Genomic DNA, 72,089 nt, shown 5'->3' on the forward strand with positions numbered 1-72,089 from the left:
TGAGAGAGATATTATTGAGAAGCAAAGAGGAAAGAAATTCTCTTCTCCCCTTCTGAGACTCTGCCAGGACTTCCCCTTGACCAGATGCAACTGGAAGGGTGGAACCCTGTGTGGCAGTCCATAGATACCAGCCTTCCAGGGTGAAAATGAGAGAGAAGTTTAGAGAATGGGTTTAGGGGACAAATGGACACCAGCCAGCCCACCGGCCCACTGAATTCGCTGGTTGGCAGAAACTACTAAGCCTTAACTGGCTTCCATTTTTTATTGATTGAATATAGACATCATTTGACAAACTTGGATCCCTCAGCAATCACAACTGAAGCTGAATAAAATGGCATAGTTTTGAGTCACTCAGGTTTAATTCTATACTGTGAAATTCACATTAGGCAAGATTATTGAAAAAATAGAAAATAGGAGTGAATAAGTCATTCCCATGTTTGAATCACTTCCAAAAGTCATTGGGTCAAACTGAGTGTGCATCCTCTTTACTTAAGTATCATCAGTAATAGTTGTCCAATCAAAATGTTACTTCTGATTACATATTCCACCAAGAACAGCCATTTGAATACTACCAGGTAATTTTCAAATGTGTTCTCTCATATTGTCTCACCAGATCCTCACGAAGCTTGTGTGAGGCCAAGAGGAAAAATATAAACTTCTGCCCCTAAAGTTTGATTTCATGAATTGTGCCCAAATCCCTAAGGGCAGGGAAATTACTCAAGGTCTCTACACTCATGTTAAAGATCAGGAGATAGGCTCAGTGATGTCATTTAAGTACTAAAATTGACATGGGAAGAGATAGAACCTGGAGCAGACCCAGTATAGTCCCTGCTGCCTCACATCTGGACAAAAGAGCCCTGTGTAAAGTCATTCACCATGTGTGCAGGAAAAAGTGCAGCCCAGAAGGACATCAGGCAGTCTCTGATTGAGAGGAGTCACTGCCCACTTTTTGTTGGCCAAAACGTCCTTGAGTACTTCATGCAATGTGGGCAGTGTGCCTCCATCTGGCTTCAGACACTGTGAGCCCTTCCCCAGGGCTCCCTTTCTTGGGGAAGATGATCCAGTTCTCTTTGTGGTAATGGTCCCAATGGAAATAAGACAGAAATTATGACTCCAATTCAAGCTACTGTGGTAAATCATGAGCTCAAGGCGGTGAAGCTGATGCTGTGACATCATATGCTGATGTCCAAAAAAAAGAAATATATTTTAAAAAAATGGTATTTTCAATGCCAATGAAAAGTTAGGATAAGGATATGCAAAACTAGAAATAGTAAGACCTAAAAGTAAATAAGAACCAGAGACCCTGAAGAGTGCTTGCCCCATTGTAAATACTATACCTTTTCATACAACTGTCAAGTCAGAATATTTTGCCACAGGCAGGCCAGTGTGGTGAACAGTTTGTAATTTTTGCTTTAAAGATGTTTCATATGGGAGCCAGAGGAGACATTTGTCACTATTTACCCCAAACCAGACTAGCCTGACCTCGCAGGCAAACACACTGGGGAGAGCTTGAAAGTGAGACTTTATTACATGTTTATTTCAAATAGGTGGCCTTTGGTTTTTTGTTTGTTTTTGGCCTTTGTTTTTAGTATATATTTATTTCAAATACTGTAGGATGAGAGAAGAAATTTGGATTGGTATCTTGAACAATGAAGAATTAGAACCTGACATATTAATAACGATTCTGACTTCACTTGTCTTCCCAGCTGTAGTCAACACTGTCTCATTTTTCTTTTACAGCCTGGAGAATTGAATGGTTTTCTGCCACAAAAAAACTGGGAGGAGACCCTTCAACAGTAAGTGTGTTAATTAGGAAATGGCGCCGGAGTCTTGGAGGTTGAGAGGAGTTGCAAACTCCGACCCTTCTGTGAAGCAAGGAGGTGCACTGCAGCAGCTGGAAGGAGAGCGTTAAGCCAAATGTTTGTAAATGCAATCAAAGGAAAGCACTACATATGCATAAAATACTAGTTTTCATCAGTGGGTCCCCATGTGCCGCATTCATACGTGTAGACAATTTATTATTATTGTCACTATATATAATTCCAATCGGCCTGAGCTAGTAAAGAACAGCTGTCTACCCAGAAACAATGTGCCTCTGAGGAGTCCCTAAGCAAGACTTACCACAAGGCAGAGCAATCAAGACTGATTAAAAGGATAGCATTTAACAGCAGTATAGGAGAAGCAGGGGAGGTGGGGGTAGGGAGGAGGGAAAAACCACTGCACCAACAATCACACTTACATAATCCACACGTGCTCCTGAATACCATAATCATACCGAGATGTGTTCACAGTCATGATTCTTTGTTGCAATAAGGAGAGATGAGAAAGGTCTTTGTTATACCGCATATCTGGATCGGCAGTTCTGCAATGTCTTGCTCCTTGTACACACATCATTGTTCATCAGCATTCATTTGTGTGAAGTATAAACATAGCAGACAGAAAGAACTCGAATTAGGAAGGTCCTCTTTAATATCATCCTCCTGGAAAGTTTCAAGGATATTCTTCAAACATTCTTTTTTTTTTCCCAAGTTCCTCAGCATTTTTTAAATTAATATATTGTTGTATTACAGAACATCATTGAAACTTTTAGCATAACCCATGGCCAGGCTCATCTTCAAACATTTTTGAATGCCTCTTCAGGAGGAGTTAGCAATCTTTCAAGAGTTTATCACATACACACGCACGCACACACACATATATACACACACACACATATGAACTACCCACACAAGAGTCAATTACTTTTATGGTCATACTTGATTTTTTGTGTGATTTTTTTTTACCAAATGCATGTAATCCAAGTTTGCCTCCATTTGCCCAATAGCAGTTCACCCCTTTTCTGTACTAATAAACCACTTGATATTTAGCAGAGATCCTGGCCTTCCTAGAATAAGGACGATCTTCTCTACCTCCCATGCAACAAACTGGTGATGTGTTAGTGGGGAAAATGTGCACAAATTCTGGGCTACAGCTTTAAAGGCAAGAGGCATTCTCTGTCTTCTCCCCTTCCCTTGCTTTGTTTCAATCCAGCCTAAAAATGTGAATTCCTCTCATTAATGTTTTTATTGTGACAGTACCTATACTTTGGTCTGTAACCCCAAAGAACAATTTACCTGTGATATGCCTTATTAAAAATTAATTAAGGCAAAGTTTTTTGTTCCACTATTTGTCCCCTCCAAAAGGGGAAAATTGCATCCAAATGGGAAAAATTTATCCAAAGAGGATAAATTGCATCATAAGGGAAAACATGCTCACTGCATTGCGGACTAGAATTTAAACTTCAAGTTTTTCAAAGAACAGAAGAACTATGTGTGGCTGTTACTATTAAAAGCTTAACTTGGTTGGAAAGGAAAGGTGGAGCTGGGAATGGATAAAAATGGAAGTCACAAGTGGTGGAGATTCTGTTATAAAAACAGTCAGATAGGAGACTATTTGGCAGCAGGGAGCTATACAAGCTCTTGGGTGGGGGCAGTGACATGATGAGCATGGTATTTGAGGAACTAGAGGGCAAGAAATGGACTTGGAGATTCATGTCAGGACCTAAGCATCATGTGATGGGGTCTGGGTAATGGAAGAGAGCAGGCCCAGCCTGCACTGAAGTGGAATTTTGGTTCTCTTATTTATACAATGTGAGATTTTCTCTTTTATTACTGAGTGTGAAAGAGAACTCCATATATATATATATTTTTTTTTCGCATGGGCAGGCACCAGGAATTCCATAGATATTTTAAAGGAACCAATTTAGCATTTTTCCTTCTTGACTTCATTTGAGCAACCAATAGAATTTCCAGGGTAGGTAGGTAGGAGAAAAGTTAAGTAATTTATCATGATTGGATTTATTCTGGAGGCAGAAAAAAGTGAGCAAAAGAGAGAAATACATTAATAATTTGTCTTTTTGTAAACTAGGTAGCAAAGTACACTTTTTGCAAAGAACAGGAGAACTGTTCTCTTCATTATGAGTTAAAACTCACTTTCCAGTTTTTATTTTTTAGAGGCACACATTGAAATATTTCTATATAAAGTTATATGATTGCCTAGGATTTGCTTCTGGGGTTTGGGGCAGGGGGAGAGGGCAGTGATCATGAGTGAAAGAAAATTGCTGAAACTGACAATTTTTCATACTGTTTTCTATACTTCTGTCTATGTTTGAAAGTTTCTGCACTAAAAAGTTTGAACAACCCAATAATACCAAAAAGACCTAGATATTAAATGCAGCTTACCTGAATTCAAAACAAACAGAGGGAAAAAGCAAACACTAAAATTATTTTAAAATTCATCTGACCATATGTGATAGTATTTTCCTTGGTCATCACTCCAAAGGAAGCCCAAGCGGATGGAAGGACCATCAAAATTAATTGAGGAGAAAAAGAGCGAAGAGTAAGGAGACCTGGCTGAAAATCTCCTAAATATCCCTTTCGCTCAGGCTGTGTTGGTGCCACCATTTTGTGACCTCAGAATTGTCCCCACTGGATCCTCAAAAGCCTGACTTGGAGGTATTTGCAGTCAATTCTTGGATTCCATCTTTTTGCTCTGGTTTCTTATTTGCTATCTCTCTCTTATTTACTGAGACTTTTTCTCTGGTGCAAATCTTGTAATAGTTTGGAAGCTGTTATGTACCCCAGAAAAGATCATCATTCTTTTCATCCATTCCTGTGGGAACAGACCTATTGTAGGTGGAACCTTTTGATTAGTTATTTCAATTAAGATGTGACCCACCTCATTTAAGGTGGGTCTTAACCCTCCTACTGGAGTCCTTTATAAGAGGATAGACACATAAAGAAGCTAAGAGATGAAATTGAGAAAAACTCACAGAGAAAGCATGGGAGAAGCTGAAAGAGGGAGTTACTGAAGCCAGAAGCTGAAAGTAATGAAACCCAGGAGAGAAAAACTAGCAGACACTGGCTATGTGCCTTGCCATGTAACAAAGGAGCCCCAGATGCCAGCAGTCTGTCTTCAGAATCCAGTTATTACCCTATTGGTGCCTTGAGTTGGACATTTTCATGGCCTAAGAACTGTAAATTGTAAGTTAATAAATCCCCATTGTAAAAGCCAGCCCATTTCTGGTATATTGCATTTTGACAGTTTTAGCAAAACAAAACAAAACTTCTACCTTTGTCTCACATATTTAGCTCCTGGCTACTTTCCGTCAACCATGGCCCTGATATACTCCTGCTTTGGCATACTATTCCTCTGCAGACTTTGTCTAATATCATTTTATCTAGCTGCCTTCTCTCCCATATTTATTGCCTGGGATAAAAGAAGAATATTCATCTCATGGCTCATTGTCATTCTCACCATTTTTCTAGAAGCTAGAACAAGACTATAGTCTTATGGAAAACTGTAGACATGGCAGTTACCCAAAAATATATAACAACTGGTATAGCTGAAATGCCAACCAATCCATCATACCAAAACACATGCTGACAGTGCACAACTGACCTAGCCTCACTAACAGAGACTCCTTAATATCCACCTTAACTCAGCTTCCCAGATTTTCAAATAGTAAAGTTCATAACTGGAAACTGTAATTCTGCTTTCAGTCAGTTGAACAGTAGATAGGAAGAAGATACAATCAATCTGAATCATTTATGGAAAGAATGAGATTGCTTGTCTTTGAGTAGATTTAGCAGTGCATAGAGGCTTGATACCTTCTAAATGAAACTTTTAAGAATGTAGATGTGATTAGGAAGAACGTTCTGATTTCCCTTAGGCCTCAACCTCCTAACCTATCCAACAGAGGTGACCTGAATTTCTACCTACTTCACCTGGTGACGGCAAGCCTTCTAACACAGGCATGAGTAGACATGCATTACACTGATGCTCTATCTTTGCCGAGAGGCGTCACTACCCATAGAATTTAAAAGTAGTGCAGGGAGTGCAAGGGTAGTTCAGTTGTAGAATTCTTACCTGCCATGCGGGAGACACCCGCAATTAGGCATGCCACATCTCCATGGTGATAATCTAATTAAATGTTTCCACCCTACAATATTGAGTTAGCATTAAAAGAAGCAGCTGCCCCCACAAAATTGGATCAGGATTAAAACTTGGCTTTTCTGGGGTTCATAAGCTTCAAACTGGCACAGACTGGGAAAAGCAAAGGAGAAAAAAGTAGATGATGCATTCTATGAGCTGGGCAGAGTCCAGGTCATGTTGGGGCCTATAGACCATATCAAACAGTTTGGATTTTATTCATGTGTCATAGAAAGCCATGGATTAGGTTGGAAAAAAATATGACTTTCATTTTAAAAGTTCACTATGTCTGGATATGGGGCAGGAGACAATGGTTATTTGGGGTAGAGAGGCAGAGAAGAGAATAATGATTATGGTTGGTTCACTTTCATAGTTTATACGCATAACCATCTGGCCTTGCTGATGGATTAGATATAGCATAATAAGGAAAAACAGGAAGTAGAGCAAGACCCTACTGTTTTTGACATTAATAATGGGAGGAAGAGTGGTTTAGAGAAGATGAAATCAAACGTTTGCATAAAAATATTACGTTTGGGATACATTTCAGATTTCAAAGAGAAACTGTTGATGAGGGTTATGGTTATAAGAGTCTGGAGCTCAGAAGTTAACTCAGAGAGAGATGCATAAATAGTTGGACATCAGCATGTAGTGATATTTAAAGCTGTGAGATATGATGAGATCACCTAGTAAAAAGAGTTTTGAGAACTGAGCTATGGGACACTCCAACATCAAGAAAGGGCAAAGCGTAGTGGATTCAGCAAAAGAGAGTGATAGAGAAGTACTCAAGAGGATAAATGGAAAACGGAAAACAAGGGGGAATGTTAAGACATAAAAGGCAAATAAAAAAATGTTTTGAGAAGGACAGAGTGACTCCCTAATATTGCTGAATTTTCAAATAAAATGAAGATCAAGAATTTCACAGTGGTTCTGGCAAAATGGAGGTCATTGGTTACTTTGACAAGAGAAGTTTCAGTAGGGCTGTGGAAGGTCAAAAACCTAAATAGAGGGAAATAAAAATAAAATGAGAGGTGAAGAATTAGAGATGGTGAAAATAAACAACCTTTTAATGGGATTTTGCTTACAAATTAAGTGGAGAAATTCAGCAATAGCAATAGATGGGAGGATCCATCCAAAAGTTTGGCATCTCACCACCTTTAAAAAAGGAAGGATCTTTTTTAAAACTTGTGATATAATATAACATTTTTGTATGCTGATAGGACAGATCCAGTAGAGAAGTAGCTATTGATGATGTAGCAAAGAGAAGACCTTACAAAAGCAAAATCCTTGAGTCAGTGATAGAGGATAGGATTCAAGCACAGGAGGAGAGGTTGGCCTTGGGAGCAGGCACACATCATCATGTCAAAAGGAGAACAGGCAGAATACAACAGTTAAGATGCCATAAGGGGGAGAGATTTTATGGAGAGAAAATAAAGTTTTCTCTCCTGACTGCTTCTGTCTTCTAAGTTAAATAAGTGATACCATCATTTTGAGAAGAAAAACAAAAAAATGTCAAACGAGTAGTTTCAGAGAATTGGACAATTCTTTGAATAGGGAATATTGCAGATTTTGAGGCATTTCTGACACTTCATTTGAGATTCATGTGGTAGTGTGTTTTCTCTAGCCCGTCAAACACCCAAATAGTTGGTGTAGTTGTGGAATAAGTCAATAATTGACTTTAACTGGAGCTAGAGTTTTGCCGGTCAAAAACAAAGGGAAGTGGCAAAGGATTGAGGGTGTTTGTAAGGAAATTAATACAATGGGTAGAATATAGAATCTAACCTGTATAAAGAAAAAAGTGTATACATTACATTAAAAGGATAAGGAACAGTCAAAGAGGGTAAGGTCAAGTGATTGGAGCTCTTTGTAGAGTCTAAAAATTGTTGGACTGGCATCTACCAGCATCTAGTTGCATCCTTATTGAGGATTTTAACCCCTGGATCTTGATTTTTGTTTTCTTCAACACTATTTTTGGTGTTCTCAACAATCACATACATGATCCATCCAAAAGTTTGGCATCTCACCACTTTCACCTCACCTCCAGCTGTCTTTTTCCCAACCCCACCAAAAAGCACACCTCTAGAACAGTGTGATCCATTGACAATAAAATGTGAGCCACAATGCAAGGCTCATGTATAATGCAACAATATCCACTTTCAGAAAAGGGTGGATTCTGATGAGGGTTGCAGGAGCTTTCAAGGAAGAAGAGAAGTGATGAGACATTGTCTAAAGAGATAATGTGGAACAAAATGCACCACGTCATGTAGGGCATGGCGTGGGCAAGAGAAAAGTTCTATATGAGTAGTTAATAGAAAAAGTAGTGTCTTCAGGAAATGTGTGGTAGTAAGGTCCAGCAGGTGAAGTGTTATTCAGAGAACACATTTAGGATACATATTTTTCTGAAAGCAGACCAGGGTCTGGCAGATTCGAAGATCTCTGTTACTGCTGAGATTTGAGGATGTATGGGAATTAGTGTCCTGGTATGGATGGGTGACCAGAGAAATTTGAATCTCTGGTATAATGTAAAACATGATGATTAGGCCCAATGCCCTCCTAAAGCTGATGGGAATCTGGATTATCTCAGCTCTCTCTAAGCATTTGTAAGGGTGACAGAGATGGAATCATTGTGTGGGACAGTATCCTGTGCTTTCTTCATGAACACAAGAAACTTATGAAAGGCCAAGGGAAAATACATAAAGAATTTTTATGACCTACCACTGAAGCCCAAGATCTATTGTAAATGGTGCTGTTTAGGTTGGCTTTTTATATATTTTCTTGGTGTAGTGTGTTTAATAGTGTCCTCCCAAAATTTGTGTCCGCTTGGAGCCTCAAAGTGTGACCTTATTTGGAAATGGCCTTTGCAGATATAATTAGTTAAGAATCTTGAGAAGAAATTATCCTGGATTTAGGATGGGCTCTAAATCCAATGACTTTTACTTACAATAAGAGAAGACGCAGAGAGACGCAGAGAAGAAGGCAATGTGAAGATGGAATTAGAAATTGGATTGATGTATCTACAAACCAAGGAACACAAAGGGTTGCTGAAGGCCACAAGAGTATAGCTCAGTTTCTTCCTTGGAACCCTCAGAATCAACCCTACTGGCACCTTGATTTTGGACTTCTGATTTCCTGAACTATGAGAAAGTAAATGTCTGCTTTTTAAGTTACTCGGTTTGTTGTAATTTGTTAGGGCTGCCCAGGAAACTAATACCGTTGGTAATAATCTTATTGAGGAAAGAGTCTAGGGTTTCAGTGTAGTATTTTATCTGAGAGGTTGCAGAATTTTTCAGACCCTTAAATTGGCAGTAAGAAGAAAAATATTTCCAAGGAACCATTTCAGGCCATTTCCCTACTCTAACACACAGTTTGTGAGTGACATAAATATTAAGCAACATTGTTTCAACTACCTGGAAACATGACAATAAATCCCTTAATTTACCTAATTTCTCCCTATTAGTCTTTGCATTATATTTACAGCACTGGGTGGCCTGCATATGTTTTTCTAAGTGGTCATTTCATTGGGGTCAAGTGTTCTTATTACCATAAGAAAAGTGAGTTCAGGAACTCCATTTAAGTTCTGAAAATTGTTAACCTCCATCCACCTGAACATTTTTACGCGGTCCATTTGTTCTTTAGAATAGGAGAGTAGAACAGCCACAGCGAGAGTTTTAAGCTTGATATTGACAAAGCCATTTTCCACCAAATGACCTCTTGAATCTCACTTTCTAGATGTGGGAAATGGCAGCAGATGTAGGTTGACAGCTGGACTATGTTCTCTTCAATTAAAGTGATGCTTTTTACCAAAACTACATTGTTCACTAATAGGACTTTAGTGTAATGGGAAAATGATTCAGAAGTTTTTTTTTTTTCTTATCAGCTGTGCTGCCAGGTTCTCTCCCTATTGCAGAAAGGAACAAAAGGAAATATAACATATTTTTGTGAGTGGGAAGGAGAGATTTGGAGAACCTGAATTATGGCTTAATCCAAAAAGAATGAGAGGAAAAGAAGACTGGATCACTTAAAATGAATGAGACCAGAATGCTTCAGATCTGTAGGGGGCACAAATTGAGGTAAAGGAAAATATGGCATCCTTCCCCCAGTCTCATCCAAGCATGAGTGCAGATATGCCCTCTCCATCCTACTGTATTCCTATCAGGAAAATAACCTTCGTATGTCTGGTATTTTTCACTTTGAGGAACATAGAAAAAAATGGAGAGTAATATAATCAGAAAAGCAAATGAGTAAAATTGGGGAGAAAGGTGGAAAGGATGTTTCAGTTTTCTAAAGCTGTTGGAATGCAATATACCACAAATGGATTAGATTTTATAAAGGGGATTTATTAAGTTATAAGTTAACAGCTCTAAGGCCATAAATGTAGCCAAACTGAGAAAGATACCTTGACTCTGAAGAAAGACCAAATGGCATACCAAATTTCTCTGTCAGCTGGGAAGGCATGTGGCTGGCATCTGAGGTCCTTGCTCCCAGTTCATTGCTTTGGGCTTTTGATTCCAGTGGCTTCCTCTCCAAGCATCTGTGGGCCCTCAGCTAGCTTCCTTGTTTTGGCTCTCTCCAGGTTCTGGCTTGCTTAGCATCTCATGGGAAGGCACATGGCAATGTTGGCTTGTCTCTGGTTTCTAATGTTTCTCCAAGCATCTGTGTCATCACACCAAGCATCCCTGTCAGCACTCCAAGCATCTCCAAATGTCTGTCTAACTTTCTCCAAAATGTTTTCCTTTTTAAAGAACTCCAGTAAACTAATTAAAACCCACCTTAAATGGGCAGAGTCATATCTCCATTAATCAAAAGGTCATAATTGGGTGTGTCACATCTCCATGGAAACAGCCTAATCAAAAGGTCACACCCACAATTCAGTGCATCACATCTCCCTGGAAGCAACCTAATCAACAATTTGGATCAGGATTAAGAGAACATGGCTGGTTCCAAAAGATTGGATTAGTATTAGAAAACCATGGCTTTTCTGGGGTACATAACAGTTTCAAACCAGCACAGTTCACTTTCTGGACCCCAAAAAGACATTTACTTTCCATATACAAAATATATTTATTCATCGCAATATTACAAAAGACTTAAACCATTTCAGTAACAACACAAATATAATACCAAGCCAAAAACAGTACAAAATTTCATCAAAGCCAGTTAAGGCATGATCTGTTCTAAGGCAAAAATTCTCCTCTGACTGTAGACCTGTGAAACTTAGAAAAAGTTATTTGCTTCCAATGTACAAAGAAGTGACAGTCATAGAATAAATATCCTCAATGCCATAAGGAGAAATTGAAAGGAAAACAGGGGTCACCGGACACAAACTGTTCTGAAAACCTGCAGGGCAAACTCCATTAGATTTCAAAGTCTCAGTGTCACTTATCCTCAGGACTTGAGAGAACTATAGTCCCAATATTTCCAAGGTCCTAAACAGTGTCCCTGTTCTCTTCAAGCACTAGGATGAGGGTTGAAATATTGGGGTCATTGGGGAGAACGCCTTTTTCTTGGCTCCACCCTCTCCAAGCATCAGGGCAGCATCAGACTCTCTTCCATCTCCAGGACCCATGCTCAACACCCTCAAAACAGTGGGGTGGCAGCAAGGCTCTCTCTAATCTCCAGGAAAAGTGCTCTGCCTTCTCCAAGGCCTGAGGTGGTAAAACCCTTCCTGAAGAAGAAAGTAGAAGGCCCACCCTCTGTTTCCAAGGCAAACTCATCTTCTCCATATGCATGGATGGATCCACTCTCCTGGCCCAAGGTTTCCTGGACCCAGACTTTACCTTTCATAGTTCTGCCTTTGAAGCAATTTTTGCTTCAATCTGTCCCTTTTCTGTCCCTTTTAGTCCAGACTGACAGTGGTTCTATTTATACAGATCACACAAAAAGTGTGTTGTTAAACATGTAGCATACAGGGATCAAAGTCATCAGACAATAGGATTTTCCACAAATCCTTTCTGGATAACTCCATCTTCAATCCTGGCCTGTGCTGAAATGGCTGACTGGTTCCATGTTTGCTTAAATCTCATATGGGGCAATATTCTCTGGGATCTCATTTTCTAAAAGCTCAAAATTTTCCAAACTATCAGTTTCTGGTTTCTTTGTACCCAAGAGTTCAGTTCTCAGCTTATCCCCTTCCTGTGACATTTTACTATAAGCTGCAAGGAGCAGCCAGACTACATTTTCCACATTTAGTTGGGAAATTACTCAGCTAGACATCCATGCTCATTGCCTTCAAATTCTCCTTCCACCCAACACCAGTACCCAATTTTGCCAAATTCTCTGCCTCTTGAAAATAAGGATCACCTTTCTTTTAGTTTGCCACAACACATTCATCATTTCTTTATAAGATCTTGTTGGAAGAAACTTTAGCATCCATATTTCTTCCAACAAAGCAATCTAGACTTTTCCCATTTACCTTCACACAATTCCAGAATCTTCTCCTTATCCACATAAAAAACCAATCCAACATGTTTAGAATTTACAAACCACAGCACTCAACTTCTCTGGTATCAAAATCTGTTGCAGTTTGCTAATGATGCTGGAATGCAATATACCAGAAATGAATTGGCTTTTCCAAAGATGATTATTAAGTTTTAAATACTGGAGACAACATATTCCTCATTTGGGTATGCTACTCCAGCCCATTTACTGAGTGACCAGAAAAACGGCTAGTTTTGCATGGGGACCAGAACAAGAGGAGGTTCTGTGACAGGCCCAGGTTGCTGTGCAAGCTGCTCTGCCACTTGGACCATATGATCCATAGATCCCATGGTGCTAGAAGTGTCAGTGGCAAATTAGAGATGCTATCTGGAGCCTTTAGCAGGCCACTATAGGAGAATCACAATGCAAACTCAACTCTTAAGAGTCTGGAGTAAAGTCTTACCATCCTCTGCAGATAAAAACTCTCTCTTTGAGAAACAGCTTTTGGTATGTTGCTGGGCCTTTGTAGAGACTAAACACTTAACCATGCACCACCAAGTTACCATGAGACTTGAGTTGCCTATTATGAGCTGGGTGTTGTCTGACCCACCAAACCATAAAATTGGCAATGCACAGCAGAATTCCATCATAAAACAGAAATGGTATATAAGAGATAGGACATGAGGAAGTCCTGAAAGCACAATTAAGTTACATGAGGAAGTGGCCCAAATGCCCATGGCCCTCACTCCTGCCACATGACCTTCTTTTTCCCACCCCAGAGCTATGACCTCTTGGGGAGTTCCTCATGATCAGTTGACTGAGGAAGAGAAAACTCGAGTCTGGTTTACAGATGGTTCTGCACAATTTGCAGGTACCACCCAAAAGTGGGTAGCTGCAGCATCATAGCCCATTTCTGGGATGTCCCTGAAAGACAGTGGTGAGAAGCAGTCCTCCCAGGGGGTGGAACTTTGAGCAGAGCATTAGGTTGTTCATTTTGCTTGAAGGAGAACTAGCCAGAGGTGCATTTGTATACTGACTCATGGGCTCTTGCTAATGGTTTGGCTGGGTGGCCAGGGACTTGGACGAGCATGATTGGAAAATTGGTGACAAAGAGGTCTGGGGAAGACGTAGGTAGATGGATCTTTCTGAGTGGGAAAAAAACATAAAAATATTTGTGGTCCATGTGAATGCTCACCAAAGGGTGACTTCAGCAGAGGAAGATTTTAATAAGCAAGTGGATAAGATGACTCATCTTGTGGATGTAAGTCATGCTCTTTCTCTAGCCACAACTGTCATTGCCCAGTGAACTCATGAAAAAAGTGGGCATGGTGGTAGGGATGGAAGTTATGCGTGGGCTCAGCAACATGGACTTCCACTCACCAAGGCTAACCTGGCTACAGCCCCTGCTGAGTACCCTATCTGCTAGCAGCAGAGACCCACACCCATTCCCCAATATGGCTCCAATTCCCTGAGGTCATCAGCCTGCTATCTGGTGGCATGTTAATTACATTGGACCACTTCCATCATGGAAGGGGGAGTAATTTGTTCTAACTGGAATAGAAACATACTCCAGATATGGGTTTGCATTCCCTTTACACAATGCTTCTGCAAAAACTGCCATCCATGGACTTACAAAATGCCTTATCCACCATCATGATGTTCCACACAGCATTGCTTCTGATCAAGGAACCCACTTCATAGCAAATGAAGTGTGGGAATGGGCACACCAGGCAATGGAGCCTAGGATCAAGGGACCAGATGTTAGCCACTTGACTACCCAGCTGACCTATGACCAGGTGGGTCTTGGTTAGTTTACTGGGATCCCTTAAAAAAAGAAACATTTTGGAAGAAACTTCAGAGCTGACAGAAACGATAGAAGCTCCAGAGCCGACAGAAACTTTAAAGCAGAGATGACACAGATGTGGACATGTGGAGAACAGAGACATGGATGTTTGGAGATGCTTGGAGCCCAGCAGATGTTGCCATGAGATGTTAAGCAAGCCAGAACCTGGAGAGAGCCAAGGGAAACTGAGAGATGAAAGCCAGCACTGGAGAAGCAAAGTGAGGAACTCCTACGGGAACAGAGGCTGAAAGCTATGGAGCCTAGGAGCAAGAGATCAGATGTTAGCCACTTGACTACCCAGCTGACAGAGGTGTTCCTTACCCATTGGTCTCTCTTGAGTGAAGGTAATCTCTTGTTGGTGCCTCAATTTGGATACTTTCAGTTCTTTAGAACTTTAAACTTCTATTAAATTCCCTTTTTTAAAAGCCATTCTAGTTCTGCTATATCACATTCCAGCAGCTTCCAAACTAACACAATGTTCAACCAAAACATATCATGAAAATATTTGGTCTGTATATGATATCACTGATCATATAAACAGAGAGGCATTTGATGGGGACAATTGTTTCACTTCCCCCTCAAAAGAAGCCCATTGCAGTCAGTTTTCCCCAGTCTCCCATAAGCCCTTTCTGCTATTGATCCCTTGTCACTATATCAACTTATCGCCTTTGAGACCCATTTTAGCCCTTAGTTATGATTAATTTTACATGATTTATTTCATCCTACCTTTTTGGCACAATCTTGAAAGTCCTTCTCATTAATGTGACAATAATCTGCCATTTATTTGAACTGCTTTAATTAAGGAGCCATCAGTATAATACCCCTCTATTCATGAGCACAGAAAAAGTATAAACCAAAGCTCTTCTGGAAAATAAAGACAAATATGATTTACATGTCCCCTAAAAGTACAGATATTAATTTGAATATTGTAACCCATGATGGCCAATTACCATCAAAAAAGAAAGCATTTTAGAAATTAAAGGTGACATTTCATTGGACGTGATGATAAACCCAAGTCCAATTTTGGTGACAGTTTCCATTGTTCTAGAACGACCAAGAGGCAACTCATTATAGCCCTCAAATACAGGATGACATTTTATTCTCTTAAATGATTTTTAGCATCCATATTTAATAGTTTCTTCTAAGTAGCTCTTAGAAGTAGCTCTGCATTTAGAATGTCTGCATCTGCCTGTTATCCATCTGAGTTTATTTTTGGTACTAGAATAACTAGTTAGGAAGACCTGCCATTTCAAGCCTCAGTTCTCAATAAGAAAAATGGTTGTGTCTTCTAGAAAAGGGAGGATTAATACCATATCTTCCCTAAAAGAGTGTAGCTTTCTGATCCAGTTGAGTGATGTCTAAAGCTGAACCTCAGATACATGAGGACAAGGGTTCGTTGGAATAATTTCAACTTGGTGTGATATAAGCACGCAAATTAAAATCTCTTCTCTACATAAAAGGCAGTTCCCTTTGAGATTCCCTGGAACATCTTTTCTATGTAGGACAGAACCCATTTGAAGGCATTCTTGGTGGGAGTTGGCCAATTAAGAAACTTGGGTTGGATTTTCCTTGTGCACAAGGCATGGTTAAATAGGACTGAGCTGGAAGCTAATGACCTCAGAACATGAAAGAACTCCTGTGGACATTCACAAACTTTCTGATATTCAAGTCAGATGTTTCTATCTTTGGTTCTTGGATCTAAGAGAAAAAGACAAATTAACAACAAAAATAATAGTAGGTTTTTTAAAAGTTGAGGCCAATGTCCTCTTTTAGTGAGAGGCACAGGACAAGACTGCTCTTGATGGCAGTGAAGGTGATCAGTAGGTCTTGGTAAGTGATGTCTTTCTCTTAGGAGTCTTGATTTGATCCCAGTCTTGACTTCACATAATAACACTGTCAAGCTCAGTGAGTACGGCTTCTCAGATCTTGGAATGGAATACTTCAGCACCTATTACCAAGGTTTTGCAATAACATTCCATCCTCATTGACCACTGGAGGAGAAATAAAACATTTCATAGACCTTCCTATAAGCATTTTTTATGGGAAGAAGATCCCCTGTGTTAGATTATCGTATTGTTCCTTGTTACCTTCTGCCTTCTGATAGGAGGAAAATGCAGCCCTACCTGCTGCCATGTGACTTGCAATGACTTCCTATGGGAAGAGTTTATTTCTCTATCCCATGAAGATGTGGTCTTGTGATTTGTTTTGGCCAGCGGAATGTGAACAGAAGTGATGGTGTCATATAGAGTGAAAGCTTTTAAAAGGCATCCTATGGTTCTACTCTTGCTCTGTTCCCTCTGCTACTAGTATGGTGTGTCCTAGATAGAGCCCACTCCTTCAGTCCTAAAATAAAGAAGACACACAACATGGAGAAAAATCACAATTGAACTACAGTCAGCATCTATTGTGCACAAGAAATAAACCTTTGTTGTTATTAGTCACAGAAATTTCAGGGTTATCTGGTACTGTCGCAGACCTGTGAAAATGACTAATACAGTCCATCTCAATACCTCTTATCATTACTTCTATCTACTTGGCACTATCTGAAACCCAAGTTCTGCTCTAACTACTAGTTTTGCATATGCTTCCACCAGTTTTATCCAAATTCAACCAGATTATGCCTTGCCTGGGCCTCTGCATATATCTCTCGATTTTCTACCTCAGGGCTTTTCGATCTCTGCAGCATGGGAACATATTGAAAGCTCTCACAAGCAAACCAGAAAGCGTAAGAGGTGCTAACACCAATCAAGCTACCTTGAACGTGTGGTAGAGGGGAGCCATTGGAAAGGAACTATTCTTCCTCATTCCACCTCTCATTTGGTCATTTCTGAAGCACACTTCATGAGACTCAGGAGTTCCAGCTGCAGAGATCCCTAACTATCCATAGGAACTGCCAACTCAAGAATGCATCTCCTTACTGGCTTTCCTTTATTCCTTGTTTTATTCCCCACATTCTACATTTCTGCTCCCTGTAATCACACTCCCAAATGGACTCATGAGTTTATTCTTGGGCTCTGCTTCCAGGGACCCAGTCTCTGACACAGGTCACATTCTCTATTTGCTATTGGTTTTGTGATAATTGGGTAGAGCACCTGGCCACTTCAGCTCAGTTTCTTTTTGATATTTTACTGCTGATTCTAAATGAAGGGAACTTTAAAAACATTTTTTTAAATCTATAAGCATGTAACAATTTCTTTTGCAATCTGTCCTGTGAAATAAGTTTCCCCATTGCTATAAGAGGCAAAATAATATGAATTTGAGAATAAAGTATTTTAGAAACCTTTAACTTTTTGTTAGAGTGAGGGACCCTCCGGATTTTCTTCCCCTGCCTGAATTACTGTATTGCTACCTGATCACTCTGTTTCAAAACCTTGGAAGTGTATAGCTCATCTTTGAAGTGTATGGGTCCTGTCAGCTTTGGCACATCAATGCACTTCAGCCTATCTTGAGAATACATATACAATCACTAGGAAATATTTTTATTGGTAGCATTTCCTCCACAGGAATAAAATCAACCTGAATATTCACAATGGCCTCCAATGGAAAGGATAAGCTTCTCTCTCTGTGTGTGTTCATAGATTTGTTCAGTTGTGAGCCTAATAGGAAAGAATACCTTTGGTAGTCCCCTAGTACTCTACTGGAACAGACAGCTTATAGACAGTGCTCTCCTATTTCAATCACCACACCCCTCCATGCGTGCAACCCCATGGGGTACAATAGCAAGAGGGAGGTGGCCGCCAAGTAGCAGTTTGGAAAGCACCAAAATGACATGAGTATAAAAGGCACTGCCTGCATGTCTCCAGAAAACGTGTGTGCGTGCCTGCACATGCTCGTGTATGTGACATTAAAGACCTTTCGTGAAGAATATCCAACCTGAAAGGTTTTCAGAGAACACTGGTCAATCGATAAAGATAAGAGCAAAGGTATAGTTTAAGAATGAGGGCTGGCCCAATCCTTGACTGCACTGTTAGCCAGAGTAACAATAACATTACATAAAGTAACACTGTCACAGCTATATATCTATAGTTGATAGAAATGCTAACGGATTTTAATGAAGTAAACTGCACGCTAGGGTGAGCGTTACAAGTTTTGCAACTTGGGAAGAATACAGTGAAGAATTTTTCATTTCCTCAGGGTAGCAACAGACAGCATACACAAAGACCAACCTCTCTTTTGAATCTTATTGACAGGACCTATTCATTTAAAAAATGAAGTCAGGGTTTTGGAATATGATAACTCAGCAGCTACTTGATTCAGACACGTAAGCAAACCTAGTGAGTCCCTTGGTCCATTGGGCAAAGGAGTAAATGTTATTTTTTCTGCGTTTTATGTCAATACATCTTTATTCTTTTTTTCCTACCTTTTTCTAAGCTTTTGGCATTTTTCTTCATTTATCAAATAGAGCTTTCATTTATTAAAATGAATATACTTAATAATATATACAGCCATAAGTGGTAATTATATCTATATTTTGTGTTTAGTTATATTTTATCACTGGCTATTATATGATGCTTTTTAATTTCTTAGAAGGCTTTTGATAAATGTAGATTTTACTATAATATAGTACTGAATCAGTTTAAAGTTCCAAAATTTCATTAAGGGCTTTAGGATAATATATTTGAAGTAATTGTAAGAATAATTCTGTCGTTTGATTTCAAGAATCTTTTGGAAAAATGACACTTGAAATAGTTTCACAATTTAAATAGACCCTCTTTATAGGGGCACATCATTAGTGATATTGTTTGAGTTTTATACAAATCATTTTGTAAAACATTAGTTATTTAAATTGTAATTTAATTTAGCTGTACTCCCAGGTTGGCATTTATAGGCTCTGAAATATTTGCATGTCTAAGCATAATTTATTTGACTTATAAAACAATAGTTACAGGGCGGGCCACGGTGGCTCAGCAGGCAAGAATGCTAGCCTGCCATGCCAGAGGTACCGGTGCTTGCCCATGTTAAAAAAAAACAACAAAAAACAATAGTTACAAAGAACGTTAACTACTCTTTGTACAAAAATGTTGAGGCAGAAGTATTTACACCACAGAAATCAAATGTTTTCTTTTCCTTTTTTAAAAATATGGTACTAACTTACTCTTTTAGCATAAAAAAATATTGATAACCATTATGTAAAACCAAAACTCAAAAAACAATTTAATTTTTCAAATGTTTTGCCTTGAACAAGTACACCAAGTGAACTTTAAATTAAAATTCAATTGCTAACCATTATTTCATCTTGTAAAACTACAATCTCTGAATTCTTGGTTTGAAAGTTTAGCACAAAATGGTCTTAAATAAAACCTTTCCGATGTGTTATTTTCACAGAGAGACCATGTCCTTTCTCATCTTTATGCTTCTTCTATGGAAATGCTGCTGCCGAATTAATAGAACTGGCAAAAGTCTACCCACATCTTTTAAGATCTAATTTAGAAGTCACCCTTTAGTGTGCTGGAGCCTCATATAGGCTCACAGGAGCTAATTATGCATATATCTTTCCAACTCCCATTAAGTGACATCATGCTGGGAACTCAACATTAGCCACAACAAGAGTATTTACACCACACAAATCAGCAAACACACAAATCAAGACTGTTGTTGCTGTTGTTTTCTGGGAGCTGTTGGTTAACTTACCAGCACAATATTGATGTCATCTTTTGAGAGCTTATGTACTAATGGGGAGAGGTTAGGTTAGGCTGTGGAAACAAACAATCTTAAGATCTCCACGCCTTTTCAAAATAAACATGTATTTCCTACTCAAGCAGAGTCTGCTACCAGATCAGGTAATAACTACTTCCCATGTGTGACTCAGAGACCCACATTGCAGCAGCTTCCCCACCCTATAGCTCCACCATACTGAATTTATTACCTTCATGGACAACCCTGCAGAGAAAGAGAGCATTAGAAACTCTCTTTGTTTTATCATTTATCTATCTGGAAATAAAATGCTTTGGTCAGACAGGAACTCTGGTAAATTGGTGGCAGCAGTGTACTTTTTCAACCTCTCTAAATACCCATAAAAATAGAGTAAGTTGATAACAGAATTAATATCTTCCCAAATATTGTGTACAAAGTCTCCCCATGAACCCAACAACATTATAGGTGAGGACAAACCCACTGATAGCCACAAAACTTGCATTGCAGCAGCATCTGTGTGGGAAAAAGCAAAAGTAAGCAAAAGGGCAACTGAGAATAGAGAATCTCCAAACATCCAGCAGACAGTACTGGGAAGCACTGCTAGTTAATTTAAGAATAATCACTAAAACTGGGGATTTTGCCCTCTCCAATATCCGGGTTCACATAAGAAGAACTGAAAAGGCTGTGTCTCCCTTTAAGTACAGGACCCCACACTGTAGAGACACTTTTAGGAGTGAAATAAAAATTGAACTGGAGGAGAATAGGAGAGATGAAGAAAAGAAAGTCCAGACCAAACTTCAGGAGGGAATAGAGCCAGAGAATCTTAGAGTGCAAGTTGTCTTATCTTTGAAGGCAATGTACTTCATATTTCTCTGTGAAATTAGAAGAGCTTTCCTTAAGTTCACCTCATTATAAGAGTAAACTAATTTCACATAAAAATTAGCAAGAAAAAAGTATGAAATTCAAACCCCATACTAAGTCATTAGAAGGAAAAAGAATAAGGGGTAGAATATTGTTTTGATTTGCTAATGCTACTGGACTGCAATATACCTGAAATGGGTTGGCTTTTATAAAGGGGAAGTATTAAGCTACTAATTTACAGCCTAAGGGCATAAAAATGTCCAAACTAAGGCATCCAGGAAAAGATTCCTTGACTCAAGAAAGGTCAGGGTTTTCTGAAACAACCCTGTCAGCTGGGAAGACACATGACTGGTGTCTGCTGGTCCTTTGGCTTCTGTTTCAAACAGCTTCTTTGGGGGTATTTTCACTCTGCATCTCCAAAAGTCTCTGTCTGTATCAGCTCGGAAGCTGTTTACAAAATAGTTCCCTCTTAAAGGACTCCAGTAAGAAGACTAAGACCCACATCAAAGGGGCAGAGACAAATCTCCATGGAAACTACCTGATCAAATTTCCCACCCACGATTGGGTGGGTCACATCCATGGAAACAACTTAATCAAAAGATCCTACTCAAACAATAAATCTGCCCCCACAAGATTGGAATAGGATTAAAACATGGCTTTGTGGGGCTGCATAATAGTTCCAAACCAGTACAAATATCATCTGCATAGACAATTAAATTACCTCAGAAAGATATGCCACAAAAGAGATCAAAACTGTAAATTATTATTACAAAATGAGCTAAAAGCTAAAAGACACTAAGGAAGTGATACAAGACATAAGGGACAATATGAAACAGAAATAAGAAAGCTTGGAATTGGGGTAACAGAACTCAGGAAAGAATTAGAAATAAAAGAAAAAACACAGGAGTGAATCAGCACAATATATGCTTTAAGAGAAATGAGATGAAAAAGATGAAAACTTTAAACATAAAAGATAAATGAAGTAACAGATATTTTAAAAAGTTTCAAGGGAGAGTGACAAATATTGTCAAAGATATTGACAGATATTGACAAAGATAGGCAAAGCATATCCAACATACACTTAATGGGAGTACCTGAGAAAGAAAAGTAAAGGAAAAGAATTCTAAAAGCTAAGCTATCATTTAAAAAATCTTTCCTGAAATATAAAAATATTTGATGGTACATGTTGATAAAACTGCATTTTCTACTAAAAAATATTGGCCCAAATTACTGAGACCAAGACAGATTCTGCTAGAATTACTGGGCTTTAAAGAAAAATATCCTTGGGCATTGTGGGGAAAAAAGTGCACATGACTTATAAAGAAAAGAAATTTTGATTATTATCGTATTTTTCAATAGTAATGCTGCATGCCAGAAAAAAATTGGAGTAAAATTTTGAGATACTTTCAGGATAAAAATATAAACCAGCATATTTTATATCTAGCACAACTGAGTCTCAAATATAAAGCACAACAATTGCAACCAATATGCAAGAATTTAGACATTATTTTCCCTATAAAATTTTCCTGAGGAATCTAGTTAAGATCAAGATTCAGACAACAAAAGTGACTAGAGAGATATCAATGTATGGACTTGGCAGTGAACATTAAATGTAGAACCAGGACTAAATGAGGGTTAAGAAGGAGAGAGATTAGGAGTAATGTCTCTGTGCTCGAGTAGTGTATAATGTACCTATTAAAAAGGGTATGAGAGATAATTAGGAGAGCCTATGCAAAAAAGCCCCACAAATTTTCAGTTATTATATTAGTAGTGTTATTAGTGCTGTTATTCTGAGACTCTTGAACATGTAACGTGGGATAAAACAAATTAGTGCTTATTGGATAATCTAATTCTATCATCCCTTGAGTCTTTAAGCCTCTGCATTCTCAGTGTGGTGAAAAGGAGATACAGATGTAATGGAGAGAGGATAACTTCAAGCTCTGGAGTCCTGAATTGGAATGTCAGTATGAACTCATAAAAAGGCCTAAAATAGCCAACCTAGGAACAAGCACTCACATTGTGGCTTGAAACATTATTTCTCGCTAACATAGACCAGGACTTCTTGGAGAAATGGCTGATTCTAAGTGTGAGTCAGGAGCCTGGAATTTTTTGTCATATCAGATAGCAAGGAATTTGTCAAAGGTTGCTACAGTCAAGTCAAATTGACTAAGAAAATAGCTTGTAATGGCACTTATTGACCAAAGATGGACTAATCTGAGCTCAAATATAATAATTGCAGTGGAGTGAAACCCATCAAAAATGTGCAAACCCATGATTTCAAGATAACGTCTAAGAGAAGAATTGGTTATCTTTGGAGTATGATAGGGAACCAACTCATTATCTTGAAATCCTGTAAGAAGAGAAAATATTGAACAATTATCCTGCCTTTCCTATATAAATTGTCTGCTGAGTAATAAAACTATAGACAAGGGAAGTGTCTGTTTATATTTCAAGAAATTAGTGAAAAATACATGATAAAATTAGAGTATTACCGTTTTTCAACCCCAAATGAGAAAGTAGAAATAGATATTAATAGCTGATAACATCATAAAAACTGAAAAAATAAAATATCATCATTCGGCTCCTTTAAGTCTTGTCAAACAATACCTTGAACTTGCCAAATGGATAGCACCTGCATCTGATCGGGCCTTTGGATTCAGTTGTCAATATGGAAAAAATGCACAGGACAGAGAAATGTGACCTATGAGTACCAAATCAGAAAATTCTACACTGTGTGAAATTGTAAAGGTCTAAGGATCCAGGTTTTTCAACTGATAAATTATAAGGAAAAAACAGAGGAAGAGCTTATAGATTCAAAGAAACTTAAAAGGAATATCAATTTTAAAAAATAGGTGTAACTAAACTATGCATTCTAGGGATACACATTTGGGTATTAAAGCTATAAAAAGGAGCAAATAATTGGTGACTATAAAATTTCAAAGAGTGATCATTTAGAGTGGAAAGGAGAGGGTTGTGATTGAAATGCGACAACTGAAAGTATTTCTAAGGTGGCTGGCACAGATATATTTCTTGGGTAATAAGGATAGTCACTTTAGAATTATTCATTAAGGTGTACTTTGGTTTTATGTGGTTTTCTCTGTGTTATGTTTTATAATTAAGGTTTAAACATTTAAAAAACTATTAACAAGGTTTCAGTCCAGAAGTGTCACTTTTACTCAGTCTGTTAGAACTAATTTTAAAACCACACCTAAATGCAAGTGGGCCAAGAAGGAAAGGAGCAGTGGATGAAGGTAAGCACTAAAAAGTTCTATTCCTGCTAATCATTCCCTCCTCTGAGCCCCTCTACTGGTCTGGAGATAGCTCTACATGGTACTTGCTCTCCATCATCACTGTTTTATTAAACAGTGTTTTCAAAGCCAATAGTTTTGCCCTATTCATCTGATATCCTTATTACCTAGCACAATACCCACCATTATTATCTCTCAAGCCATGTTTTGTTTTCCAATCAATTAATACATTTAAATATTATTTCCCCTAGTAGAACATATGGTTCTTCAGAAGAGAGACCATATCACCTACATTTTTTGCTCCCCTAGCTCATCTATTTCACTGCAGAATACATAGTAGATATTTGATAAGGAAATGTCAAATATTTCCCGGAAATATTTGAAAGGAAAGGAAAAGATGGAGCAACAAAAACCACCTTACCCAAGAAAGATTCCCCAGCAGAGATTTGCAATAAAGAAGGAACTCTAGTTTTCAGAGCAAGGATTTTCCTATCCCCGGAAGTGCTTCTTCCACAGTGTAGGTAGTAGTTAGAGCACTGAACAAGAGGTCACAGATGTGGATTCTACTCTCATTCTCATATATACCAAAAATGATTCTATGACTCAACAATCCACCTTCCAAAATTTTTACTTTGTGACCTGTAAAATGTGGGGGACAAGAACAAAGTTTTTTAAGAGTTCATATCAATGAGCATCATACACATAGCACATATCTTTTTCCCTGCCTCTTTTAGTGGTATAACCCTTGGTAGCTTCAGTAGTCGGAATGATGCTTATAAAACATAAATCTAGCTACATCCCTCTTCTGCTCAGAAGCCATCCACAGATTCTTATCACACTCAGAATAAAATCTAAACTCCTTGCCATAGCCTAAATTAAGACCCACCATCATGTGGCCTGTGGCTACTTTTCTAACTCATCTCCTGCCATTGACCCCTGGTTGCCATGCTACAGTGTCATCTAGTCTTCACTCCCCCTCGAACAAAACACTTAATCTGATCTCTTCCTTGACTCCTGCTGTCTTCTCTCAATGGAACACCCTGACTCCGACATTTGCATCACTGACTTTTTCAAGGCATTTGAGTTGTCCTGGAGAGGCCTTTACTGACCAGCCAATGCCAAATACCATCTCCTTTCATTCTTATATCCTTTCCCTGCTTTATTGGCTCCTCATCACTGGGCACAATATGAAATGATACAGCACGAGGATTTTATTTGTGATTTGTCTTTTTTGTTGTTGCTAGAATATAACTTCAGTGAGGACCATGTTTTGTGCTGTCTTCTTTCCTGAATTCCTCACGATTAGAACAGTGACCAGCATATTGTAGGCACTTGATAAGTGTTAATTCAAGGTCTGACTTAATTGGGCTGAACAAATAGTAGAGCAGTCCTGCTTTCTCAAGAAAAGTAAAGAAGTATTTTCATAGTTTCTGAAAAGGCTGGTATTACTGTTATTACTTCAGTTTCCGTTCTAAGTTTAACACACATATATTCCATTTCTCTTCCCAGTTTCATTCTCAAGAATCAACCTCAGATGACACATTTTTTAAGAAGCCCTTTGTACTGCTTTGAAAAGATTTATGTACCCTAGAAAGTCCATGTTTTTATACTAATCCCATTTTGTGGAGGCAGCGTTTCTTTTAATCCCTATTCAGCACTTTAGGCTGGAGACTTGATTAGATTATCTCCATAGAGTTGTGACTCACGCAATTGTGGGTATTAATTAGAGGAAGATGTGACTCCACCAATTCCATTTTACTGGAATCCTTTAAAAGAGGAAACACTTTGGAGAAAGCTTCAGAATGATGAGACCAGAGCCCATGCAGCCAGGGACCATTGGAGATGAAGAAGGAATATGCCCACAGGAAAACTTCACGAAACAAGAAGCCTGGAGAGAAAGCTAGCAGACGTCACCATGTTTGCCATGTGCCTTTCCAGTTGAAAGTGAAACCGTGAACTTCATAGGCCTTTCTTGAGTGAAGGTAACCTCTTGTTGCTGGCTTAATATGGACATTTTTATAGTTTTGTTTTAAGAGGGATATTTTCTCAGCCTTAGCAGTACACTAACAACTTATTAAATTCCCTTTTTTAAAAAGCCATTCCATTTCTGGTATATTGCATTACAGCAACCAGTAAACTAGAACACCCTTCAAGTCTGGTAGAAGTACAGATGAAATCCTACAAGCTTTTCCATCAAGAATTGTTTGTTAACTTTCTTTAAAATTTGGATTGTACATTGGAATTTAAGACTCCAACAGTTAGGTATTTTCAGAAGTCCTATGCATTGGTCAACATATTGCAAGGTATGTTTTTCCTTCTTGGGAGCTTCTCTGATCACTAACAATCAACTGCTCAAATAGTTTCCACATCTACAATTCAGGAAGACCCAATATATCCTCTACGCAAAGGAAAATTATGTTTTCTTTTAGTTGAAAAATGAATGGACTCTATTTTATTTCATGAAGAATCCTATTTTCTTTCTTTTTCTTCATTCCATTCTTTCTTCCTAACAAAAAGGGGGATTAAAAAAATCTCTAGAATTTTAAATTCCCATGCTAGAAAATCTGATAAAAATAAGGAAATATGTTTTGACCCAATTTGGTTCCTATAACAGAATAATTTGCCTACAACTCATCACCTTTAGGAAATATTTGTTTTGTTTAAAAGCTACAAATTAAAACGAATGTGAAAACTTATAGTGTACAAATGTTGAGTAGATGATTCACAAATAGCCAAAGAATATTAAATTTGATGTATTAGAGTTGAACATTATACTATCTAATCATGTAATCTGTTGATTAAATAAATATTCTTTACCTAATACTTGTGAGAAGATTAAAGTGTGTACATTTGGACTTGATCAATTATAGAAATAGATTTGGGTGAAAACATGAATTCTGAGCCATTCTTCCCACTTCCCAAAGACAACTGTATTACACCATGAAAAGCATATGGCTGTTTTCCTTTTTCATCAATTTTACCTCTCTTGAAGCCTCTTTCTTTTCTCACTGCTTTCCAAAGTGAGGAAGAAGGACAGGCTCCATTTTATTCAGATGCAGATTCAGGATCAAAGAATATGAATTTTTTTCGCTTTTGAGTTCAGAGTGATCAACTTTCTTTGGCAATAATACAGCTTATACAATGGAAAATACAAAAATCTAGAGACTTACTAAAACTTAATTACTCTCCTTATTTATTCTGATCCCTTTCTAGCAACCTACATCTCTGCCTTAATTCATAGCTAATACAGATCAGAGTCAGGGTTAATAGTCTGCAATTCAACATTCATTAAGTCATTCACTGATCATTAAAACGTCCTGAAAGGCTTTGTGTTGAAGTTTTAATAGCAGCAATATATGAAGACTTGATGTTCTCAAATACCAGTAATGTTCTTTTATGACAGTAAGGAAGTATATGCATCCAATGGCTAACATTAATCTTGATTACTAATTTCATTCTCTCAACTTGAACTCAAAAATTGTTTTCTAAGAAAACTTCCAGAAGGATGAAATTTCATTCACCAGAACTTTCTGACCCAAGAACAAGTGTTGCAATCTTTGTTCTTAGGGAAGTCCTTTGGTGCTGATAGAGCCAGGTATGGGAACTGGCTGCCATGTATATAGCTGTCATATGGCTTGCCTGGAAGATTTCTCTGATAGTGGTATTTTATTCTAGTCTATTTCACAGACATTAAATGAGTGTTATAATGGAGAGGCCCTGGATTGGCAATACAGTAGTGAACAAGATAGATATGACCTTGGGGAATCTATATCTCTCCCCCATGGAAAGATTCACTGCCCCACAATAGACAGAAGCATCTGGAGGACTGTCAAAGGAATGGCACAGATCTATATGGCCGACAATGCTGAACCTGAAAAACATTAGAGATTTTGTGTGTGTACCTAGTTTTGTACCTTTAAAAGTATAAAACAAGACTATAGATCATCTTTGAATACATACATATATTTATAAATATATTTTTAAATAATTGGAGGACATGTACCTAATACCAGTTATCTCCAAGTTGAGAATGAGGGTAGAGAGGATGAAGGAAGGTATCAGGATGGGGGGACGTGACCAATGGAACCAGCTGGTTGGGTTCCAAGCTGGTTATTACAAGGTTCTGAGAAAGACCCAACAACATGTCTGTTGTATTCCTGACAAAAATAAATAGCCTAAGTCTAAACATGAGAAAACCAAAACTGAGGAACATTCCATAAAATAACTGGCCTGTATTGTTCAAAAATGTCAAGGTCATAAAAGAGAAAAAGGAGTGAGAACTGTTCTACATTAAAGCACACTAAAGATATGACAGCTAAATGCAATGCATAATATCCTGGATTAGATTCTGAGCCAGAAACAAAAATAGCTAGAAAAGACATTATTGGGACAATTGGAAATTTTTGAATATAGACTGTCTTACTGTCTTAAATGCTCATATTCATTGGTAAAACAAATACTACAACTTATCCTCCAATGGTTAAGGAAATAAATGACAGAGAGTTTGTGGTGGTTTGAAGGTATATGTATCCCTGAAAAATATTTTCTTAAATCTAATCCATTCTTGTGAGTGTAAAAACCCATTATAACTGGAACCTTTGATGAAGTTACTTCAGTTAAGGTGTGTCCCACCTCAACCAAAATGGGTCTTAATCCTATTACTGGAGGTCTTTATAAGAGAATGAAATTCAGAGAAAGAGAGAAAGGAAGGCCATGGAAGAAAAAAGCTGAAATCAATGAAACCTGGAAAAGAAGAGAAAGACCAACAGATGACACCATGTACCTTGCCATATGGCAGAGGAGCCAAAGAATGCTGGCAGCCAGTCTTTAGGAAGAAAGTATCACCTTGATGATGCCTTGCTTTGTTCATTTTCCTGGCCTCAAAACCATGAGTGAATAAATTCCCTTTGTTTAAGCCAACCCATTCCGTAGTATTTGCTTTGAGAAACCAAGGAAACTAAAGGAGAGACTAATAAAGCAAAAAGCAAATGTGATAAAATGTCAACAATTGGTGTAACAGGGTATAAGGCATAGAGGAGTTCTTTGCAATATTCTTTTAACTTTCCCTTAAATTTGAAATTATATCCATAAGAGTTACCAAAAAAAAAAAAAAGGTAACATTCATATATTACCTGCATAATTGTGTTTCCTATCTACATAGAACAAAAAGACTAGAAAAAAGTTGTGCCAAAATATTGAAAGGAAAATTAATTCTGGGTGGCAGGAATATAGATAATTGGACTTTTAAGTATTTTTGCAATTTTTATATTTCTCAAATTTCTAAGTAAAAGACGTATCTGGAAGATTTACAGGATAGCCAGTTAAGTTCAGGTCCAGCTGGAATTTAAAGGAGTTCTTGGAGTCGGGATGCAGCTGGGACATCATAGGACTCACCTCTACCTTCTCTACTTTGATACCTTAGGGTCACTCTACACCCTCTGAGCCTGTCCAGAGCCTCAAAAAATGGTCTTCGTGGGCCAGATGTAGAGCTTTTCACAGAACAGTGACCAATTCATTCAGAATGCCCTGTGCTTAAAGGTGAGCTCACCAGCCAAGCTGGCAGGTCACAGGGAGCTTGAAGTGGAAGAGGCCCCTGCACCCTGCAGCAGACTGAAGGCCACTTGAGCAGGACATCCCAGGGTCCCAGGACCCAGATATGGATTCCAGGAAGGGCGGGACCCCATGGTACTGCAGATTATTCACCATGTGCGAGGAGTGCACATAATCAGGGTCAGAGTGGGGACTGCTAAAGCAAAAGGCCCAAAGCAAGTGTCTCAGTTGCCTGGATCTAAGGGCAATCTGATCTAAAATATGTATACAGGGTTAGGCTAGTCTGGATTGCAGGATGATCATGCTTCTGCAGTTGTTGAAACTCCTGGGGCGATAATCATAGCTCCCTAGGCCCTTCCCTACTCTACTCCATTCTTCCTTTGCTTCTTCCCCTGCCTTCTCTCTCCTCGTTTTTATTTCCTCTTTCCCAACTCCTTCCATGTATTCTAATATTTTATTCCCTTTCTGCTTCACTTTTCTCCTTCAATTCCATTTCTGCTTTAGACTTCCAGCAGCAACTCTGGCCCTGTCTGGCCATAGTCAAAGTAAATTTATGTGTCAACTTGACTATGCATGTTATGGTGTCCAATTATTTTGTCAAACTCTGGCCTAAATTTTGCTGTAGAGGTATTTTGTAGATGAGATTAATATTTATAATCAGTTTACTTTAAATAAAGGAACTTAACCTCAGTAAGGTGGGTGAGCCTCATCCAATCAGGGGGAGGCCTTAAAGGCAAAGAACTATGAACTCCAGAAGAAGGAATTCTGCCTCAGGATTAAAACTGCCACACTTTCATGAGTTTTTAGTCTAAAGATTTTAGATTCAAGACTTCAGTATCTCTCATACTGGAATTTACAGATTTCCAGCCTCCAGTCTGCCTATGAAATTCAGACTTGCCAGCCCCCACAATCATGCAAGCCAATTCCTTATAATAAATCTCTTGTGTGTGTGTGTGTGTGTGTGTGTGTGTGTGTGTGTGTATATATATATATATATCCTGTTGGTTCTGTTTCTCTGGAGAACACTGACTGATATGATCTCCTTCCACTTTCCAGAATATCCATGAAACTCTTTGAGTAGTGTTCTGACATTTGTGGTCTAATTATAAAATGTTATTCTCTCTCACATGTGAAAATTAAAACTGAATAAACATAAATTCAGATGTGGTTCAGACATGCAAAGAAGTTATTGAAAACAATTGTCAAGAATGAATGACAGGTCAGAGGACTTCTGGAGAAGATGGCGGCTTAGTAAGACGCGCGGGTCTTAGTTCCTCCTCCAGAAAAGCAACTAAAGAAAGAGAAACAATACGAAACAGCTCCCGGAGTCACGACAGAGACCAAAAAGACAGCGTACCCCATCCTGGAACAGCTGAGCGGGCAGGGAAAATCCACTGCGGTGAGATACCCGAGGGGCGCACGTTTTCCTGGCCGGGGCGGCTGGCGACTGGGCTCCCCTCCACGCACGTGGCTCCTGGGTCTAACTGGGAACGTTGGATAGCGGGGCCCTCCCGTCACGCTTGGCATCTCGGGCCAGCTGGGCAATTTGGACCGGCACTCCCCCAAGCCGCGGTGGCCAGCGACCCCCCCTCCACGCACGGTTTTCCCGGCCGACTGCCCCGCAGACAGACGAGCGCCACGAGCGCCACCTACTGGGCAGGAAAAGAAAAACAGAGCCCAGAGATTCCACAGAAAAACCTTTCAACCAGCTGGGTCCCACACCCAGGGAAATCTGATCAAATGCCCAGACACCAGCAGAAAATAATGGATGACGCTCGGAAAATTGAAGATATGGCCCAGTCAAAGGAACAAACCAATAGTTCAAATGAGATACAGGAGCTGAGACAACTAATGTTGAATATACAAACAGAAATGGGAAAACTCTTCAAAAACCAAATCAATAAATTGAGGGAGGACATGAAGAAGACATGGGCTGAACAAAAAGAAGAAATAGAAAATCTGAAAAAACAAATTACAGAACTTATGGGAGTGAAGGACAAAGAAGAAAAAATGGAAAAAACAATGGATACCTACAATGGTAGATCTAAAGAGACAGAAGCTACAATTAGTGAACTAGAGGATGGAACATCTGAATTCCAAAAAGAAACAGAAACTATAGGGAAAAGAATGGAAAAACTTGAGCAGGGAATCAGGGAACTGAATGACAATATGAAGCGCACAAATACACGTGTTGTGGGTGTCCCAGAAGGAGAAGAGAAGGGAAAAGGAGGAGAAAAACTAATGGAAGAAATTTTCACTGAAAATTTCCCAACTCTTATGAAAGACCTAAAATTACAGATCCAAGAAGTGCAGCGCACCCCAAAGAGAATAGACCCAAATAGGCGTTCTCCAAGACATTTACTAGTTAGAATGTCAGAGGTCAAAGAGAAAGAGAGGATCTTGAAAGCAGCAAGAGAAAAACAATCTGTCACATACAAGGGAAACCCAATAAGACTATGTGTAGATTTCTCAGCAGAAACCATGGAAGCTAGAAGACAGTGGGATGATATATTTAAATTACTAAAAGAGAAAAACTGCCAACCAAGACTCCTATATCCAGCAAAATTGTCCTTCAAAAATGAAGGAGAAATTAAAACATTTATAGACAAAAAGTCACTGAGAGAATTTGTGACCAAGAGACCAGCTCTGCAAGAAATACTAAAGGGAGCACTAGAGTCAGATACGAAAAGACAGAAGAGAGAGGTATGGAGTAAAGTGTAGAAAGAAGGAAAATCAGATATGATATATATAATACAAAAGCCAAAATGGTAGAGGAAAATATTATCCTAACAGTAATAACACTAAAAGTTAATGGACTGAATTTCCCAATCAAAAGACATAGAATGGCAGAATGGATTACGACCCAGCAATACCACTGCTAGGTATCTACTCAAAGGACTTAAGGGCAAAGACACAGACGGACATTTGCACACCAGTGTTTATAGCAGCATTATCTACAATTGCAAAGAGATGGAAACAGCCAAAATGTCTATCAACAGACGAGTGGCTAAACAAACTGTGGCGTATACCTACGATGGAATATTATGCAGCTTTAAGACAGACTAAACTTATGAAGCATGTAACAACATGGATGGACCTAGAGAACATTATGCTGAGTGAGTCTAGCCAAAAACTAAAGGACAAATACTGTATGGTCCCACTGATGTGAACCAACATTCGAGAATCAGCTTGGAATATATCATTGGTAACAGAGACCAGCAGGAGTTAGAAATAGGGTAAGATAATGGGTAATTGGAGCTGAAGGGATACAGACTGTGCAACAGGACTAGATACAAAAACTCAAAAATGGACAGCACAATAATACCTAAGTGTAATGTAACTAGGTTGGAACACTGAATGAAGCTGCACCTGAAATATGGTTTTTTGTTTGTTTGTGTGTTTGTATCTTTTGTTTTTATTTTTTTTCTTTTTCCTTTTTATATATATATTTTTTATTAGTATTATTATTTTAATTTTCTTCTCTGTATTAACATTCTATATCTTTTTCTGCTGTTTTGCTAGTTCTTTTCCTAAATCGATGCAAATGTACTAAGAAATGATGATCATACATCTATGTGATGATACTAAGAATTACTGAGTGCATGTGTAGAATGGAATGATTTCTAAATGTTGTGTTAATTTCTTTTCTTTTTTTTGATTAATAAAAAAAATTTTTAAAAAAAAAAAGAATGAATGACATATTGGTCATTTGAAAAATACCTTTCAACAAGAAATACCTAATATTATAGAAACACAATTTTGTTTCTTCAAGATTCACTAATATTCCTACCTTTATTAAATTAAAAAATAAATTTCTATTTAAGATCATAGCAGACTGTTTTGCTATATATGTCTGTAAGGAAAGGTTACATTCTTTCACAGAGATATGTCAAGGCAAATGGATGTATTTAAAGGTTAAATTTCAGGGCCCTAGACCAGATTTGATTCATGCTAATTTATAATTGCATGCCTGTGGTTCCCTTCTAGTTGGTTAGCATACTGTACTAATGAGACCAGTGGCATAAGTTCAAACCCCCAGGCAGGCAATTTGTTTTTCCAAGCTGTAATGCCCATCCAAGTCAAGCATCAGGAATATGTGTCAATCGTCTCAATGTCAAAAGGGACTGTGGATGGCGTAATGAAAATGTCCTTTCTAATGGGGAAAAAACATCTCAAAGCACATGAGGGTGGTGTCACCTTCAAATACAAAGGGTAGAACATTCTCATATTATCACAACAAACAAAGTTTCTGCCAGAAGCAAGTCATAAATGTCATGAAGAATGATGATCTTAAATCAGCTTCCACATGAATAATTTCTTCATTTTTCATCCTTAACCAAACAGCACTAAATTTGCCATAAAGTAAAAACAATGTGAAGTGCACATTTACCTGCTTCCTTCCTGTCTCCAAAAATTGTTGAGAGAACAAATCAGATAGTAGCTTCATGGCATTTTAAGATAATAAAGTATTAATCAAATTGGCCCCATCTGACTCAGCGGGGGAGTAGATATATTGAGTTCTCACTATATGACAGCAATGGGTGGTATGCAATTCAGCCCTGAGCAAACAGTCAATTCAGAAAATGAAAATAGAATTTCAAGCCTGTTATTTGCATGGAACAGTTGTTTGAGTGAGCTAAATGATCAATTGGTAGCATGATGTAGATAGAATCATTGGGAATGCTGACACGACCATTCCTATGTATTGAGTTTAATATTCACTGTTGAATAGAACTCAGAAGACCATGAGCCCACCTTAAAATCTATCCAGGAATTTCAATTCATTAACAAAAGGTGGAACATGGAGGGTCTCTTTGGCATGCAGGGCTGCAGAAGATGGCTGGTTAGCTACCTCTAAATGATTGCAGAGTAAGACCTTAAATAAAGGAAGAGAAATAGAAGAAGTGCAAAATCCAGTGACTGGCCTTCAGCATTGATGCTGACTGAATCCAGAATCCAAAATTATGGAAGTTACTCTTGAATTGCCTTTCTCATGTATGTCTAATTATTCTTTCTTCTAAGGAGAATAATTTCTGCCATCATTCTGGTTCTGAGAGCCACCATCTGTGTAATGAGTTGCTCTGGTGTGTCATGGAAACACAGGCTCAGGCGCAACAACAAATAATCATCTTACTACTTACACAGCACAAAGGGTCCAAAAGAGCAGGGAAAGAGATCATTTTCCATCTTTCAGGAAGGCCAAATTGCTCCGGTTCAGAGTCAGTGGATGGCTGCTCTGCACACCCCACTTCATGTCGGAGAGGAGAGACAAATTTGTGCTGTTAAGGCTGGAGTATCTATATGACCCAGAAGGGAGGGGGCCTTGCCACTGAGATTTCTTGCCCTGATAAGCAGCTTGGGCAGCGTGTTCCTGCTTTCTTGGTTTCAGGTCTTTCCATTAGACCTACTCTCTCACCTGGACTGTGGAATGGCACATGATAGGAAGGAGGCAGAGGGGTAGGTAAGGGCTGGGAGATGGCTACTAAGTGTGTCTATGACTTCCCCAGCAATCCACCCTGCAGCCTCTTGACCAGGCCTTCCCCATTCTTCTCAATTAGCTTCCACAATGTAACCCCACCGTCCACCTCAGACATAAGGCAGAAACAGGTCCCCAATAACGCTCAATAGTTATTGGCTCCAGTAACATTGGTAGTAAATGTTTAGGAACCCCAGAGGACGAAGAGCCTTAGGAGAGCTTCATCTATGCACATCATTACTCCAAGTGGGGTGATCAGGCCTGTCTGTAGAAACGCTGCATCCATACTCTTTTTTCCCCTGGAAGACAACTGAAGGGGTCCCACATAGCAACCAGTGGGCTTGTTGTTGGAGTTTTAGACACCTCCTGTTCTACCTCCCCTGAGATATTAACCCATGTAGAGCATGTTAGCAATGGCATATATTCTTCTTTGTTGGACTAGGAGAAAGTCTAAGGCAATGTGATTATCAAACATTACTTTGGCTAGAGAGTCTAATAATTTCTGCTGAGCCTGAGGAGCTCATGCTGTGAACTCAGCAACATCAGCCAAGGTAGTCAACAGATTGTGTAAAGTGTGTTCACTGGTGCTTACTCCTACCAGGGCAATACTGATCTTCAGAAAGAAGTAAAATTAAAATCATGGACCACTTGGGAAAGTCATGCTTTGCTTGAGATAATACATTGGTAAGATGACTGAGCCATTTGCCAGTTTATTACATTGGAAGTTGTGGGTGGTGGATAATATGGAAGGCCTATCTAATTTTATGAGTGTGTGGATTGTATGGTAAAGTCAGGTCCTCGCTCAGAGGTGTCATCTGGGTACCTAAAGAGTGGCAAAGCCACTTTTCCAAGGTATCCCATTGTATCTATTGCATCTGCATGATGAATTGGTAAGGTAAGGGCATAACACAACTAAGTGTCTACCATGACCAAGGTGTAGGACAGAACTTGGCATATTGGGAGAGAGCCAAGGTTGTCCACTTTTCATGAGTGGCTTGGAGGGGACCCTCTGGGAATAACTCTTAAATACCATGTTTGGGCTGAGGCTTATAGTTGACATCTCTCACATTGGTAATTGGTAGATTGAACCCATTTTAATGAGAAACATACTCTGTGTTCCTGGGTCCAAAATTTCATATGTGGGAATTTCCATGTCCAGTTCAGTGGTGGATCTACCCAGTGGTGGAAGCAGCCATGGAAAGTTCAGATATTTCATGAATGTCACCAAGGGTAACTTCATTGTCCTCATCCTCCTGGAAGGACTCATCCTCTGCCTTTCTCCTATGAAGACCTCCAGCCCTGTTGTATGTGAAAAGCAACAGGATGCATCCTTTATCAGCTATGTCATTCCAATGATGTCCATCATGATACAGGCCCCTGCTATGTGCATCAACATGGATAACATAGATGACGCCTTTCCACAATGCCATTTGTTTCCAAAGATCCCTTCCCCACACTGGATCCTTTGATTCTTCAGTCATGCTCTTTCCATGAACATAGGGATTATCATTGGCAATGATCCATGAGTGAGTAAACAGGCACTAAGGATGTCACAGCACAGACTCAGGGGCCATCTCCCAGCCCTCACCTATCTCCCACCTTCTTTTCTATTGTATGATCATGTTTCAGTCTGCTTCCAATCCACAATGTGGGAGAGATGTTAGGTATAATGAAAATGTCTGATCAGATCTTACACCCAGAAACCAGAAAAAAGCAGCCCTTAGAGGCTTTTTAGGATAGAAAACTCCTAGTAGCCACTCCTCCTGGTGTGGGTAACTAACCCTCCATATGGTAGCACAACTTTATCTTTTATCTCCAACACAAATTGGGGCATGTAGAGCTGTTACCCACTGACCCTGACCTTAGAAGTTTGGCCACCCCAGGAGACTGGCCATGATGGAATCTCTTCCCCTGCTCTTTTGGACCCTATGTGCTGTTTAAGCAACAAAGCAACCATTTGCTGTAAGCTTCTGTTATGCCTGAGCCTGTGTTCCCATGATGTACTGTGTAGCAACTTATTCTACAACAAGTATGTGGGGGTGCTGGTTCTGAGTGTTCCAGGGCATTCAACCCATTGGACACCCTTTCCAGTACCAGAGTTGTAATCTACCTAAGGCAAGGGAAACTGATTGCTGCCCAATGAATACTGTATGGCTTCAGCTTAGCTGATCTATCAGTTAACCAGTTCTGAGCATCTGATGCAGCATCCCTTAAGTTGCAGTTCCCAGGATGCAGATGTGACAGTGGGGAAGAGTCCTCATTTGGCATTGCAACAGGGTCATTTTTGAGTGGGGCCTCTGCCACCTGTTCATGCAAGTATGTCACTTTCTGGGGGCCCGGGTGAGTGTGATCCTGAATGTACCACTTCCTTTTGATGATACTCTATTGCCAGGGACTACCCTGGGTGAGTGTTCTGATTATCCAGGACCCAAGACATGATGGGGCTTTCTGGCCTCAGGAGGATCTATGAGTACTCAGTAAGCCTTTCCAAGGCATGGTAGCACACCAGAAGTTACCTCTTGAAGGAGGAATAGTGCTGGGCTGCATCTGGGAAACTTTAAATCAAAACCCCAGAGGATTGTGAATTCCTATTGCTCTCTTCTTCTGCCACAGCAACCAGTCTGCATGGATTCAGGTGGCAGGAACTTTGAACTCACATGGAGATCCAGGTTCTAAAGGTCCCTGAGGCAGGGTAGCTGAAATGACCAATTTTACTTCCTGCAGTCTTACTTCCCCTCTGCAGGAAGGAGAGGAGTGGCAAGTACCTGCTTTCCATGGTATTCAATATAGGAGTAGCAAGAGAATACCAAGATGAGGAATATACTAGCACCAACATGTAAATAGCACAATGTCTGGTACCACAAGCACCAAAGGAGGCACTTATGCACTCAAGCCCCACTAATCTGTAGTTAGCGCCACTCTATTCACCTTTTTCACTGGCCACATTGGGCTATTATAGGCAAAGATATTGAAGCAGGGGCCACTTTTCATAGAAGGTCCTTTATGGGTTCAGTAGTGTCTTTTTCCTTACAAGTGGGACAGTATTGCCTCTGTTAGATAATGTTGCAAGGAGATGGGCACACTGGAGGTGTGCAGTCCATCATTAGCCCAAACATGATGGCTAGAATTCACTGGGATAGCGGAGCAAACCTTGCAGTTACTTCTGGGATATCAATTCCTATAGTGCATTCCCCGGCAGGGAACATGAACACAGTGGTAGCCTGAGGGCCATAGAGTCCAACCAACAGGGAAGCAGTAACCTTTCACCGGCATACCCATGTGGAAGGCCTGAAACTTCCCAACACTATTTGTCACTTCCTCCCCCTCTATATCTCCCAGAATGAGAGTGACCTGGGTGCCTGTATCCAAAATCTCTGTAAAGGTTTGTTCACTGACCTCAAATTGAACATGCACTGGAGCATATATCCTTCAGTTCCAAGGGGTGGTCAGGCCCCTTTAATTTCACCCTAAGCAAATTTAATTTAGTCAAGTCAAGGTAAAGAGATCCGTCCTGGGGGCCAGATTCTGAAAAGAGAGGCAAGAGGTCTTCAGGATATTCCTCTACTGCCATATCTGGTGATTGTGGGGAGGGCATCAGGAAGGTAAAAATTATCCCTGTTGAGCCCATGGTCAGTCTTCTAATTTATATTTCTCCCAATGTTCTCCATTGGAGAGCCCATCTATGATGTCCTTTGGGACCCCTTGCTCTAGTAGCCACAAGAACATAGCTTGGCTAGGAAGTGTGGTTGCCAACCCTTCCTGTGGGTCATAGGACTCACCAGGTAAGAGTCAGGTGAGTACTCTCCACTGGCCTGGCTTCTTCGTTAGTTACTACAGTGGACATCCCCTTAATACAGAAGCTCTTACCCAAAGCAGGAACTGTATGATAAACCTGCTAAATCATATCTTCCAGGGGAATTCCTAAGCTAAGGAGCAGAACTATCTTGTTGCCCCACTCAGGAGGGCCTTTTCTAATAAAATCACAAATATCCTGCCACAAAATGGGAATCTGGTTAGGAGCTAAATTCTTCCAGAAGGGAAAATCATTGAGGAAACCTCTTTCTCCTCTTCATTCATTTCTCCCCTGGAGATACAGCTGAGAAATTGAAGGTTCAGGTGCTTGCAGAAGATGATAGCCTTCTGCAGATCAGACTTTGCTATCACCTGAAGGAAAAGAACTCCCTTGTGGTATCAAGTCAAGTCAAGGACAGGTGAGGATAAGACTCTAGGACAGGGGGGTATTACTACTACAGACTGCATTGAAGTCTGTTTTTCCATCAGCTTAATCAATTACAAAGCTGACTTTCTTTCCATGCCTCGTCTCTCTCCTGGCTCCAGACTCTGCAGAGAAAGGTCAAAAAGTGTCTGTGCTAGTTTGAAACTGTTATGTACCTGAGAAAATCCATTTTCTTTCTATCCTGATCCAATTTTGTGGGGCCAGTCCTGTTGTTTAGCATGGAATCTTTGATTAGATCATTTCCATGGAGATCGGCCCACTCAGCTGTAGGTGTGGCCTTTTGATTAGATTACACCATGGAGATGTGGAATGCCCAATTGTGGGTGTGACCTTTGATTAGAAGATGTGATTCTACCCATTCACGGCAGATCTTGATCAGTTTACTGGAGCCCTGTAAAAAGGGAGACGTTTTGGAAAAAATACAGTAGCTTCAGAGCCAACAGAAATGCAGACATTTGGAGATGCTTGAAGCGCAGACACAGAAAGCAGATGCCTAGGCACAGACATTTGCAAATGCAGAGTCCAGTAGATGTGGCCATGTGCCTTCCCATGAGATGCTAAACAAACAACAACCCAGAGTTTTGCCCTGGAGTGGCTAAGTGAAGGCCCACAGATACTCAGAGAGGAAACTGCTGAAATCAGCATCTGGGAGCAACAACAGACCTGGAACAAGGATCAGCAGATGCCAGCCATGAGCTTTCCCATATGTGTCAGTTTGAAAGGATTATGTACCCTAGAAAAGCCATTTTTTAATCCTTAGTCATCTTGTGAAGCAGCCTTTTCTTTTAATCCCTGTTCAGTAATGTAGGTTGGAAAGTTGATTTGATTATCTCCATGGAGATATGATACTATCCATTCCAGGTGGGCCTTGATTGGTTTACTGGAATCATTTAAGGAAGGAAACATTTTGGAAAAAGCTTGAGCCACGAGAGCACATGCAGCTAGAGACCTTTGGAGAGGAAGAAGGAAAATGCCCCTGGAGGAGCTTCATGAAACAAAAAGCCTGGAGGGAAAGCTAGCAGATGTCACCATATTCATCATGTGCCTTTCCAGTTGGGAAAGAAACCCTGAACATTATTAGCCTTCTGGAACCGAGGTATCTTTTCCTGGATGCCTTAGATTGGACATTTCTATAGCCTTTCCTTAATATTGGACATTTTCACAGCCTTAGAATAGTAAACTAGCAATTTAATAAATTCCCCTTTTAAAAGCTGTTCTGTTTCTAGTATACTGCATTCCTTCCAGTAGCTAGAAAACTAGAACACCATAGACAGACATTGGCCATTCTTGAGTCAAGGTATCTGCTCTGGATGCTTTAGTTTCGAGGTTTTTATGGCCTTAGAACTGTGGTCTTGTAAATAAATTCTTTTTTTAAAAGCTATTCCATTTCTGGAATATGCATTTTGGCAGGATCTAGCAAACTAAAACAGAGTCATTGTCCCAAACCCCAAATATCTGTCTGATGGATGAGGTTTCATAACAACTCTTCTTTATCAGTGACCACTGTGGAGAGTTGAGGTGAGGGGGGCTCTTAATCCATATCTGTTATTTCCCTTCATTCTTCCATGATCAATGGCACACATTTACCTGCAGTTCCCCAAAGTCAGATGTGAGGTCTAGGTTTACAAGATAGTGGTTCTTCTATTTAAAGCTAATATCCATAGAGACAGCATGCTTATAAGCACCATCCCTTATCCAAGTGGATCTAAACCTTTAAAGCCATAAGTGATTTGAGATTATTATGAATATATGAAGTGTACTGTAGGAAAATGCACCTGTGCAGATGTTAAAAAATTGAGATCCAATTTTATTAGCTTCCTAAAGCTTCTGAAATAAATAATTGCAGATCCTGCATCCTGTTCATACAAATGCCTGATCCAGACCTCTCTCTTCCAACTGGTTTGCAAAGAAGATCAGGTTCCTAGAATCTTAGATGGAAGGGCCTTTAAAGCTCACCAGAGTCAAATTCCTCACTCAGAGATGTGAGGAAACAGACCTAGAATAACAAGTTAATGTTGTGATGTGCAAAACCCCTTGAGTTCCTTGGGGTTGTTAGTATTCCAAATTGTTCCATGTGCAGAATCTCTGAAAGCCCTGGAAGTCCCAAAGCTCTGTCTCTTTGGTGCTAATTTACTCTACATATGGAAAACCAAGGGACGCAAGTTCCTTCTATTTCTGGAACAATCAACCTGTCCTCATGAATTAGTTGGTGACAGGTAGCAGTTTTGAAATAAAAGAAACCAAATGTGAACAGCTTAAAAAAAAACATATTGAGCACAGTTCTCAGGCTCAGTGAGTGCTCAATAATGATAATTTACTGGCAATGGAAAAGATACATTGAGAAAAAAACCCACCCATAGGTTGTATGTATTTACTAGAACTACATACTTTATGAAAACATATCATTATATGCAAATCAGTTATAATCCTGAGGCTCTGGGCAAGTAGCCAAGTGATTCTAAGCTAGAGTCCAGATGCCTCTGGGATGTAACTCCATGCTCTTGACAAAAAGGTTAAATCATCTTGTCAAACTGTTGCCTCTTCTTGCTGGTGTTTCTTCTCCTTCTTATTAAAACAGTTCAATTAGCAGAATTTAAGTCCTAATTTCTTATTAGTTCATCTATGACCATAAAAATTAGCCCTTTCTCCCGGGGTTTTCAAACTTTGTCACTATTGACATCTTGAGTTGGGTAATTGCTTACAGTGTGCATTACTGATTGTTCAGCAGCATCCCCAGTTTCTGCCCACCCAGTGCCAGTAGCACACATCCCCTGTTGTGAAAACAAAAAATATATTCAGATTTTGCCAGAGGTCCCCTGGAGGCAAAAATCACCATGCCCCAGTTTGAGAACCACTGCTTTGAAGGAATCTGCCTGAAATCAAGCAGCCAAATTAAATTTCAATTCAAGAAAGCAGCTGAGAGTCTGAGAAATCAAAACCACCTAGAACTCTTATTCTAGACTGCTTATTTTCTTCCGGATTTCCTAGTCCCTGGAGGCCCCTCCATATGCCATTCCCAGGAAATTCTTCTTTATGACCCTCCAACCTCTATGACTTTGCTTCAAGAACATTTTCTTTTGTGGTATTCTGTGCCATCCTTTACAGTTCTCATATGTTTTGTGATAGAAACACTCTCTGTTCTTGGGAGAACACCAAATTTATTTCATTCAGACAAATAATCACTCCATGACTGTGTTTCCTTAATGGTAGGTGTTCTAGTTTGCTAGCTGCCTGAATGTGATATGCCAGAAACGGAATGGCTTTTATAAGGGGGAATTTATTAAGTTGCAAGTTTACAGTTCTAAGGGCATGAAAATGTCTAAATTAAAGCAAGTCTATAAAAATGTCCAAATTAAGCACTAACAAGAGGTAACCTTCATTCAAGAAAGGCTGATGAAGTTCAGGATTTCTCTCTCAACTGGAAAGGCACATGGCAAACATGGCGACATCTGCTAGCTTTCTCTCCAGACTTCTTGTGTCATGAAGCTTCCCCAACAGTGTATTCCTTCTTTATCTCCAAAGGTCTCTGGCTGCATAAACTCTTTGGTCTCATGGTTCTCACAGCTCTAAAGCTTTATCTAAAATGTTTTCTCTTTTACAGGGTTCCAGTAAACTAATCAAGACACACTGGGAATGGACGGTGTCACATCTCCATCTGATCAAGGTTAATACCCACAATTGAGCAAGTCACATCTCTGTGGAGATAATCTAATCAAGTTTCCAACCTAGAGTGCTGAATAAGGATTAAAAGAAATGGCTGCTTCCATGAGATGGATCAGGACTAAAATATGGCCTTTCTAGGGTACATAAATCCTTTCAAGCCAGCACAGTAGGAAACACATAACTGGGAAGAGATTGGGGAAGTAGCTTAGGCAAAATATGCCTGGTCAGTGTAAATTTACCTGATGAGCATAGTTGTTGGTCTGGTGATTTGACAAAGTTATTTGCAGAGTCAGGTAACTGAGGTAGCCCTCAAGATGCCAACTGCTCATTCATGGAAGCAGAATGTAGTCAAATAGAATATGGGGAGGAGGCTTGCAGCCTGCCTATTGGAATGAAAGTAACTTCATTCAAATTTGCTCCATCTAACTAATTTATGGCAGCACTCCATCCAACCCCAGTGCCAAGATGCAATAAAGCAGCTCATTAAGAGCCACCAGGGGATGTTTAGAAAACATACAAAAAGGAACAGTTTCTTTATTTTCTATTGCTAAAGTCTTATTTTCACTCTAAGGGTTTCTTCATTTCTTCTAGTTTGAACAACTAAAAATTGGCTTGAAAAATATCTTGCCAATGCAATTCCATCTCTGAGCTAGCTTTTTAAAAAAAAACTTTTATGTTCCCTGAGATGCATGAGATTCAGTTCCAATTCAGAATTCCAAATGAGCAAAATGAACTCACATTTTTTATCTCCAATTAAATAATTCATTTCTCTAACTCCAAAGTATCCAATTCAAATAATGAAGTTGACAGGAACTCATTCACTGTATTCATTAGAAATTTGCCTTTCTTTTTCCTTCCTCCCATATATTGTTGCTTCCACAATTTTGGTAGTTATTTCAGAGCATGCTGAACAACCACAATCAATACCTCATTAAGCTACTTCAAATCGGTAAACTACAGCTGTTTCAGAGCAAGAGCATGAAATATGGTTTCATCAATAGAAACCCAGGCACTGTTGTCACAAAGACAAAACAATTGGGTAATTTAGTCAATTCTGTTTAAAGAAAACTCAAATAGTGTGTTGGTATATGGTTGGCCAAACAATAATTTGCCTGATTTAAAAAAATCATTTATTTTGTCACATACACAACCTCATAGGCCTGATAGAGAGTACCATAGTTTTCCTTGACTCTAAGAATGAGAATGTCTACTCTATCCCTAAGTGCTGCCAAGAAACTTCCCTGCGAATTGCCCATGAGCACACTGTCTCCTTTTCTGACCTAAGCGTGAGAGTAACCAGAAACCAATGAATCAGCGAAATTGAGTACTTACTGTGAGTAAGGCCCAAGGATAGAGAAATTTTTAAAAGATTGTTAAGAGTGGGTCCTGCCTACAAAAGTGGCTGGATGGGCAGCCAGGACTAGAATACGTAAAAAAAAATGTTTTTAAGCTATCATCAACTCAAGACAGAAAATGTGCAGCTGGTAAACAAAGTGGATAGGGGGCTAACGATGGAAGAGTCTCAAAGAGAGTCCAGTCATCAAGAGCTGGCAACATTTGAAAAAATATATACTAATTTGTAAGTCTTTATCTAAAGCCCAAATTGGTTATATGTTCTGTTTCTAAAGCAGTCTTCTTCAGTTATAAGAAAATGTGTTGACTTTGTTAACAAATTAGCCTAAGTATTAAAAATAAAGTTTGTGCATCTGAGAGCATGTGCTTTCTTGAGATAGAAATGAATCCATAATTATGCAATATCCAAGGACAAAAATTGGTCACTGATCTGACTGTTTCAGATTGATGAATAGCTCCAAAAGGTAAATTCTACTTTTTTAGAGCAAATAAAGTTATTTTTTACCCTAAACAACTACAAGAGGCAGACAAAATCCAGATAGAAGATCCCAGAAGTATTTAATCTACAAAAGGCCTTTGAAAGCACAGGTGGTACAGCAGAGCCCACACACAGCATTGCATTGGTTTGCTGGCCTTTCTGGGCAGCACTGCCCTTCTGGACTGTTTTCTCTTATACTCTCCCTCTATTTTCTGTTCCTTTTCAATCCTAATATCTCTTCTTACCTTGTTTTTCTTCTCTTACAATTATTCTTAAATAATCTTTTTATTGAGGGGGGCCAAGATGGTGGCTTAGTAAGGTGCACACGTCTTAGTTCCTCCTCCAGAACAACTACTAAATAACTAGAAACAGTACAGAACAGCTCCCAGAGCCACGACAGAGACCAGACACACATCGTACCCCAGTCTGGACTGGCTGGAACGACTGTGAGACTCTGCTGCGGTGAGATCCCCGAGCAGCGCGTGCTTCCCCGGGCCACGGTGGCTGGCAGCCTGCGCCCCTCCCTCCCCCCTTCCCGGGCCGGCTGAGAGTCTCAGAGAGGCAAGTTCCCCAAGCCTTGGCGGCCAGCACCCCTCCCTCGTGGGCAGCTTCCCGGACCGGCTATGAGTCTCAGATCAGTGAGATCCCCAAGCCACAGCTGCCGGCGACCGGCAACCCTCCCCCACAGGCGGCTTCCCAGTAGTTGCAAGTCTTGGATCAGCGAGATCCCCAAGCCGCGGCAGCCGGCGGCCAGCGTTCCTCCCCCACAGGCAGCTACCCGGAGGGAAAGGAAAGAGTCTCCAACAGTAGCAGGGACTGAGTCTAACTAAACACCAATAGTGGCATTAATAAACAAATTCTGACTACTAAAAATAGGCCCCCAGCTCAGGCGAAACTGATCAAGGCAGAAGTCACCTATTGGGCTAACTGAAAAAGAGGAAAGGAGGCAAAACAGAGCCTTCTGCGGCTGTTTCTATGGAGGCTTGGTGCCTCTGGGCTCAGTGCCGGGATTACACAGGTTGCGAGTGCCCCAAATGCAGAAACAGGCTGCTTTCAGGGCTCTCACCACCTGAACCTTCCCCACGGGAGGGGTGAAAAGCATCTCAGGTGGAATCCCTCTCTCAAGGAATTCAGATCCCAGGACTTTGCAATTTGAAGCCATTAAAACCAGCCTACAACATTTCTTCTGTCTCCACCCTGCACACAGCAGGGAGAGCCTTCCAAAGTTAAAGGAGCCACAACATCTTTTGCTGGTGGGACCCGCAGACAGACAAGTGCCACATACTGGGCAGGATAAGAAAAACAGAGCCCAGAGACTTCACAGGAAAGTCTTTCAACCTGCTGGGTCTCACACTTAGGGAAATCTGATTAAATGTCCAGACCCCAGCAAAAAATAACAAATCACACCAGGAAAGTTGAAGATATGGCCCAGTCAAAGGAACAAACCAATAGTTCAAATGAGATACAGGAGCTGAGAAAACTAATTCTGAATACACGAACAGGAATGGAAAACCTCTTCAAAAACCAAATCAATAAATTGAGGGAGGACATGAAGAAGGCAAGGGATGAACAAAAAGAAGAAATGGAAAGTCTGAAAAAACAAATCACAGAACTTATGGGAATGACAGATACAGTAGAAGAGATGAAAAAACCAATGGAAACCTACAATGGTAGATTTCAAGAGACAGAGGTTAGAATTAGTGAACTGAAGGATGGAACATCTGAAATCCAAAAAGAAACAGAAACTATAGGGAAAAGAATGGAAAAATATGAGCAGGGGCTCAGGGAATTGAATGATAATATGAAGCACACAAATATACGTGTTGTGGGTGTCCCGGAAGGAGAAGAGAAGGGAAAAGGAGGAGAAAAACTAATGGAAGAAATTTTCACTGAAAATTTCCCAACTCTTATGAAAGACCTAAAATTACAGATCCAAGAATTGCAGCGCACCCCAAAGAGAATAGATCCAAATAGGCGGTCTCCAAGACACTTACTAGTCAGAATGTCAGAGGTCAAAGAGAAAGAGAGGATCCTGAAAGCAGCAAGAGAAAAACAATCCATCACATACAAGGGAAACCCAATTAGACTATGTGTAGATTTCTCAGCAGAAACCATGGAGGCTAGAAGACAGTGGGATGATATATTTAAATTACTAAAAGAGAAAAACTGCCAACCAAGAATTCTATGTCCAGCAAAATTGTCCTTCAAAAATGAGGGAGAAATTAAAACATTTTCAGACAAAAAGTCACTGAGAGAATTTGTGACCAAGAGACCAGCTCTGCAAGAAATACTAAAGGGAGCACTAGAGACAGATACAAAAAGACAGAAGAGAGAGGTGTGGAGAAGAGTGTAGAAAGAAGGAAAGTCAGATATGATATATATAATACAAAAGGCAAAATGGTAGAGGAAAGTATTACCCAAACAGTAATAACGCTAAATGTTAATGGACTGAATTCCCCAATCAAAAGACATAGACTGGCAGAATGGATTAAAAACAGGATCCTTCTATATGCTGTCTACAGGAAACACATCTTAGACCCAAAGATAAACATAGGTTGAAAGTGAAAGGTTGGGAAAAGATATTTCATGCAAATAACAACCAGAAAAGAGCAGGAGTAGCTATACTAATATCCAACAAATTAGACTTCAAATGTAAAACAGTTAAAAGAGACAAAGAAGGATACTATCTACTAATAAAAGGAATAATTCAACAAGAAGACATAACAATCATAAATATTTATGCACCGAATCAGAATGCCCCAAAATACGTGAGGAATACACTGCAAATACTAAAAAGGGAAATAGACACATCTACCATAATAGTTGGAGACTTCAATTCCCCACTCTAACCAATGGACAGAACATCTAGACAGAGGATCAATAAAGAAACAGAGAATTTATAAAGAGATTGTTCAACTCAACAACAAAAAGACAGCCAATCCAATTACAAAATGGGAAAAAGACTTGAACAGACACTTCTCAGAAGAGGAAATACAAATGGCCAAAAGGCACATGAAGAGCTACTCAATGTCCCTGGCCATTAGAGAAATGCAAATCAAAACCACAATGAGATATCATCTCATACCCACCAGAATGGCCATTATCAACAAAACAGAAAATGACAAGTGCTGGAGAGGATGTGGAGAAAGAGGCACACTTATCCACTGTTGGTGGGAATGTCAAATGGTGCAACCACTGTGGAAGGCAGTTTGGTGGGTCCTCAAAAAGCTGAATATAGAATTGTCACACTACCCAGCAATACCATTGCTAGGTATCTACTCAGAGGACTTAAGGGCAAAGACACAAATGGACATTTGCACACCAATGTTTATAGCAGCATTATTTACAATTGCAAAGAGATGGAAACAGCCAAAATGTCCATCAACAGACGAGTGGCTAAACAAACTGTGGTATATACATACGATGGAATATTATGCAGCTTTAAGACAGAATAAACTTATGAAGTATGTAACAACATGGATGGACCTAGAGAACATTATGCTGAGTGAGACTAGCCAAAAACTACAGGACAAATACTATATGGTCCCACTGATGTGAACCAACATTAGAGAATAATCTTGGAATATGTCATTGGTAACAGAGAACATCAGGAGATAGAAATAGGGTAAGATAATGGGTAATTGGAGCTGAAGGGATACAGACTGTGCAACAGGACTGGATACAAAAACTCAGAAATGGACAGTACAATAATACCTAATTGTAATGTAATTATGTTAAAACACTGAATGAAGCTGCATCTGAGGTATAGTTTTTTTAATTTAATTTAATTTTTTTATTTTTTATTTTATTTTTATTTTTATTTTTTTCTCTCTATTATCATTTTATTTCTTTTTCTGTTGTCTTTCTATTTCTTTTTCTGAATCGATGCAAATGTACTAAGAAATGATGAATATGCATCTATGTGATGATATTAAGAATAATTGATTGTATATGTAGAATAGAATGATTTCTAAATGTTGTTAGTTAATTTTTTAATTAATAAAAAAATCTTTTTATTGAAGGAAACATATATTCAGAATTAGTATGCAGATCTTAACAGATAACTCAATTAATTTTCATGCATAAAGTGAATGCAATATGCAAAGCCCTTATCAAGAAAGATAACTGTGCCAGCACCAGAGAAGCCCCTTCTGTGCCCTTTCCTGGTCACTACCCGAGTTCTAAACACAGAAATGAGTTTTGCTTTTTATTTTAAACTTCATATAAATGGAATCATACAGTTTGTCTGGCTTTCTTTGCTTGCTATGATGTTTATGAAATCTATCTATGTTGCTACCTGTAGTTGTAATTTGTATATTCGCATTGCTGTTTTTGTGTCCCACTGCATGAACATACCACAACATATGTATCCATTTTCCTGCTGATGAATATCTTGGCTGTTTCCAATTTAGGGTTGTTACAAATAGTGCTGCAATATATATTCCTGTTAGACACTTGTCCATATTTCTGTTGGGTGATACCCAAGAGTGGAATGCCTGGTTCAACAGAAATGCATAAGTCCAGTTTTAGTAGACACTGCCAAAGAGTTTTCCAGAGTGATTGCACCAGTTTACCCTTTTAACAGCAGACTATGAGAGTTTGAGTATCTCCACATCTTCACCACCACTTCTTTTTTTTCAACCTTTTTAATTGTTCCCATTCTGGTGAGTAAATACAGTGGGCATAATCTCATTGTGCTTTTCATTTCCATTTTTTCTGAAAACCAGTGGATTTTTCTGAAGAGTACTGATGGTGAGCACTTTTCCATGTGATTATAGGAAGTTAGCATATCTTATTTTGCAAAATACTTATTTAGGTTTTATACCTATTTTTTTGTCTCTCTTTTTTCTTGTTGAGTTTTAAGAGTTCTCTTTATTCTTTCATTGGAAATATCTTCTCTCATACTATGTCTTGCTTTTTTACTCCCTTAATGGTGACTTGCTCAAGAGGAATTAATTTTCTCATCCCATTTACCTATTGTTTTCCTTTATGACTATTGCTTTTTGTGTCCTGTTTAGAAAATCTTTGCCTACCCCAAAGTCATGACAATATTCTATTTTTCTTCTAAAACTTCATGATTTTACCTTTTCTGTTTATATCTACACTTCACTGGGAATTGATTTTCAAATATGGTGTGAGGTAGGGGTCAAGATTCAATTTTCTTTATGTGGATGTCTAATTGCCCCAACACCATTTATTTCAATAATTTTTAAAGTTCTATTTAACTGTGGGACAAACCTTTTTAAAATTATGTTTTAATAATTAGACCCAAAGTCAGAGTCATTATGCCATGCTATTACTCTCTTCTGAAAATGATGTTTCTTCTATTCAGGATCAAGAATACATAATAAATTCACGCATAAAAATTATTCCCAATGTTAATGTCCATTTTTTTCATCAATGAATATTTTTACTTTGAAAGAGGAAATAAGATGTTCAAAGTGAATAACAACATCAATGGTCACAAAAAAGCAGGCTTTTGTTTCTGAATTACAGTTTGGAATTCCAAATAACAGCCAGTTTACAGGTGGGTTTGAAAGGAATTGGAAGAATATTTTTGACAGAAAGCTAATTAACCTGACCCTATCTATTAGTATATTTTCAGATGCAAGTAACAGTTTCTGTTAAATAATGGGGACTTATTTTATTATTACTGTTAATAGAGTCCTACTATTGTTATTATTCCTTTTAAATAATAGGGGCTTATTCTTTCAAAAAAGAATTCAAGGGCAAACAAGGGTTTATCTTTGTCAGCCTCTCTGCAGGTTTCCTGACTTTCCCTCCATGGTTTCAAGATGGTTGCCACAGTGTCAAGCAGCTCATCCTGTCTTAATAATATTGAAAAGGAGGAAGAAGGTATTCCTTGCATGTCTCTTTTTATTTATCAGGAAAGGATACCTTTTCCAGAGCACCCTCCTCTCCCCCCCAAAACAGACTCCTCATGTCAGCTGGCCACATTTGGGTCACATGCCTATCCCCACCATCTCTGGCAGAGAGGAATAGAATTGCTGTGCTTGCTTTGAGCCATCATGCTTCAACCCCTGGGGCTGTGGAAGGAGCCAGTAAATCATTAGTGTCAGGTTTCTAAACAAGATTGACATTCTGTTAACAAGGAAGGTGAAAGAAGAGAAAATCCCATTGGCTCCACAACAACCTGGTCTATCACAATCACCAAGTGAAATTTGAGAGTGGAAAGAAATCAAAAGAGACATTTAACACTACAAATTGTGGTTTACAAAAGCTTAATCTGACATTGAAAACATAATAGGATATGCAGGATATTTATTCATACTTAAATAAGGATATCAAGGATCTTGGCCTAGAAATAAAATTGTAAACTAAAATATCTCTGGTTCAGTATAGGGTATGGATTTAAAATGATCTTGGAAATATTAATATAAAGAGGCAAATACAATCACAGAGATAGTGGCAGATATGATTTCATTGTAGTGATGGGAAGAACTACATGATTATTTGCAAATTTTTTTTTTTTTTTAAGGAAAGACAGAGAGAAGGAAGGAAGGATAGAAGGAAGGAAGAGAGGAAGAAAGGGAAACATCTTTTTTAAACATTTTCTTGTTTTTATTGTATTTTGTTTCTCCGTTTTTCGTTACATGGGCTGGGGCCGGGAATCGAACCGAGGTCCTCCGGCATAGCAGGCAAGCACTTTGCCCGCTGAGCCACCGCGGCCCGCCCTATTTGCAAATTTTTAATCTAATAAATTACTGGGCTATGGTAATTATGTCTGTATTAATAATATTACTGTATAATTATGAACTCGACTATTTACACAGAGGTCTCACATATATTATTTGAAACTCTTAGTAACTCTTTTGTGCCAACAGAGTACATTCTATTAGCTCCAAATTTACAGATGGAGAAATTAAGAAAGAGGAATTAGTAAGAAGAAATTAAATGAATTGACATTGAATAAGAAATTGAGAATGTATTCTCTAAGATCACACAGTTGATTCACACAGTTGACCAGATCTCAATTTTCTTGCTAACGGATCATTTATCTCTCTACCACATTTGTTTACAGGTTCATCCATTGACACATGTAATAACTTATGAGCAAACTGGTGAAATGTACTTCACTTAATATTTCCCAGCTAAAGATCTTCTTATTTAACTGATGGATACTTTCTCTGGGGGAGGAAAGAGAAAACTTTCATTTGTTTATTTACTTGATTGTTTACTTAATCTGATACTTAGAAAAGATATGATGTTAGCCCTCCAAAAATGTATTTTAGGTTGATTCAGTCTAGCAAACAGCTTTTGAGGGGCGCAAATGGCTGTGGCGCATTGGATGAGTGCTTTCACAGGTTCACAGAGGAGAAACTGGAGACCATTGCCTTGGAGAGTCAGGGGGCATTTCTTGGCTTGATAATCTCTCAGATTAATCTTCTATGGTGAGGTGGAGATAACCAGATAAAGAAGTGAACTCTGGACATTAATAAATAGGAAAGAAGAACTGAAAGCTCATTGAAGATTAAGTTGTCCATAGACATTGAAACCTCTAAATTTCCTCATCTCCCCACCTATTTTAAGGAGAAGATAACTTGCATTAAAAAATCATGGAATTCTTTAGTGGCTTCATTTTTAAACCTTTTACAAGTCTCACTGTTATATAACTCATGCTGTTTAGGGAAGAGGGGTTTAAGCCATTTCCTTAGACTGTATCTTGCCTGAGTCTTTTTAGAAATAGAGGAACTGAAGCACAGAGTGAAGAGTGCCCTTTTACTACTGCTTTTTTTTCCCTTTAAATGAAACCTTCTTTCAGTGATCCGTGTCTACATCCCCCAAAAGTGCAGCTTCAATTTCTACCTTGAAAAATGGGCTCAGGCCATTTTGTCAACACACATTCCTCTCAGCTAGACGTTTAATTTGTTCTGGCCTTTCTGGAAGGCCATCATCAGCCTGGATTCTGCCAGCAGCCTGAATGGAGTTGTGCCCCATTTGCCTGCCAGCAGGTTTGCCAACGGGAACAGCAGGCACTGTTGAAAACTGCCAGAATTCCTGGCTTTCAGACAATGAGCAGGCCCGCTCTGGAGTTTTCCGCCTTGAGCATCTTTTCCAGGTTGGAGGCAGCACTGAGAAACTTATTTCTTCAGTAACTAGAGCAGCTGGTGGAAGAGAGAAGCTGGCCAGAAACCGAACGGGAAGGTTCTTCTGGCAATGAGTATTTTAAACTGCTTGAAACAACAGCCCAGAGCTGAGACTGTATCAAGTGAGAATCTGTGTGATAATCGCAGTGGTTCCCATGGGAAGAAACAGGACTCTGCTCTGTTCTCCATTCTGAGACCACTGTTTAATGACTTACACTCCGGGCTGCAGAAGGGACTACATGCTTTAACAGATTTTATAGTATTTCAATTCCTCCAGCTTTCTCTAACCATTTTTACTGACACCCACCCTCTACCACCCACCCCATATCATTTTCTGAAAAGATGGGACATCCCAGTCAAGCCATGCATCAGCCAAGTAGAGAGTGATTTTATGTACAAAAGACCTTAGGGCGTGTTAGTTGCTGTAAGACTGGTTCATTTCGAGAAACTGCGTCACTGTATTGTCACCCTTGCTGGAAAACTCAAGTAATCCTCTACCAAAGTTAAAAGCCCTCCCACTGCTAGCAAAATAGGGTCAAACTTAATTTTTTTCCTCCATTGTTCCTTTAGATCAGGAAGCCTAAGTTTTTCTATCATGGACTCCTTTGCATTCTGGTGACATCTATGGATTCAGAATAATTTTTTAAAAAGTCATGATACACAAATGAAATTTTTGAGTAAACCAATAATACTAAAATAATGTTATACAAATATCTAAACAATAATTTTGTGATATAATTGTGCATGTATTTCTTTATTAACCTGTCAATGACAGGCCAAATAGCAACCAAAATTTCAGTGTAGTCATGAATGTGAATGAGTGATATTTTAAGATATTTGCAACAAATTAATATGAATTTGTTCATGATCTCTACTGGTGGTAAAATTATAGGTAACACTAATATTGCTGTGGTTTTTTGCCTGCATTTATAGTCAAAGGAAATGCTACATTCCTGTTGGAGGTTAATGAAAGTAAAAATGTAATTTTTTTCTCACCTAAATTCATAAAGTCAATTTTCTCCATAAGCTCCTGGGGAAGGGGGATTTTGTCAATCATTTATACAGATGATTCTAAGCAAATTAGCTGGGTTTTATTATAAAAATAAAACTGTAGGGGCTAGGAAGGGGGCTAGGGAATCAGATCTGAGAACTAGCTGCAATAATGTAATGTTAAAGAACCAGCTGCAGTAATGAAATGTTACTGATAATCTCATTATCAACTCATCTCTATTGCTGAAGAAATATCAACTGTTCATGTCATCTTCGGCAAATTTAAGTTTCTGGGGTATCTTTGAAGTTGAGGCTATCAGACGACCTCTTCTCTCCAGCTCTTACTGTTTTGCCACTACCAGCACCTTACTTGACCAGTCCCTTGATCGACTTACAGGTTCAGCCCAAGTAGGGCCTGATTCAAAGCGAACCAGGCTTAGTGATGCACTGTGGGTTTTTTCCCCAACCTGCCTTGCTGGCCATCTGTTCAGGCTCCTAGTTTCTAACTCACACCTATTGACTACTTGCAGTGGATTGTAGATTCTAGCCTTAGCATCAATTTATTCATCTAGGGAGTTCCAGTCCTTCTCCCCAGGTCAGATTGTGCCTCTGGTAACCTTTGCACTAACTTAGATGAAGCCCCTTGTTTGAATTTACTTAGAAACTTGCAGCCTTTTTGTACTCACTTCCTTAGATCAGATGCATTGGATACCGGGGCTGGCCCAAATCAGCCCAGAGACTCCTATCATATCTTGTATTCAGGCATGTAACTTATTGGTAACCTCTTACTACAGGGAGCCAGCTGTGTCTCTCAGTCACCCTTCACATCCACCTGTTTCCACCACAAGAGAGTTGGTAATTTAGGAGTTTGCACTACAGAATAGAGCTGTGACATTTATAGTATAATCTACTGGCATAACCTTAGACATGTCACTTACTTCCTCTAGTGTTCTATAATGAAAGGTGGTTAGAATTCACTAGAAAATATCTAAGGTTCTCTTTAGCTCTAAATTTCTGTAACAATATGATTTAAAATTTTTCAACTGCCTACTTCACCAGGATATGATCATGGAATAGAGATCAGAAAATCATGTCATCATACACTCAATCATTTTAATGTATGAAATCAAATGTGATGGGAAGCATGCAAAGTACTACTGTAAAAAAAAAAAGATGCTAAAGAAAGAACTTTCTCAAAGCAAAACAAGTCACAATAGTAACTGCTTTCTTGCCCACAAGATAAATATTTATAAATTTTGAGCTTAGCCCCTGTCTTAGTTTTCTAGACTGCTATGACAAATACCATATAGCGGGTTGCCTTAAACAACAGAAATTTATTGGCTCACAATTTCAGAGGTCAGAAGTCCAAATCAATGCATTAACTAGAAGGCTTGCATCCTTCCAGGGTCACAAGGTTCTAACTGGCCAGAAATCCTTGAGTACCTTGGAATAAAGGAATGTTCTCTCCTTTATTTTCTGGGTTCTGTCGACTTTTAGGTTTTCCATGACTCTCTTCCCATGGCTTTCCCATGACTTTCTTCCCATGGTTTTCTGTCTTATGTCTGAATTTCTTTTGCTTTTAAAGGACTCTAGTAATCTACTTGGGCCACACAATAACTAAAATGACATCTTCAAGTCTCCTTATTTAAAATGGGTCCACAGGGTGGGCCATGATGGCTCAGTCACAGAGTTCTTGCCTGCCATGCCAGAGACATGGGTTCGATTTGCAGTGCCTGTCCATGCAGAAAAAAAAAAAAATGGGTCCACAGTCACAGGAATGTGGAACAAGACAAGAGCATGTCTAAGTTCTCACCGTCACATCCCCTGTGCAGTAAGGGATAACTCAGCAGGCCTGGATTGCCCAAATCTAAATCTTCAGAAATGGCCCTTGACTGGTAGCTGGGAGATGAACTACAAGGCCTTGGAATGTCTTGCTTCATAATAGTATCTTTTTATAGTGTGGGTATTAGACCATGCCAGATAGTTTATGCTAACATGGTCATTTATGGTGAGCATCTGTTTTTGTTTTTCTGCCGCCCTGGATCATACTGTATCAAGTTGACCTCTAGGACTCTGGAGACTGAATATCTAGGGTCAGTTATACAACTACTCCATGCCTATATGAATAACATCTTGGACACTGAGCCTTGGGTAAGCTTCTGCGGTTGGCAACACTTTGTCTATGCTGTCACGTATAATTATTAGGAGAAATAAGTGCTATCTATGCTGCTCCATTGAGAGGCAACTGACAGATTCCTTCTGTTCTCTCCTGTGTTCTTCCTGACATTGCTTTTCTTTGATGATTTTAATCTGTATCCTCTCACTGTTATAAACCACAACCATGAGTATAATGGCATTTCTCAGGCCTGTGAGTCCTTCTAGCAAACCATTGAACCTGAAAGTATCTTAGGGAACTGCATTGAACTCAGAAATGCCTAGTCATATCTGACTAACTGGAGGGCTAACCCTTCACCAGAATTATGTTAGGGAGCTGAGATGCATATGCAACATGGGAAGAGAGACTCAGGAACAGCAGGTTTGGCTCCATCCAAAGCCTTGTTAATCAAAGGATGGCTTTTCTGAGAAAATCTGGTGTGGTCACTCAGATCTGTCTCCTCACCCAGGTTCCATTTCACTCATGCCTGGACCTCATAGTAAGATTAGTTAGAATAAAAGAGCTATGTGGACATTAAGTTATTTTCCCAACTCATTATGCTATTCCTGTATTAGAATTATATATCCACCCCTTTTCCCCAATAACTTAACATGTTTTCTACTAGAAAATGCACAGCATACCTCTCTGACCCATAATGTTGGGCCAGGCATTGAGACATTCTTTGACCCATAGAAAATTGGTGACAGCTATGATATGTCAGTTCTAAGATGATGCAGAAAGAGTTATGGAAGGTTTCCAAAGTTTCTGTGAGCCTAGACTGTGCACCATGATAGGAGCATGCCAAGGTGCCCAGTTTTCCTTCAGTGTGGGTAGCAGATTGAAGATACCTGGAGTGCACCTGAGTTCAACCTAAAACCTAGAGCTCAGTTGAGTCCATTCAAGTAGAGCCAATATCAGCCAAACTACAACTGACCTGCAGACCCATGACCAATATATAAATCTATACTGGAAGTCACTGAGATTTTGCAGCATTATAGTAGCAAAGCCAGGTTAATGTGAGCTATTTACTTCTAAATCTGAAGGACACTAGAAATAAGAAGTATTGCTTTGGTGCTCCTCCAATTCAGTGTAACATGGACTTAGAAAAAGCATTTCTTTCTGTTTTGCGACAGAGCACAGCATAGCTTTGGCATGTTGAGGTCCAGAGTTTCAGTAGCCACCAGTGGTAACTTCAGAAATGATGGTGGACGTTGTGGGGCTTGACTAGGTGAGAGGGTCTGGCAGATGTGACTGTTCCCAGAGGGATGCTGATAGTATCCAGAAGGGACCCAAGTACAGCAGAAGTACCACAATGTCCAGGTGATGTGGATGTGTCTCATGTGGCAATGAGGGTACTGGAGCAATACAGGGAAAACACCTCATAGTTGACCAGGTACTGAAATGACTTGCTACTGAGCACAAGTACGATGCTGTCCAGGATACTTTGGGAGGACTCTGAGGAATTAGGGTTCTGTACCATAACATGAAGACCAAGAGCCAATGAAACAGAAGTTACATTTAATAATGACAACATACAGCAATAATAGGTAACACACATTTCTTGCTCTGTACCAGGCACTAGTTTAAGAACTTTACAAATGGCAACTCATTTAATCTTCACTGCAACCCATTGTAGGGAACACTATTATGATCCCTATTTAATAGATGAAGAAACCAAGGCACGAAATGTTTCAGATTTGAATATGGACACTGATTCTAGGGTCCATCTTCTTAATCCCAATCTCCAGCTGCGTCTCTTGCTCACTGAGAGTGGCCTAGGTAATGAGGCCCAGCGGCCAGATGATACCTGCCCCTGATTGACTTAAAGAAGTCACAAGTCCCTGAAAGGCTGCTTGTCTCTTATTCTGAAATATCCCAAAGTGGTGACTCCCATTTTTTGTTACCAAGAATGAAGCTTCACATACATCCTCATTTGGCATTTAAATCATTTAGAATATCTCACTTTTCCTAACATGAGTTTCTAATAAGATAAAAACTACTGTTTCATATGCTTGAGGGACCTTCATGAAAACTGGGGCCTGCCTCATTTTCATTTATTCATCCATTCAACAGATATTATTGGAGTACCCATAATGTGCCAGATACCATTGTAAACACAGGGATTACAAAATTAATAAACTAAGATCCTTACCCTCATGGACTTACATTCTAGTTGGGAGGCATGGCAGAGAAAGTAAAACAAGTAAATATATTATATACTTCAGGAGAAGGTAAACATCAAGAAGAGATATAAAGAAAGGATATTTATGACCAGAAATAAAGGCTGTGCAAGATAAGCTTTTATTGTTTGACATTTTCCAAAGTTAGATCAGAAAAGGTGACTAATAAAATCCCTTATTTATTATATAATTAGCCTTAGTCACACATTATATGAGTTTATATATTCCTCAGATAAAATCCTGACCTCTACAAAAGCCAATGTACGAGAAAAATTTTGTACAGCATGCTATTTCATAAGGAAATAGAAGTTATCTCCAAACAAAAACAATAAAAAGACATTCTCATTAAAATAATTACTGTATGTATATGGATCACCTGCAGGGTTTTATTATAAACAAAGTTCATATTTATTAAAAACCTAGCCACTTCTTTTTTGAGGCTATGATTACCTTGACATTAAAAATACTGTTCAAAATGTATGGCACTACTACAAGGAGTTAACAATAAAGAAGTATATGGCAAAAATATATACCTATTGCAAACTATGGACTATAGTTAACAGATAATATTTTAATATTCACAGTAACAAATGTATCACACCAATAATATGGTCAATAATAGGGGTGGGTAAGGGGTATGGAAGGATTTTCGTTTTATTTTTTATTTTTATGTTTTTTCTGGGGTAATGAAAATGTTCTAAAATTGGTCAGGGGAATGTAGGCACAACTATGTGATGAAATTGTGAGCCTGTGATTGTATACTTCAGATGGCTGGTATGGTGTGTGAGTATATCTCAATAAAATTGTATTTTAAAAAAATGGAAAAAATACTGTTCAAAATACAAGTGGCTAGCATGAACATCAAAAGGAAGAATAGATAAAATGGACTTCATTAAAATTAAAAACTTTTGTAATCAAAGGACATTATCGAAAATTAAAAAGGCAACCTACAAAATGGGGGAAATAATGGCTAGCCACTTATCTGATGAGGGTTTAATATTCAGAATATATGAAAACTACTATAATTCAACAACAAAAGGAAATTGATCCAATTTATAAATGGGAAAGGTTTGAATAGACATTTCTCCAAAAATAAACACGTAGCCAATAAGCACATGAAAAATGTTCAACATCACTATCACCAGGGAAATGCAAATCAAAACCATGAGATACCACTGCATACCCAGTAAGTTAACTATTATTAAACAAAAACCCATAAAAAATATTGACAAAGATGTGAAGAAATTGGGATTCTTACAGATTGTGGGATTGTAAAGTGGAGCAGCCACTGTGAAAATCAGTTTGGTGTTTTCTCATAAAATTGAACTTAGAATTACCATCTGACCCTGCAATCTCACTTCTAGCAATATATCCAAAAGAACTGAAAGCAGGGACTTGGACAGATATCTGTACATCAGTAACCTGCAGGTTATCCATATACATGCAGTAATTATTTTAATGAGAATGTCTTTTTATTGTTTTTGTTTGGGGATAACTTCTAACTCTTTATGAAGCAGCATGCTATACAAAATTCTTTCTGTACATTGGCTTTTGTAGAGGTCAGGATTTTATTTGAAGAATAATATCCTAGAAGCATTATTCACAGTAGCCAAAATATGGAAGCAACCCAAGTGTCCATCAACAGATGAATGAATAAAAACAATCAGGTATATACACTCAATGAAATATTATTTAGTTGTAAAAAGAAATGAAGTTCAGATACTTGCTACAATATAGATGTTTTAACTTGTTAAGACTGCTGGAATGCAACATACCAGAAATGGAATGACCTTTAAAAGGGGGGTTTGTCAAGTTACAAGTTTACAGTTCTAAGGCCATAAAAATGTCTAAACTAAGGTTTCCAGAAAAAGATACCTTGACTCAAGAAAAAGCTGATGAGTCTAGAACACCTCTGTCAGTGGGAAAGCATGTGCTTGGAGTCTGCTGGTCCATTGGCTTCTGGTTTCAAACAGCTTCCCCTGGGGTGTTTTCCTTCTGCATCTCCAAATGTCTGGGTCTTGTGTTGCTCTGAACTTTCTCCAAAATGTGTCCCTTTTTAAAGGACTCCAGTAAAGTAATCAAGGCCCATGAATGGGTGGTGTCATATCCAACTAATCAAAAGGCCACATCTACAATTGGGTGTGTCACATCTACATGGAAATAATTCAGTCAAGGTTTCCCACCCAAAATAATAGTTCTGGCCCCACAAAATTGGATCAGGATTAAAACATGGCTTTTCTAGGGTACATAATAGTTTCAAACTGGCACAATGGATGAACCTTGAAGACATCATATTGAGTGGAAGAAGTCAGACACAAAAAGACAATACTGTATGATCTCACTGGTATGAAATACCTAGAATAAGCAAATTCATAGAGATAGACAGTAGAGTAAAGGCTACCAGTGCCTGGGGGATGAGAGAAAATGAGAGATATTGATTAATGGGTAAGAATTTCTGTTTGAGATGATGAAAATTTTGGATAGTGAATGTTGGTGATGGTAGCACCACAACCATATGTGAATGCAATTAATACCACTGAATAGTACACCTGTGAGTGGTTAAAATGGGAAATTTGGAGTTATATATATATATGTTGCTACAATAAAAAGTTTAAAAAACAAAACACCCAGAAGCTAATGATTCAAAGGGGAGTAAAAGCAAATGTAAAATTCTAAAGTGATTAAAGAAGTTTGAAATGAAGCCAATTTTCAATCATAACTACTCTTTAAAAACATTTCTCCACAAATGTGTTTTTATAGGAGTTTCTAATTTCTATGTTTATAGGCTGGAAATTTTTGTGTGCTGAAGTAACTCACTGCAGCAGGCAGCTTTTTTCCAGAAATGGCCCCCAAGGTTCCACACTCTGGTCCCCAGAACCTGTGACAGTGATGAGGTACCACATGTGTGACTGCGTTCAGTTACATGCACCATTAGCCTTCAAAAAGAGATTAGCAAGTGGGTCTAATCTAATCATGCAAACCCTTAAAAGCAGAGAACTATCTCCTGCTGGGGGTAGAAGAGGAGGGCAGGAGAGGAACACAGAAAAGGAAGTCAGAGAGATCTGAAGGGTGAGAAGGACTGACTATGCCATTGCTGGCTGAAGATGGAGGGAGCCCCATGAGAAGGGAGGCGGGAGACCCTGGGGAGCTGAGAGATTAGGTCCCCGGTCAGCAGTCAGTGAGGAAGTGGGGGCTTCAGCCTTCAGCTGCAAACCACTGAATTCCTCCAAATCAACTGCCTGAGCTTGGAAGTGAGTTCTTCCCAGAGCCTCCAGACAGGAACATAGCTCTCCAAACACTCTGACACTTTGATTTTAACCTTGTAAGATCCTGAGCATGCCCCAGTTAAGCTCACCCAGTCTTCTGACCTATAGAATGATGAATCAATAAATGGGTGTTGTTTCCAGCCACTAAGTATGTAGTAATTCATTACAGAAGAACAACAAACCAATCACACCCACTGATCCTATGTCAGAGCAAATGTCTCTGAACAGTGTTTTCAGTTTATGTTTTTAGGGCTATTCCAATTGGGTTTATCCACTGAACTTCTCATCAGAGTATTTAAAACACAGTGTTGTATCTTCTTATTATATTGACCTTGTTGTCCTTCCTGCGGGAGTGGTTTTTTTCCCCTGGTGCTGGTACAGCATCCATTAATTAGTGACAGAGATTTACTCAGGGTCACTTCATACTCAGTGCTATCTGTTGCATTGTTAGCTGTGTTATTTCAATGTAATTGAGATTTTTTTTTCAGCTTGGTTTCTAAGGTTCTTTCAGCAGTTTTTGGCTGCATTTTTAGTTCTACCATTTTAATCAAAGTGACATATCAGATTAGCTGAACTGCGGTGGAATTAATTTTATCCCACATCCTATTTATTATTTTAATTGTCATTTAAGTATTATTTAATAATAATTTAATTGTTAGTGTTTATTTATCATTTTAATTATAGAAGTAGCCATAGTTTTGATATTCAGTAGGTTGCAGCATTAGAAAATTGAGGGAAAATGGTGACCTCACTAATCATTACTGGATTCTGGTAGTCATCGTTGTTGCAACAGACAGCTTGTTTCTCAAACAATAAGATATGAGCAACATCAGAGTCTCTTCAAAAGCTTTCGTGATGATTTGCAACCTGCCCTCAGGGAAAACTGACCCTCCTTTCCAAACAAGTGACAGGGCTACAGGGGCTACAAAAGCTCTATTTAAGGCTTTTTTCTGGCAGTGTGACGTTTCCAACTGCAAGGAAGAACATCCCTGCGTGAGGAGGGAAGCTATTCCTGTCTAGTAGATAAGATGTCAGGGAAGTAGAACCAGCAGAAAAAAAAAGAAATAATAAGCAGGACTAAGAAAAGTGAAGATTTGCAAGTGAAAGAAAACGTCAAACACAGAGTCCCACCCAAACAATTTGAAGACAGCAAATGTAGCAGCTGAGTCTGGAAGAAGCAGAAGAGAAAGTCTTGAAGAAGCCAAACTGAGGAGTCCACAGTAACATCAGAAGGAAATGAGGATGCATTTTGAAAGCAGAGTGGTCAAGTGTCAGGATCAAAAGATTACGTAGAATATCTTTTAAAAAAAATAGAATATTTAAAAAGCTGAGCAGCATTCTTCTAGATATTTTTCTTAAAAATTACCAGTATGTCAAAATGTGTGTATAAGGATTTCTGTCCCAGCTTTGATTATAGTATTTTTAAAAGTGGAAAACAATCTAATTGTGGGATAAGAGGAACATCCTCTTGCCCCTCTTGGCATATTAGGCAGCTCTCAAATGTGATAATGCAGATATATATTTACTCCAATGGAAAGATGCTTGTGAACCATTGTCAAGAGAGAAATCAGAATAATGATATAAAAAAAAAATCACGGGCACCTGTCATGTACCAGTTACTGTGTTTATCTTCATTGAAACCCTGTAACAAGCCGATGGATGTGCATGTTATTCCTACTTAATTTCACATCAAGAAACTGACCCTACAAATGTTTAAGTAGTTTGTTTAAAGTCACAAACCAGTAAGTACCAATGCTGTGGTTTCAACAGAAGATTGTCTTGTTCTAAAACCCATTCCCTAAACCACTGTTCAGAAAAAATATACAGGATATGATCTATTTTTTTTAAGAAAAAAAATCCATATATATTAAAAGTAAACTATTTCACTATTCCAAGATGTACTTTTTTGTTGTTATTATTTTACAGTCAGGATGCATCTTACAATTGGCTGACAGTCTAGTTTAAAGAAGTTGAACTTTTCCAAAGAGGATTTGGAATTTCTTCTGCCAGTTTTTAATTAAATTAAATTCTCTTTAAGATTTTTTTTAAGACCACACAGGAGCTGTGAATTCAGACCAGAAATCTGCCTAGGTAGCAGCTCAGGGTTTAAATCCTCAAGGGAGAATTTTTTTTCCTTCCTCCATTCAGCACAAGTTAACAATATATGTCCTATCCGTATGGCAAATGAGGAACCTTTTGTGTCCCAGATTTCTTGGGATGGGGGGATAGGATGATGGGGGCATCTATTAGATTCCCCAACTTGTTTTTTTTTTTTTCATCTTTCTTAATAGTACGTCTTACAATCAATGACTTTCTAAAATAAATAAAGTACAGTGCATACACCAGAATGCTAATAGTGACTATCTATTATGAGCAGCTTTGTTCTTTTTGTTTATTTTGTTTCCAAAGTTTTCTGCAACAAACATTAAAAAAAATTTAAACAACAAATATTTAAAAATGGAATCAACTAGTATATTGTAATTCTGAAACAATCAACTGATGTACCTGGATGCTGGACTAATATCTCCTCTCTCTTTTCATGTTTATATATATATATATATATATATACACACACACACACAATATGCATGCAGTTATATAAAAACATAGAAATACATGTATATATAAAGAGATGAATTATATTATGTGTATAAATATTACAAATTATATAAAATATAGACACAAGATAAAAGATATATGAATATATTTTAAAGGTTATTTATATGCCTAACGTTTACATATATTATGCACCGGAATTTTATTTATATATATATATATATATATATTCTGCTGATACATTCAACATTACTTAGATGGTATTACATCAAATAAAGTGTAGTGCATATGAAACGTAACAGAAAGCCCCAGGTTCTGAGAGGTGGTGGCATATTTGGGGATATCTCAGATAAAACTAACAGCATGGTAAAAGACATCACAAATGGAAATACACATCCTGAGGAACTGTGTAAATTCAGTGTAGCTGTAATACAATGTTCAAGAAAAAAGAGTGCTGGAAGGTAGGCTAGAGCCTGAATTTAAAGACCGTCAGGTCCCATAAGATACAAATAGAGGAACAGAAGTTGCAAGGATGTTAGAAGGAATATTCAGAGATTATGATACAATACCTAGAGTGAAATCTTGTCCTAGATGATATTCAAGATGGAGCTTGAAGGAGATAATCAATGGTCCCCACTGATGTGTGAAATGAAGCTCCAAACAGATAATCTGATATCAATTTGATAACTAGGAAGTCATCCATAGCCTTGGAATGAACAGCTCCAGGAGGAGGGCAGGCTTAGAAGACACATTACAATGAGTCAAAGAATGAATGGAAGTGAAGAAAATGGGTTGGGAGTGGAAGACTCTTTCCTGAAGGCTGGCATCAAACAGAATAGTAACTTGAAGCAAGAGAGAATAAAGAAAAAGGCATTTAATTTTATAGACAGAAGGGAAGAGAGATAGGGAAGTTATTGAAGTTGAAGGAAAGAAATGGTATGATGCAAGATGTGGCAGGGTAGAGTATGGCACCCAAATGAAGGAGCTGGCATTGAAGAGATTGTGGACTTTACGAGTTGCATTGTGCGCCCCGCGCCAGAAGGTAAGTTGAAGTCCTAACCCTCAGAATCTCAGAATGTGATCTTATTTGTAAATAGGATCAGTGTAGATGGAATTAGTTAAACTAAGACAAAATCATACTGCACTCCCTTTATTCACTGTATAGGCAGATGGTAATAAATTAAAGACAAAAATAAATAAACAATAGGGAGGATAAGGTGAATGGAATGTTTTGGGTGTTCTTTTCTATTTTTATTTATTTATGTTTGAAGTAATCCAAGTGTTCTAAAATTGATTGTAGTGATGAATGCACAGCTATATGATGATACTGTGAGCCACTGATTGTATACTTTGGATGGTTTGTATGGTGTATGAATATATCTCAATAAAATTGCATTTAAAAAAAAGATAAAGTCATAGTGGAATAGGGTAGGCCCCTAATCCAAAATGACTGGTGTCTTTAAAATAAGAGAAGAGGAGACAGCCAAGAGAGAAGAAGGCCATGTGACAATGGAGAAAGAGATTGAAGTGCTGCTTCTGCAAGCCAAGGAATGCCAGCAAACAACCAGAAGCTATGAAGAGGCAAAAAAGGATTCTTTCCCTACAAGGAAGAATTCAAAGGGTGCATGGTCATACCAGAAGCTGGATTTTAGACCTCTAACTATGAGAGAACAAATTTATATTGTTTTATACCATGAAGTTTGTGGTATTTTGTTTCAGCAGCCCCAGTAAACCAATATTCATTCCAGAAGTCTGGTAGCAAAAGTAGGATAAAAACAAGCAAGGGACCCTGGACTTCTCTGTTCTTCTGAAACAGGGGCCACCTCTAACTCAAAAGCAGAAAGGAGGGAAAGTGTCAAAATTTTTGTCTAGTAGACCATCTTCTCTTTGGTAAAATGTCCTGTCAACAGCTGAAGGGTAGGAGAAGGTGGAGTGGAGGGTTGAGGATGGTCATGATTGAGGAATGTGCTAAAGAGAATTGGCCAGAGGCACCAAAAGGATAGTAGGGAAATATTGAGAGTATCCTCCAAGTTTCCCTTTCTTAATTCAATATCCAATTTCCACTTCTAAAAGATAAAGAGTAGGGTGGGGCACAGTGGCTCAGCAGGCAGAGTTCTTGCCTGCCCATGCAAAAAAAAAAAAAAAAAAAAAAAGACTAAGAGTAGAGTGAGGCCAGTTGGCAGAGATGTGAGCTTTCCTCCCACAGTTCTGGCAACCAGGGAGCAGGAACTGATAATGGCATGAGGGACTTTCTCCAGTAGTGGAGGTTGCAAGTTCAAGCGTGGAGGAAGGACAAAGAGAGAAGGTTCTAATAAAGCTGTTGTTAAGTAACCACGGAGATCTCGTTGGATGGACGCAGTGATCCTTAGTTCATGCAATACTTACAAGATGCCCCTGTAACAGACCCTATTAATTCTATCTTACAAATGAGGAAACTGAGACCCAGACACATTTAACAATTTTCTCCAGCTCACCCAGCTAGGCAAGTGAGGAAGCTGGGATTTTAACCCAAGTCTTTCTGAATCTGAAGATTCACCATGTCCCGTGCCTCATAGCAGAGACTAAATACACTGTATAAGTAAAAACCTGAGGGCTGCAAGAGATGTGCAGTTGGCACAGATTATATTGATTCCAAATGCCACTTTCTGGACTGAGAGAAGCTCTGGCCTGGATAGCACCAAGAACCTTCATTGACTTTTACTAAAAACCCTTGCTAAATTCTACTACTCAGGCAGCCCCTAGCACAAGGAGATACTAGTTGACAGATAGGTTAAATATTGAATTAAGAAAGGTGGCATGTCTTGGGAAGGCTAGCAGGCAGACTTTTGGCATTGAAAAGTCATCAAGTTCCAGACCTAATTGAAACTCTATTAAGCATCTCAACTGTGTTTCTTTCATGGATTCTGCAGGAAATAAAGAATTTCTTCTGCTTTTGCTCTTGTTTTGTGATTTGTTTGGGTAAGCAGTATAAGGGTATATCCTGGCTTTTATCCACAGCAGGATACTGGTAGCTATTAGCAGAGATTTTTCTTTTAAAACGTGACTGTTTTTTAAAGTCTCTTAATAAAAATAGGTTATTAGCAAAAAAAAAGTCATTGCACAACCATGTAGCAATCTACAACCTAGTAAAAATCAAGAGGATGTTTTTTTCCTGGAAGATTCCTATAAGCTGCAGGCTTGTGCAGCTCTAGTCTCCCCCCTGCTCTTGGGTACTGTCCAAGAGGCTTGCAGTTTGTCCTGAATTATGACATTGAACCCAAGTCCGATCTGTGAAACTTCAAGAGCCATTCCTCTGCTCACAAGGATGAAGGATAGGTACACGGGCATCTTGCTGGCCAGCCTATTGCTTTACTTTCTTACTTCTCCTTCACTCTACAGAATGTTTTCCTCTGCCCTGGCCCTCCATAATTCAGCCTTTGTCTCATTCCATGCAAGTGAAACTTTCAAAATGGCCAACTTGTATTTATGAAGCCATAATGGGGGAATCCAGTTACAACTGTGATATGCTGTGAGTCCTGCACTTAGGCTTAATAGAAACTTTTCCTCAAAGACACTACCCAGAAAAATCAATTCTGTTGAAGTTGTTTTATATTTGGAATGTGATAGTTTACCTCTTGATCCGAGCGGAGTTAACTGTCCTCATGCCTCTAGATTAAAAGTGGTGAATGGTCGTATCATAAAAAATACAAGAACCACCCAAAGTTTCAAATAAAGGGAGAGTTGGATATGGCAGTTTGTGCACATTTCACATGCACTTGTTTGCGACTGGAAGCAGCATGATCAGCTATTTTTTCGACTACCGTAAAAATTAAAGCACTCAGTTATGTTGGAGAGTTTTATTACACAAGATCCAAAGTTTTAAGATCCATTTCTGAAATACAACTGAGCTGTAGATGTTTATTTGAGTACCAAGTTCATCCAAAAATTAAGAAGTGGAAAATGATTTTCAAAAATAGAGCTATGGGGCGGGCCGCGGTGGCTCAGCGGGCAAAGTGCTTGCCTGCTATGCCGGAGGACCTCGGTTCGATTCCCGGCCCCAGCCCATGTAACAAAAAACGGAAAAACAAAATACAATAAAACAAGAAAATGTTTAAAAGATGTTTCCCTTTCTTCCTTCCTTCCTTCCTTCTATCCTTCCTTCCTTCTCTCTGTCTTTCCTTTAAAAAAAAAAAAAAAAAAAAAAAAAAAAAAAAAATAGAGCTATGTTCCAGTAGCCATGTTTCTTGAAGATGATTGTATAATGATATAGCTTTCACAATGTGACTGTGTGATTGTGAAAACCTTGTGTCTGATGTTCCTTTAATCTACCTTATCGACAGACGAGTAAAACATATGGATTAAAAATAAATAAATAATAGGGGAAACAAATGTTAAAATTAAAAATATATATATACTGGAATTGTGGTGTTGTACTGGGAAATTTATAGCTTTTTTGTATATATGTTATTGTTCACATAAAAAGAAGGAAAAAAAAGTTGATTGCGATGATAAAAAAGTAGTTAAGCCTGCTAAACTCCTATATTCTGGAGCAGCTAGAAGGAAAAATATGAGAGGATTGTATGGTAGCCCATGACAAACTCTGGGATCTATCCTGTAACCACTTTTTGAAGAGTTCTTTGAAAGCTATTACTTTTTTATTTCTTTTCTTGGTATATATGTTATATTAGATAATACAAAAGGTTTAAAAAATATATTTGTACTGGATAGATGGAAATACTAGTGGTCAGTGAGAGGGAGGGGTAAAGGGTATGGTATGTATGAGCATTTTCTTTTTTCTTTTTATTTCTTTTTCTAGAGTGAGGCAAATATTCTAAAAAATGATCATGGTGATGAATATGCAACTGTGTGATGAAATTGTGAGCCACTGATTGTACCCTATGTATGGAATGTTTGTACGTTAAGAATGTATGTGCTGTACATTGTTGTAGCAATAAAAATTTTAAAAATCAAAAAAAAATTAGGATTGTATAAAATGACATATAAGGAAAAATTATTTACCTCCATCTCAGACTATCAGTCAACTGATATTAAGTTTCTTGTGTACAATTCCAGAATTTTCTGGGCAGTTATAAGCATATATTTATGAATATGTGGAATATGTAAGAATCTTAGGTGGTTCTATAATTACATTTGCATAGTAAAGAGTATAGAATCATTAAAATAAAATAAAATAAATAGAGATTCTTTCTCCAAGCTTCCCACAAATAAACTGCGTGAGTGTGCACAAGCTCCTTTATTCTCTTTCAAGGTCTCTCTATCTGCTTTGATTCTTTGTAACACCCACTCCCCAGGAGGGAGGCTCCTTCCTACACCTAGACCACCACTGCTGCGGGGCTTTCCCATTACTTCCTTGCACATTGTCTAACTCTGGATAAGATTGCCCTTCCAGCTCGGCCGCCCTCCTCTCAGACAGTCCTTGGGTCCAGCCATCTCCTTATTGCAACCCTTAGACCTTTTCCCACCAGTTCTATCATCTGAGACTCCAGTGGGCCCCCAGCCAGGCAGGATTTGGGGTGGTCAGGCTTTTCTTCATCTCTGATGGGCATGCCTGCCTGGGCTTCTGTCCTCCTCCCTGTGTTTTCACTGGTCCCAGCTGGTTTCCTGACCCCTGGTTCTTTCCCCCTTCACTTCCTTGTCATTGACTTAAAAACACTTTATTCAAAAAAAAAAAAAACACCAACAAAAATACTTTATTCAGTCTGGAATTAGCTTGTTTTTAAATTTGTTTACTTGTTTATTATCTGCATTCTCCCCACCCCCACCTCCACCCCACTAAACTGTGAGACCTATGAGCACAGAGGCCTCTTTGAGTCTGTACGCTCCTAGATTCCCCATGCCTGGAACAGGGCCTGACACCCAGTAAGTGCATATAGTTGTTGAATGAGTGAACAAATAAATGATCTGCCTCATAGCCATGTAGTCTAAACCTCTGAGAAATGAAACCTATGACATAAATAAACATCTATGCAAAGCAACTTACTTAAAGAGAATACTATTCATGCATGTGTTCCAGGAAGTTAGTTTTAAAACACAAATTGTCTAAAGCCTCTTTTTTTCTGATATTTAAATGCCTGCTCTTCCATCAGGGATCACTTCATAATGATCAGCTTAGGTTTGGGACCAAAAGAGCTGTCTGTGTCAGGGACTACCCAAGAACAGTGATCATATTGTGAATATTCATGAATCATATATTTCTTGACATATGGCTTTAAAGATGGAAAAACATTCTTTACATTTCACTCATGCAACAATAACTTACTGAACGCTTGTAATGTGTTAGGTGCCAGGCTAAACACCAAGGCGAAAATGGTAAGGCAGAGTAGACAGAGTGTAAACTGTGGTATTCTCTATGCCAGAATTTTCCAAAAGATATTCTGAGCAACATAATTCAAAAGATACACCTTTAAAAGTGTTAAAAATATTCCATATTCATTTAGGTTTGGGAAAAATTACAGACTAGACTCCCACACTTGAAGATTCCTTCATGCAGAGGCCTGTAAGAATCTTTGAGAAATCTTAATCCAGAATTTTCCAAACTTACATCTGACAATAGAAATCTTGTTAATATTCCTCAGAACTACTGTTTGTAAACATAGTCCTTAGAAAACACTATTCTAACTAACTCATTTGTAAACAAGTATATTCTAGAGCCCAGAGTAATTGGTTATTTGAGAAACGTGCTTCTCTGGTTGCAACACAGGGAAGAGTAGTAAAGGGTCCAGGGATCCTCCAGGTGGTCAGTGGGACAATCCTTGGTAGCATTTGCATTTACCCATAATTGCATTTCATATTTTTAGTATAATTGGTAATTCACTTATAATACTTAATCACCTACACTAGCTTATCAAAAGCAGCACCCATTATTTCATTAATTCTAATAAAGGGTTTGTGCTGCAATTGCTTTTAATACGTCAGCACACAAGACTAGGTGAAGTCTAGGGGCAATCAGGTTTTACTTGAAATTCTGACGGTATAAGAGATTGAAACTCCACTGCTACAGCCATAATCATAATAGCTAATGTGTATTGAGCGCTCACTACAATACTAACATCTTTACCTAAATTATCTGTTTTAATCCAAGTAAATATCTGCAGGAAGAGTGAATACAAGGAAGAAGGACCAGAAAGTGCAAAGGCCCTGAGGGAAGAAAATAAATAGCTTCTTGGAAGAACAGAATGGAGGATAGTGTAGCTGGAGGGGCATGAAGTAGGAGAAAAGGGAATGAGAGGTTAAGTTGGAGAAATAGTGGAGTGATGTTACAGAGGTCTTAGTGAGTTTTTTACTCTGAATGATATGGGAAACTTCAGTATGATTTTTTGTTGGTTTGTTTTATTTTGTTTATATGTGTGTGTGTGTGTGTCGGTTTGAAAGAATTTATGTACCCTAGAAAAGCCATGTCTTAATCCTAATTAATATTGTGGGAGCAACAATTTCTTCTAATCCCTATTCAGTACTATAAATTGGAAACTTCGTTAGGTTATCTCCACGGAGATGTGACTCAATCTATTGTGGGTATACTTTATTAGATAGAGATGTGTCTCCACTCATTTATGTGGGTCTTGATTGGTTTACTGGCATCCTATGAAGGAGGAGACATTTTGGAGAGAGTTCCTTTTGAGAACAAGGAGATTGCTGCAGAACCACGACAAAATGATGAGAGAACCACAGCATCCACCAGCCAGCAGCCTTTGGAGATAAAGATGGAGAATGCTGCTGGGGAGCTTCAGGAAGCAAGAGGCCTGGAGAGGAAACTGGTAGATGTCATCCTGTTCGCCACATGCCTTTTCAGTGGAGAGAGAAACCCTGAACTTCATCGACCTTTTTGAACCAAGGTATCTGTTCCTGGGTGCCTTAGATTGGACATGTCTATATCCTTGCTTTAATTGGGGCATTTTCTTGGCCTTAGAACTGTAAATTAGCAATGTATTAAATTTCCCTTTTTAAAAGCCATACTAGTTCTAGTATATTGCATTCCAGCAGCTAGTAAACTAGAACAATATACATATGTGTAATAAAATGAATTTATCATTTTAAGGATTTTAAATGTGCAATTCAGCAGTATTACATTCACAATGTTATGCTACTATCACTACCCATCTATTCTCAA

The 72,089-nt window shown here is 38.8% G+C and overlaps 1 long non-coding RNA gene across 2 annotated transcripts; it reads right to left on the reverse strand.

Moving 5' to 3' along the window:
- Positions 1–1,510: 1,510 nt before the first annotated feature.
- On the reverse strand, positions 1,511–24,548 carry LOC143647177 (uncharacterized). 2 transcript variants are annotated; one of them, XR_013157898.1, is made up of 4 exons: positions 24,392–24,548; positions 16,351–16,570; positions 2,276–2,378; positions 1,511–1,894 (listed from the first exon to the last, which is right to left on the reverse strand). It is a non-coding gene; the product is annotated as an uncharacterized LOC143647177 (long non-coding RNA). The 2 variants fall into 2 exon arrangements; XR_013157897.1 differs by having other exon boundaries at positions 2,240–2,378.
- Between the last annotated feature and the right edge of the window lie 47,541 nt (positions 24,549–72,089).

Source organism: Tamandua tetradactyla, chromosome 9 (assembly GCF_023851605.1).
Source record: "Tamandua tetradactyla isolate mTamTet1 chromosome 9, mTamTet1.pri, whole genome shotgun sequence".
Lineage (NCBI taxonomy): Eukaryota > Metazoa > Chordata > Mammalia > Pilosa > Myrmecophagidae > Tamandua > Tamandua tetradactyla.